General features: G+C 46.0%; 1 protein-coding gene across 1 annotated transcript; it reads left to right on the top strand.

Moving 5' to 3' along the window:
• The first annotated feature begins 31,285 nt into the window (after nt 1-31,285).
• Nucleotides 31,286-38,064, top strand: IL1B (interleukin 1 beta). Its single transcript, XM_062208743.1, has 7 exons — nt 31,286-31,367; nt 32,053-32,114; nt 32,598-32,649; nt 34,260-34,461; nt 34,977-35,138; nt 36,382-36,512; nt 37,491-38,064. Exons 2-7 carry the CDS (start codon nt 32,068-32,070, stop codon nt 37,701-37,703), a joined length of 807 nt encoding a protein of 268 aa, XP_062064727.1. The 5' UTR covers nt 31,286-31,367; nt 32,053-32,067; the 3' UTR covers nt 37,704-38,064.
• Nucleotides 38,065-60,948: the final 22,884 nt, after the last annotated feature.

Here is a 60,948-nt window from a genome sequence, read left to right on the forward strand (position 1 = left end):
TGGCTGCAACACCCAGGGCTGGCCCAAACTAAACTCAGGAGCTTCATCATTGTTACCCACAGCACATGGATGGCAAGGGCCCAAACACTTGGGCCATCTTCTGCTTTTCCCATGCCATTAGCAGGGAGCTGGACTGGCAATGGAGTAGCCCAGACATGAACCAGCACCCACATCCTATATAGAACGCTGGCATGGCATGTGGCAGCTTTACCCACTACACCACAATGCTGGCCCTACACTGTTTACATGTTACCAATTTTTTTGTTCATGTGACCTTTACATAATTAAAAGAAATAAGTACAAAATTTCCCTCTATATGGATGAATTTGTACATTTTTCATTAATGTCGTGCTAGTTTTGTTTTATTTACTTTAAAGCTGCTTTGCCTGGCTAAGTTTAGAATGCTCTGCCTTCCCTGTGAATTGAAGTTTGATTATCATGTGGTGATTCTCACAATAAAGCTTCTTAACTTACAGCCCATTCTGACTGATGCTACTGTGGTCACTCCAGAATTTTTGTTGTTGTTAGTATTTGTCTTTATCTTTCAGTAATGAATTTAGTATATTGTTGATATCTCTGAATTTGCTTCTACCTTTTTATTTCCTACTTTTATTTGTCCTGCTTTTTTCTGTCTTTATTTTCTCCTTCTAGGTATTTTTTTTTTTTGATTGATTAAAATTTTAGTTAAATGGGACCAGCACTGTGGTCACTGCCTGTGACACCAGCACACCATATGAATGTCGGGTCAAGTCCTACTGCTGCGCTTCCCATCGAGCTCCCTGGTAATGTGCCTGAGAGGGCAGCAGAAGATAGCCCAAATATTTGGGCTCTTGCCACCTACCTGGGAGACCCAGATGGAGTTCCAGGCTCCTGACTTCAACCTGACCCCACCCTGGCTGTTGCAGCCATTTGGGGAGTGACCCAGTGGATGGAAGATTGATACCTCTCTCTCTCCCCTCCCGTGCATCTCTCTGTAACCCTGCCTTTCAAATAACTAAAATAAATTTTTTTAAAAAAAGATTTGTTAAATCCCATGTTTTTCCTTTGTTTCAGAAGCTATACCTTCTATTTCCCTTATTTTTGTAGTGATCCTTAATAATTTACATTGTATAATTAACAGTCAAAAATTAACATTTTTGCTCCTCTCTGAAAGCATAGAATTCTAAAATGTTAAATTTCCAAGTAACTCCTATTTTTCATTTTTTTTAAAGATTTATTTATTTATTTGTAAGTCAGAGTTACACAGAGAGAGGAGAGGCAGAGAGAGAGAGAGAGAGAGAGGTCTTCCATCGGTGGAAGCTGCGCCAATCTGAAGCCAGGAGTCAGGGGCTTCCTCCTGGTGTCTCACACAGGTGCAGCAGCCCAAGGCCTTGGGCCATCTTCCACTGCTTTCCCAGGCCATAGCAAAGAGCTGGATGGGAAGTGGAGCATCTGGGTCTCAAACTGGCACCCATAGGGGATGCACTTCAGGCCAGGGTGTTAAACAGCTGTGCTACAGCGCTGGCCCCCTATTTTCCATATTTAGTTGTCTAGTACTTTAGCTCTGTTTCTTTAACCTCACCACATAATTACTCATAGCATCATTGTTGGTATTATTATTTACACAAATGATTGGTTTTTTTATTGATTGATTTTTTAAAAGATTTATTTATTATTTATTTGAAAGTCAGAGTTACATAGAGAGAGGAGAGGCAGAGAGAGAGAGAGAGAGAGAGAGAGAGAGGATTCTTCTGTCCCATGGTTCACTCCCCAGATGGCCACAATGGCTGGAGCTGCGCAGATCCGAAACCAGTAGCCAGGAGCCTCTTCCAGGTCTCCCACATGGGTGCAGCAGCCCAAGGACTTGGGCCATCTTCTACTGCTTTCCCAGACCATAGCAGAGAGCTGGATTGGAAGAGGAGCAGCCGGGACTAGAACTGGCGCCCACATGGGATGCCGGTGCTTTCAGGCTAAGGCGTTAATCCACTGAGCCACAACGCCAGCCCCACAAATGATGGTTTTTTAAATTCATCTATAATTTGAACAATTTCTTTGTCCACAATTTCTTTATTAATCTCATATCTTCTTCATGGGATTTTTTTTCTCTGTATCTGCTAGTGGTAAACTCAGTTTTTGTTGTATGAAAACATTTTTATACTACTTTCATTCCTTGTGTTGAGGTTGACATTTTCTGTAAGGCACAATGGGTCTCCCACCAAAGGATCCTTCATCCTTACTCTTCAAGGATGGACTGACTATCTCCATGTTTTGAAGACAGTGTTCCCTGGGTTTTAGCTTGCATTGCTGAGATGTCTGCTGCCATGACTGCCATTTCTTTCTAGGAGGTCTAATTTTTTTTCCCTCTGACTGATCTTAAGAGCTCCTTTTTTGCCCTCATTGAGTGGTTTTGCTACAATTCATTTGTGGTGTGTTTATTTACCCTCTGCGGTGTACCTTGTGCTGCCCCTATGTGTGAAGTCAGACCTTACACTGGTGCTGAAATTTTCTCAGCTATCTTTTAAAATATTGCCCTTCCATTCTCTCTATTCTCTTCTTCCAAAACTCCAGCTAGACCAACATTAATTCTCATACGCTCAATAAAGCTTAACCTCTCTCTTAAAATTCCCACCTATTTTTGCAAATTGTACTTATAAAATTCCCATTTACTTCTATCTATGCTGAATAATTTCTTCAGAACTATCTCCCAGCTCATTAACTATTTTTCCACCAAGATACATATTTCAACTATTATATATTTTACTTATAGGAGATCATTTCATTTCTTTTTCAAACCTGCCTGGTTTTACTTTTAAATTTCATCTTTCACATCTTTAAACACTTCCTACAAGGTTATATGTTGTATCAACACCTGCTTTCACTAAGTGAATGCTTATAAGAGAGGGCCTGGCACATGATAAGTGCAAGATCAATGTTTGTCACTTATGCACTCAGCCTAGCAGCTGAAGTCTGAGAAGGTCCCAACTGTGTGTGTTGCTTCTGTTGACTCTCATGCAAGTCACTCATGGTTTGCTGCTCTGTGTGTTGGTGACCTTTCATTGTGAGCTTGAACAGTGTTGATCTCTGTAATCTATGGATACATTGGGGGGGGGGGGGGTGTTTGTCATCAGAGAGGATGTACGTTTGCTCCTGTTGAGGAGCTGAGGAAGCCAACGACCAGGAATGCACTTAGATACACCGTGAAGGTCCCAGATAGAGGCAGATCTTCCATGTTCAGAAGTCACCGCCAACCTTGCCTCTGGCCCATAGTTTAAGACTCTACCAGTTGCACTGCTGATGAAAGGGTTTTTACTTGGATTGGAATCTGCCTTTGATGTGTGTACACCTGCTGCTCAACCCCCACTTTGGATTAAGCTCACTTTGTTGGGGAGGCGGAGTGGAGAGAAAGAGATTTCTTTCCTTACTGTGAGTCCAGAAATGTATTTCAAAATCTGTTTTATTTAAGATTTGTCTTAAGTCAGGAAAACCCCCACAGAGTCTACATTGAGCCACGTCACCAAAGACAGAAATTCCTATTTATTCAGTAGACAAGGGAGAAACCACTCACGAATGGGGACCAGGGAATGACAGCAACCAATCTACATTTTATAAGAAAACTGGCACAATGCATTCTTAATTTTGTTTCCCATATCTTTCTTTAAAGACTTATTTATTTGAAAGGCAGAGTGACTCAGAGTGAAGGGGAGAAAGACAGAGAGACAGAGAGAGAGAGAAAGAGAAAGAGAAAGAGAGAGAGAGAGAGAGAGAGAGAGAGAGAGATTTTCCATCCATTGATTCACTCCAAAAAGGGCCATGATGGCTGGGGCTGTGCCAGGCTGAAGCTAGGAGCCTGGAACTCCATGCAGGTTTCCCACGTGGGTAGCAGGGATCCAAGGACTTGGGCTATCTTCTGCTGCTTCGCCAGGTGCATTAACAGGGAGCTGGATCAGAAGCAGTGACTTAAGTTGCTGTACCACAACTCCAGCCTCTTTCATATTTTTTAATATTAGGAGTATGACTCATATTCCCAAGAAAGATATGTCAATGACAGTCATAACACTTCAAAAATTCATAAAAATGGAATTTAAAGATAAGCCTATTTTAGTGCAAAAAATTTGAAATTTATGCATGTGATGGGTCTTTTTAAAATTTATGAAAATGTGTTTTGTGAAAAAATGCAGGAATTTCAATTTTTTCACCCAAAATAAGCTTATTTTAATTCCATTTTCCCACAAACTTTTTAGAATGCTCTTATATATTCAGATTTTCAGGGAACATTCAGATTTTCCAAGGAAATCCAGTATTTAACCTCATAGTTCTCTCATGTGCTATGTATTTGTCAGAATTCTAACCCTGATTCAGACTTTACCAAATTACCATCACTATAACCATGACCATCTTCATAAATCTAACATAATGGCATTCTAGCCAACTGATGCTTGTGAATCTGAGTATTATTAATTACCCAAAGGGTTGGGACCCCTGACACATCAATAGAAACAAGGAACATCCGAGTAGCCAATGCTATGGCCATGCATTTGAACCAAGGCAGCTTCACCATTGGTTGACATTGAAACTTTAATGGCAAACTGGAAACTTGTGGTGCTCCCTCTAAGAATCTAATTCAAGAGTCATGCTCCAGGAGAACATCCCAAATTTTTGTTTGTTTTGGAAACTCTTTACAAAGTATAACTCCCATACATATGGACGAGAGTCCTTGAAGCTGAGTATTCAAAAACAATCAACTTAGTACTGATGCTGTCAACACATACATCAACTAACAAAGTCTGTTAGTAGGCAAGTGAAGAAAAGTGACGTGTTTTCAGACATAAATAGAAAATGTTTCAGGAAGAAAAACTGGTAACTGAGACTCCACACAATTATATTGCTTACACTTCAGATTTCCTGGTTGCATTTATGTACAGGCTTGGCTTGGCAGGCCACCCAGTGAGGGTAATGAGAGAATACCTGGGATGAGGAGGGCGGAACCCCATGAGGAAGCTGGGATGAATGACAAGACAAAGGTAGGGTCCATTTCAGAGGTAGAGCCATTCCCTCCTCATCCCCTGAATATTGACAGATAGGGTGAGGGCAGTGAGGGAATCCAGGATGGTCTGGATTGTTAACTTGAGCGATGGGTAGTCAGAGTACCATTTAGTGGGAAGTGGGAGATGGAAGGAAGGACAGGTTCGGCAGGAATATCAAGAGTTCTGATTAGGAAAGGTTAAGTTAGAGATCCTTACAGAATAGCCAGATGGCTGCATCAGGTCTGTGGTTAAAATATGAGTCTGGAGAACACCTCCTAAGCCAGGAGCTTCATCTGGGTCTCCCATGTGGGTGGCAGGGATCCAAACACTTGGACCATCTTCCACTGCTTTTCCCAAGCCATTAACAGGGAATGGAGCAACCAGGACACGAACTAGCCCCTACATGGGATGTCCATGTTGCAAGCAGCAGCTTTACCCACTACACCTCAGTGCTGGGCCCAGAACATTCATTTATTCAGCAAAAATGTCACTGGCACCTGCTATGAGTCAGGCCCCACACAGTCACCAGGTGTGGACAGAGAGATCTCATTACAAGGAGAGAAGCCAATGAACAGTTCAGGGGTCAGGCTTGGACTTTTATTACAATGTGTTTGCCTCCTGAGAACTAACTCAGGGGTCTCAGAACAACCTTAATCCCAGTGAGTGCACCTCCCAATAACCTACAGATTTCGCACTGGTCCCACCCCAACATCACCACACTAGAGACCATGCTGTCAATATATGAATCCTTGGGGACACACTCAAACCATATTCACACCACAGCAATGGGCTAGGAATCAAAGAGAAAGATAGGAAGTGGACAATGTGAGCAGTTTGGAATAACTAAGGTCTGAACAAAAGATGATATAGGAGACTGGGAAAGGAAAGTCAAAGGAAAACCAATATAGTTTTGCAGAAACTAGTGCAGAACGAGATTATAGTTCAAGAAGAAAAGGAGGGGCCAGCGCTGTGGCATAGCTGGTAAAGCTGCTGCCTGCAGTGCCAGCGTCTCATATGGGCGCCAGTTCAAACCTGGCTGCTCTACTTCCAAACACAGCTACTGCTGTGGCCTGGGAAAGCAGTAGAAGATGGCCCAAGTCCTTGGGCCCCTGCACCCACATGGGAGACCCAGAAGAAGATCCTGGCTCCTGGCTTCGGATTGGCGTAGCTCTGGCCATTGTGGCCAACTGGAAAGTGAACCAACAAATGGAAGACTTCTCTCTCTCTCTGCCTCTCCTTCTGTCTGTGTAACTCTGACTTTCAAATGAATAAACAAATCTAAAAAAAAGAATAAGAAAAGGAAAAGATCAATACTCTGAAATGCTTCCAGGAAATAAATTTTTAAAATATGGTAAGAGGAATTTGACCTAGTAAATAAGACTCCATTTGAGTCACCTACATCCCAAATCAGAGAGCCTGGGTTCAATACCCACCTCTAGGCTCCTGACTCCAGCTTCCTGCTAATGCAGATTATGAGAGGTAATAATAGTGGTTCAAGTGATTGAGTTCACAGCACTCATGTAGGAGACGTGGATTGAGTTCCCAGTTCTCAGCTTTGGCCTTGGCACAGCCCCAACTATTGCAGACATTTGAATAGTGAACCAGGGGCCAGCATTCTTGTGGTGCTTGTGATGCCAGTATCCCATATGGGCACCTACTTGAGTTCCTATGCTCTACTTCCAATCCAGCTCCCCGCTAATGCACCTGGGAAAGCAGCAGAAGATGGCCCAAGTACTTGGGCCCTTGCCCCCATGTGAGAGGCCCAAATGAAGCCCCTGGCTCCTGACTTTGATTTTGGCCAGCCCTGGCCATTGCAGCCATTTGCAGAGTGAACCAGTGGATGGAAGATCTCTTTCTCTCTGTGTGTCCCCAACTCTCTCTCTCTCTCTCTGAAACTCTGCCCTTCAAATAAATAAATAAAATCCTTATTCAAAGAAGCAGGAGAAGAGGACCAGCAGATGGGATCTGTCTCTCAAATAATCAATAAATATGATTTTTTAATAATGAGAATTAATAACAACCTTGAAAATTGAAGTCTTGAGGAACTTGTGGGAAGGAACAGAAGGGTAGGGCTGAGGAGTGAAAAAGCAAGGGAAACAAAGCAGGAGTTGAGAGGTTGGCATTGCTTTCACTACTCTGTTTTAGATAAGCAAGGCTTGAGTGAGAATACAAAGTTGAAGAAGAGACAGAGCACCAAGCAGCAAAGCTCTTGAGAGAACAGGTGTTCTGCCTCAGCCTGTTATTGTCCTTCAACTCAGTTCTGGTTCTAATCACCCAAAGGTAGTGTGATGCACACAAATTAAAGGGCCTGGTCCCCAAAAAGACTGTCCCCACTCAGATGCCAGACACACTTCAGGAGTCCCCAGAACTGCTCTTGAACTACTTTTGGACGACTGGTTGTAACTTCAAGGATCCCCACAACCACCCCAGATTCAATAATTGGTTAGAACTGTTACTGGAGGGAAGGCCCTGGAAGCCGCTGTGGGGTTCTTGTTTTCACTCAAGAAAGAATTCAGGTGTGAGACAGAGAGTGGAGTGATAAGGCTTTACTGGGGATAGGGCATCCTTCAGGATTAAAGGGACAAGAGAGAGAGCACCCAGACGCTCGGACTGGGGGAGAGTGAGGTTACGTGGTTGAGTGGAGAGAATACACCTGGGCAGGCCAGCCCGGCAGCTCAGCAGAGAGGCAGAGGGCTGAGCGCGCCTTCCGTTTGGACTCCATAGGTTGTTTTTTTTTTTTTTTTTAATTAATTTATTTATTTATTTTTTGGACAGGCAGAGTGGACAGTGAGAGAGAGAGAGACAGAGAGAAAGGTCTTCCTTTGCAGTTGGTTCACCCTCCAATGGCCGCCGCGGCTGGTGCGCTGCGGCCAGCGCACCACGCTGATCTGTCTGCAGGAGCCAGGTGCTTCTCCTGGTCTCCCATGGGGTGCAGGGCCCAAGCACTTGGGCCATCCTCCACTGCACTCCCTGGCCACAGCAGAGAGCTGGCCTGGAAGAGGGGCAACGGGGACAGAATCCGGCGCCCCGACCGGGACTAGAACCTGGTGTGCCGGTGTTGGACCTCTCAGAAGAGATGCCCACTTGCTCGAGAGGACGCCCAGAAATCCAGACTCCAAACCAGCTGATGCAAAAGCATGAGGTATTTATTGTACGTTTGCGCAAACGGGCCCCCCACCTCAGGCAGTGAGGAGAGAGCCCTGAGCGGCAGTTTTACACAGGTTATATAGGCAACGAATTAGCATATTCCTAATGCATGCATAGGATTGGTCAGTTCAGAGGGACCGTTAGCATATGGGAGAATGCTGGCGAAGAATGCTGGTGGAGAGTGCTGGTATAAAATGCAGAGGTGGCACGGGATTGGTTGGTTCGGAGGGACAATTAGCATACCGGAGAATGCTGAGGGAGAGTGCTAAGGTGTTACAGGATTGGCCGGTCGCAGTGACATCATAAGTGTGCGCCTAGAGACCCTCCGAAGGGAGGGGCAGCTCTGCTCTGGGGCGCGCCCAGAGGTTTCCTGGAGGGGAGGGGCAGTTCTGCTCTGGGCGTCTAACCTCTTAAGAAGCCCCTGATATTTGCCCAGGCCTAGTTTCTTGTCCCTCTCCCCCATAAGGGTCCTTCATTCCCTCCTTTTCTCTTTGCACAGATTTTAATCCTAAAATCTATTGGACCTCGGAGATCTTTGAAGCTTGACACTGGTACTGTTGAGTCAGCACCCGGGTTTGGAGTTAAACTTGCCAAGCTAGGCGAAAGGGTGGCTGGCAAGAGGGGTGGTCTGGGGAGAGCCTGCCTCACTGGAGGGAGGGAACTCTGTTCTTGCTGGACTGGGTTGAGTCCCACTGACTGGGGACTGGGAGCCATACACGCCCCAATAGTTAAGACTATTTTTAGGGATTTTTGTCAAATTATTCTGGTCAGGTACATCCCAGGTATCTAACCCAGTAACCAGTTGACATACGTTCGGGTATAAGGTGGGCCACCATGCCCTGGGGGTATGTAACCACTAACAGACCAGGCCACCCGTCCTGTGGGGGAAATTACTTCCCACGTTAACAATTGTGGAGCATGGGGATTGGAAAAACAATGGGGAAAGGCCAGGAACATCACAAATATTAAACAGTTTTTGAAAGTCTTAGCTTGAGCGGGTTCTGAGTGCGCTGGAGCTTCCATTTGGCTGGTCTATCCGGATCCTCGGGGCCCTGGGGGGGTGGTGCTCGCTTCACGTGTGAGGCGTGGACCCAAGCAGCGATTCCATCGACCTTGACAGCGGTGGGAGTTGTCAACAGCACAGTGAAGGGGCCTTTCCACCGGGGCTCTAGAGTCTTAGATTGGTGCCTTCGGACATACACGGCATCACCGATTTGGAAAGGATGTGGGATGGTTGTCGTCTTGGGCTGGTAGGCTGCTGCAAGAGGTTTCCAGACCTGGTTCTGGATGATCTGGAGCGCTCTCAACCGGGCCTGTAACTTAGGGGCATCGGCAACGGAGTCACTGGCAAGGTCAAGCAAGCCTGCTATTGGTGGGGGCCCTCCATAAAGGATTTCGTATGGCGTCAGCCCGCAATGAGAGGGCGTGTTTCGGACCCGGAACAACACCATAGGGAGGAGTTGGACCCAGTCTTTAACGCCAGTCTCCAACGCTAATTTGGTCAAGGCGCCAGATGTTGGGTCTTAGTCCACCCGTACAAGGATGGACTGGGTCCGAGGAAAGGTAAGTGCGCGCCGCTCGCCCGTTCCCCAGCCTCCTGGTCCCGGAGACAATCAGACGCAGCGGGGAGTCAAGTCTAGCAAGGACTCAGCCACCTTCTGCATAATAGTACCTTTTATAACACAAAACTGCAGAGTCATTGGGGCAGGGCTAAGGACCAACCAATTACTTAAAAAACACCTTGGGGGGGGGATTTTTATAGGACTAGCCCTATGTCTATACACTTGTTACTAGTTTTGTTACCTCCCTTGTTGTTGCGCAGCCAATTAGTTTTAGTGGTAAACAACTTTGGATTCCGCCCATCTTACTTCCTCTGGGCGCCATCTTACTTGGCTCCGCGTGGCTTCGTTTCGCGCAGTTCGGTCGGGGGCACCCTGGAGCAGCTGCGCATGCAGAGCCCCCGGGCCTGGCCTGGCCTGGCCTGGCCGCGCTCATGCCCCACAGATTCCCCCTTTTTGTTTTAGCACGCGGTCCCTGTCTTAGGTTGCCCCCAGCCGTCCTTGCCCTTACCCGTCATTGGTAACCCAGGCAGCTTGGCCATGAGCCCTGTCTTAGGTTGGTGCAGGACGCTGGGTGCTTTACCCGTCTTGGGGTGTCGCGTGACTTGTAATTATGGGGGCGTGGTGAGCTTTCTCCACCGCCTGTCTTAGGTTGTTCCGGTCCATCCGGAATCTTACCCGTCATTGGCAATGTGGAGAGCACCGGGGGTGCTTCCCCAGTTCAGGGGATCATAGCCCTCTGTGGCTAGCAGCCTCTGGTAATGAACCTCAACCTGTCTTACCCTAGTTGCCTCTATGCGCTGTTGTATAAACTGTATAAGCCTATTCGTTATGCATGGGCCAATAGCAAGGATTAAAAGCAGGGCAAGAAGCAGTCCAAGAAGAGAGAAGAGGTAGGGAAAGAGTCCATTAAGGCTCATCCAAAAGAGGCTTTTTTGGAGTACACACTAGATTACCTTGGAAACCAGAAATAAACACCTTGAACATAAGAGTTAGCACACAAAATCCGCACATAACTTAGAACTATTTAACAGAGCTAAAAAGAGCTTACATGACCTAACTTTAGAAATGGCAGAGTAACCCACTAAGCAGACACTGTTAAAAAGAGACACTATAGTTTTTGCAAAAGCAGATCTGTAAAAGAAACAAGTTTAAAGCATATTAAGGACATATAAAAACTTGTAAGACCACCTTAGCTGGAAAGCAAAAACACGAATACAACATAGGTCCGACATCATCTACAATATTTTAATACACTGCATAATTTAAATAGACTTAAACAGTTGTTACTTTAACAAATTTAGAGTCCCATCCTTTGAGAGTTCCAGGGATCCTACTGGAAGTCCCAAAGTTGTTAGACTCCATTTGAGAATTTAAACTGTTAGAGAGTCCAACCACTCAGCCAAAAACTAGCACGTATAACCTGAGTATTTTAATCAAAGCTGTGGGGTAGATCTGATCAGAGTTAGGTAATCACTCAAACATTAAAGACAGACAAATCCAATAAAACACAAAACCTTCAAGACATGTGCAAACTCTTAGATAAGTTAACTACAGCAGCACAGAAAAGAGCTGGTCATCAGCATAGGAGCCCATTGCTTAGGACAGGGAAACACATCTGAAACAAAGCGGCAGGGAATGAGAGACTTCCGTAGTGCTGGAGAAAAAGTCTTATTAACTGCAAATAAAGACTCATTAGGTTGGAAAGGGTTAATGGATTGAGGTTTTTGTTCTTTTAGGTAAGGCCAGTGGTAGCCAAAGGCATTTTTTTTTCTTCCCCCTCCTAGTGAGGACAGCATTGAATTGTAAATGGAGAGGAAAAAAAAGCAGTCCAAGGACTAGTCTCCCCTAGAGTATCTGGCTGTGGACTGCAAGGGTGTAACAGGCTACACTGACTGGAAGAGAGTGCAGAGAAAGGCCGTGGTCCCCCATTTACAGGGAAGACTGTGCACGTCGGGGCCTAGTAGGACTGGCTGTGAGGTTGGGTAGGCACGCTGTTTACAAGATGGCGGCGGGTGATTCAAGGGAGGGGAATAACCAAAAAGGGGTGGCCACATGGGCGGAATTGGAGGCGCAGTGCCTTAAGGCAGTGTTGGGCTTTTAGGGGTTGCTGCCACACCTGAAGGCTCCACCTTAGTTTTAACTGCCTCTGGGGATTTACGAGCCTCCCTCAGGCCAGTGCAGGCCTTCCGATGATCAGCATTCATTCCTTCCCAAACAAGCATTTTAACAAACTGATCCCAAAGGTCCCCAGCCAGCAACTTACGATGGAGACTGTGTTCGACCCTAGCTACAAAATCTGGCAATGACTTTCCTGGCTTTTGTCGCACCCCTGCGATGGGAGATTTGGTGGGCCCCTCCAAACCTATATATTGAAATACAAACTACTAAGGTAAAAGTATTAGGAGGTGAAGCCTTTCTGTATCCTGCACTACGGTGGCCAAAACTCTACTAAGCTCTTGATTACGTCTTTTATCTCTTTTGTCTTCCCTTTTTTCCTGCTCCTTGTGGATCCTTTTTGTTGTAAATCCTTTCTGCCTCCTTCATTAAATCTTGCATGGTATACCCCTGAAGCCCCTCTAGCCGCTGCAATTTATTGCGGATGTCCGGCGCTGACTGTCCTATAAAGGACATGATTACATCTCCCTGCCGGTCCTCTGCCAGGGGGTCAAACGGGGTGTACATACGGTAGGCTTCCATTAATCTTTTTAGGAAGCCTGCCGGCGTTTCCTCAGCCCCCTGCACTACTGCACGTACCTTGGCCAAATTGGTGGGGCGCTTTTCAGCCCCTCTGAGACCCGCAAGGAGAACCTGGCGGTAAAGACGAAGTCGCTCCCTACCAGCAACGGTGGTGTAGTCCCAATCAGGACGGGTTAAGGGAAACGCCTCCTCGATTTCGTTTGGCAGTAGGGTCGGTCGGCCATCTGCTCCAGGGACGTTTTTCCGTGCCTCGAGGTAGACGCGCTGCTTTTCCTCAGTGGTGAGGAGGGTCTGCAGAAGCTGCTGACAATCATCCCAGGTGGGCTAGCTGAAAGACTCGCGCCTTAATCTGTAAAATAATATCGAGGTTAAAAGTGCCGTTCCTTGGCTAGCCGACCTCGAAGGCCGGCCACTCTGAGGAACAGAATCTTGCCCATCGTTTTCTTTTAACCTCCACTGAGAGGTGGCGCGCGCGTTCTCGAACGTCCTTCCAGTGATCTAGAGCGAGACTTAAAGGGGTGGTTATTTGTTGACCCTTGCGTATAAGGATTTCAGCCCAAACAAAAAGAACAACCATTGCACAGACATATACAGTAAGCAAGACAAAACACATGGCTAGGACAAATCGAACGCTATTGCGCTATTTTTGGGAGCGGCTGCCTGACCAGCCCTCCCCGGGAAGGAGGGAGACTTAGTCTCCGACCCACCTCCAGACCACCCCGAGTGCGTCTTCCGGGGGAACAGACCGAGGGTTTCCCCTCATAACCCGGAGCGTCCTCCGGGTAACGGGCCAGGGGTTGCTGGGCACGCCTGCCTCCCCCACTGGTCCCACAGAGTCAGGTCAGATACTGGCCAGTCAGAATACTCAAGACGAAGACAACAACAGACAGAAAACACTTAATTATACCTCCAACTGGTCCGCAGAGAATGGGTCTGAGGGCGACCTCGAGCCCCACGTTGGGCGCCAAAAATGTTGGACCTCTCAGAAGAGATGCCCACTTGCTCGAGAGGACGCCCAGAAATCCAGACTCCAAACCAGCTGATGCAAAAGCATGAGGTATTTATTGTACGTTTGCGCAAACGGGCCCCCCACCTCAGGCAGTGAGGAGAGAGCCCTGAGCGGCAGTTTTACACAGGTTATATAGGCAACGAATTAGCATATTCCTAATGCATGCATAGGATTGGTCAGTTCAGAGGGACCGTTAGCATATGGGAGAATGCTGGCGAAGAATGCTGGTGGAGAGTGCTGGTATAAAATGCAGAGGTGGCACGGGATTGGTTGGTTCGGAGGGACAATTAGCATACCGGAGAATGCTGAGGGAGAGTGCTAAGGTGTTACAGGATTGGCCGGTCGCAGTGACATCATAAGTGTGCGCCTAGAGACCCTCCGAAGGGAGGGGCAGCTCTGCTCTGGGGCGCGCCCAGAGGTTTCCTGGAGGGGAGGGGCAGTTCTGCTCTGGGCGTCTAACCTCTTAAGAAGCCCCTGATATTTGCCCAGGCCTAGTTTCTTGTCCCTCTCCCCCATAAGGGTCCTTCACCGGCGCCGGCCGACTCCATAGGTTTTTAAGGGAGTCTGTTCACCAACCTCCCCATCTCCTCCAGTATAAAGGATGGGGGTTTGTTGAGCAGAGTTGGGGGTGGGGCTTCCCTTAGGGCGTGTCTGAGAAGGTTTTATTGCCCCATGTTATCAGGTAACCACTTTGGTCCTGAGGAGAGAGAATTCTCCTGGGAGCTTTCCTTGGGGGAAGGGCTGGGACCACCTGGGAGGTTATCAGGGTCTGGGCAGGACTTTGAAGTGCAAGTTGCTGGGCTGCTGGGCTTCTGGAGCTTCTGCAGTAGGTGCTGGTCTTCAGGCCTCTCTCATACACACATAGGCTCCATTTCTGACTTCCTACCTGACAGAATGACTTAGAGAACTCCAAAAAAACGCTGTACTATTACAAGTTTATTACATGGGATACAAATCAGAAGGACAAGCCAAATGACCAGAGAAAAGGAGGTCGGGTAAAGAGCACAGAGCTTCTGCACCCTCTTCTTGCAGCATCAGGATACATCAACTTCTCAGCACAATACCACATTCAGCAACCAGGGAGCTCCTCCAAGCTCCAGTGTTCAGTTTTTATTAAAGTTTCACTGTGTAGGCATGATCAACTGACCAAATCATTGATTAAATCATCAGCCATTGATCATTGGTCGTAATTAAATTACTGGCCATTACTGGCCATGTGCCTGAACTCAATCTCTAGCATCCCTCTCCTCCCTGGAAGTCTAAAGGATTAGCTGATATTAAGTGGCTTGGAGCACCAGCCCTCTAATCATGTGATTGGACTTTTGAATGATCTGTTCTGATTCTATCTAGAGGCCCTGCCACAAGTTCATTCATTAGCAGTTCAAAGACACTCCTGTCACTCAATTCCAAGGGTCTTAGAAGCTCCTTGCAAGGAACATGGGACCAAAATGAGAAATTCTTTATTATATAACAGTGGTTCAGGAGGTTGAGTTGGGTGAAGGAAAGAGCATGGGTAGAAAACATAGTCTTTACCAGCCCAGCAATAAGACAACAAATGGAGCAGACGGAAATGCATGTTGAAACTGCGGGGAGAAATTCACACGGGAGCTCCCATGATAGTGTCTATTTTCACAGCTGAGTGTGAGGAACAAAGTTGGTGGAACAAGGACACAAGCCTCAGCCCTTCTCCCTCACTGCCCACAGGAGATAAACTTTGGGATGTACTCCTTGTCCTTGAATCTCAATTGGGTCTCACACCCTATTGCCTTCATACCCCACCCTGCATTCTTTTCCAGGTTCATAAGCCCCACCCACCCACCCAGTTCCTGGAATTCCCCTCCCCCTGCTGCCCCCTACTCCCACCCCATCCCTAGCCCTCCTTAAAAAGGCCCGGCTCCTGGGAGTTGAGGCCTTCTGCCGCAGGCTCCATCTTGTACACGCAGGCAGTTGGTCACCCACCTCTGTGGATCTATTTTCTCTGAATAAATTTGGTCTGGCTGTAAATTCGTGCACTGCCCTCTCTCTATTCTATGAATCTATGCCTAACGGAAGTGAGATCAAGATTTGAAGTCAACGGTATTTGAAATTGTTGCTGTGGACAGCAGCCTAGGAAAGTTTTATAGGCCTGGTAGGCAGTGTGAGAGCCCAGTGGATGGTGCTGGCCATATACCCATAATGCCATCTATCTATGAGCCTCAGTGATTTTCTTCCAAAGCCCTACTCTTACCAGAGAATGGCAGGGTTCTTGTCTTTGCACAAGAAAGAATTCAGGCGTGAGACAGAGTAGTGGAAACTAAAAGTAGCAAAGTTTATTAGGGAAGGGACGTCCGTAAGAACGGATGGGCACCTCTCCAGACAGGGCCTGAGAGAGAGTGCCCAGTTGCTCGGACTGGGGGAGGAGCGAGGTTACATGGTTAAGTGGAGAGATTACACCTGGGCAGGCAGGCGAGAGAGGCAGAGGGCTGAGCATGAAGTCTGGTTGAGGCCGGGGGTTTTTAAGGAGATGGGTCTTTGTCTTCACACAACTCCTGAAACAAGGGACTTTATGGATGTAAATTTTAAGAAGCTCCTATCTGAGTTTTCCCCTGAAGGTATAAGACAAGAGGAAGCCTAGCTGGCATCTCCTAACCCAGGATCCGGAGCAGGGTATTTGAAATGCAGATACTGGGCTGAATCTGGAAGATTGTGGAAGATTGCCAGGCAGAAGGGGCGGGGCAGGCGGGATAACTTTGAGATGCAGCTGCTTATGCTGGACATAGATGTCTTTTTTTTAGGCCTTTGTCACACACACATAAGCTCATATCTGACTTCCTACCTAACACTACCAGCCCTGGTAGAGATGCAGAGGAACAGATTGTCTGAGGTTTTATCCGGTGAGTAATAGAATAAACGTTGGAAGGCTGCTGAGGAGATCAGAAAGAAATAGTTGAAGAAGGGGAGCATAGCAATTAAGGTGGACGAATGAGGAAGGAAAAGCAAAGTAGCAGGGAGAGAGAGAAGGTAACAATAGGTCAGAAGTGCTGATAAGGGCCAATAAAAAGGGTGAGAATGAAGGAAGAAGGCTGGTCTATGGTCATATAAAAGAATGTCTACGTGCTAGACTGCAAAAATGGGGCATTCCAAGAGGTGCCACACATGGGTGTGGTAAGAGGGAGTGCCTCCCCTCCTCAACACTTAAAATTAATTCCTTGTATTCAAGATAAGATCCCTAAAGAGTGGTAGTCATGTTGAAATAATCTGTGGATCCCTAGCAGTACCAAAAATATTATTTGAGAATGGATGATGAAGATTGTTGGAAAACTTGAGGACCCACTGGGTACTGAGCCCATTGGGGGCTTGCTATGGACAAATGCCTCACAGAATTGGTCAGACACATGGACACTGATACACCTGGAACCATGTTCCCCCCCCCCCAAGGCAGCACAAAGCCAAGCAATCACTTCATGAGCAAATGTTTCCAGGTAGTTAACACATCTTTTTTTAAAAAAAAAGGGAGCTGGGCCAGACTGAAGCCAGGTACCAGGAGCTTCAGGTTTCCCATGTGGCTGCAGGGATCCAAGCACTTGGGCCCCCCTCATCTGACTTCCCAGGCACATTAGTAGGGAGCTGGATGAACTGAATTGGAAGCGGAACAGCCAGGATTTGAACTGTTGCCCATCTCACTTCAGGCAGTGGCTCAACCTGTTACACCACAATGCCAGCCTCAGTTAATACATCTTAGTCCTGATGAACACTTTGCTCATACATAACCAGTGCTCCCTGTTGGATTATCACGAACATCGGAGACTGGGTAAGAGCAATAAATCAAAGTACTCTCATTAGGAAAGGAAGAAAGAAAGGAAAGGAGAGAGGCAAATAATATTCCCTGTATGTCAACGACAGCCCATCTCTGTTAGGTGCTTTCCCATAAATGACCTTATTTATCTTTGTAACAACTCTGAGAGTTAGGTCTTGTATACATGCTAAGCATGAAGACATTGGGTTAGTAAGTTGAGTAATTTCTGGGAACACAACTGGAGTGGCTGTGCTACAGCCACCCATCTCTTTTCTTCCCAGCTTACTTCTGGGGCACCCCTGTAATCCTTCACCCCATTTGTTTCATACATCCCACAGCAAGATGTCCTAGGAATTAGAAGAGGGCTAGTATGTCACTGTCCTCTAGGACACCTGCAGACAGGTAGACAGGGCTAGAAATACTCCCCACCAATTGCATTCAGAGCAACTCTGACTAACTGACAAGCCAGCGTGTCTCTCCTGAGGGAGACAAAGTTGAAAGGCTCTTTTATGGATATTGAGGTGTTAAGTCTATTTTATTGCTCCTAAGACTATTCTTTCTTTTTAAAAGATATTTATTTATTAATTTGTTTGTTTGAAAGGCAGACTTACAAAGAGAGGAAACAGAGATCCTTCATCTTCTGGTTCACTTCCCAAATGGCTACAACAGCTGGAGCTGGGCCACGCCAAAGCCAGGAGCCTAGAACTCCATTAGGTAGCAGCGGCACAAGAACTTGGGCCATCTTCTGCTGCTTTCCCAAGTAGATTGCTCGCTCGCTTTCTTTCTTTCTTTCTTTCTTTTTTTTTAATTTATTTTTTATTTTACTTTTTTTTTTTTTTTATTTTTGACAGGCAGAGTGGACAGTAGAGGGAGACAGAGAGAAAGGTCTTCCTTTTTGCCGTTGGTTCACCCTCCAATGGCCGCCGCGGTAGGCGCGCTGCGGCCGGCGCACCGCGCTGTTCCGATGGCAGGAGCCAGGGGCTTCTCCTGGTCTCCCATGGGGTGCAGGGCCCAAGCACTTGGGCCATCCTCCACTGCACTCCCTGGCCACAGCAGAGAGCTGGCCTGGAAGAGGGGCAACCGGGACAGGATCGGTGCCCCGACCGGGACTAGAACCCGGTGTGCCGGCGCCGCAAGGTGGAGGATTAGCCTGTTAAGCCACGGCGCCGGCTCTTTCTTTCTTTCTTTCTTAAGATTATTTCATTTATTTGAAATGAAAAGCAGAGTTACAGAGAAAGAGACAGAAAGATACAGAAAGAGAGAGATCCTCCATCTACTGATTCACTCCCCAAATGGTCGCAATGCCCAGTGCTGGGCCAGGCCAAAGCCAGGAGCCACAAGCTTCCTCTGGATCTCTCACATGAGCATAGAAGTGCAAACACTTGGGTCATCTTCTGCTGTTTTCCAGGTACATTGAAGGGAGCTGGATCAGAAGTGAAGCAGCCAGGACTCAAACCAGCACCTATATGGGATGCCAGCATTGCTGGTGGTGTCTTAATCTGCTATGCCACAACACCAGCCCCAGACTGCTCTCTTTCAGACCAAAGCATAAAAAGTAGGAGAAAATTTCCCCATCCTGTGACAAGGTGAGCCTGCCATTATTCCTGTTGTATCCTTCATATTACAGAGTAGTGTCTCCTACAAATTCAACTTTTGAGAGTAGAGAGTCAAGGAACTGTTTGGTTTCACAAAGACTGGCTACTTCTTTGGAATCCACTTGTCCAAGGATAACATTGTTAAAGAAAAATTACCCAATAATACATGTCTACCCACAATAAGAAAGACTTTATTCGGGACCATCACAATGGATACAGGGACCCTGCAATTGGATTTTGCAATGAAAGAGAACGCTTTGCCACTTTAAATATGGCACGAGGAAATGGAGATTCACAGCCAAAGAGCAGGGCGGCAGAGTCAATGGATGGGCAGTTACTGAGAGGGAACATCTGGAGCCAGGGGTTTCTTATTAGATGGATATATAATGGGACCCTTGGTGAGGACAGGCCAGGGTGACTAGACATAGGGTGGCACGTGCCCTCTCTCCACCTGAATGCCCTGTGTGGGTGGGAAGCACTGAAGTTGGGAGTTGTGCACCTGTTTTGGAGTCAGAGACCTGCCCTATAAGCTGGCACTGTCCACTGACCTTGGGAACCTAGTCAGAGAGATGAACAGGTTTTGGGTGCCTTTAAGCCCTTGTGGAGTTGCCCTCTACTGGGGAAGAACATTCTCTTCCACAGTTTAAAAAAAAGGAAGGGGCGGCAATTTAAGCAGAAACTCCCACAAGGAAGTGAGAGAAGGCAAGGAAACTCACAGTCAGCAGTCAGCTACAGCAACGCGGTCTACAAGGCAGGACCCAGGGACAAGGCACTCCCACCGAAAAGCACTGGACTAAATGACTCTAAGAAATTTATAGGGCTCATATTTGGAGGAAGACAAGGAGTGAAATTTTTTTTTTAAATTTTTATTTTTGACAGGCAGAGTGGACAGTGAGAGAGAGAGAGAGAGACAGAGAGAAAGGTCTTCCTTTGCCGTTGGTTTACCCTCCAATGGCTGCTGCGGCCGGCACACCGTGCTGATCCGATGGCAGGAGCCAGGTGCTTCTCCTGGTCTCCCATGGGGTACAGGGCCCAAGCACTTGGGCCATCATCCACTGCACTCCCTGGCCACAGCAGAGAGCTGGCCTGGAAGAGGGGTAACCGGGACAGAATCCGGCGCCCTGACCCGGACTAGAACCTGGTGTGCTGGTGCTGCTAGGCGGAGGATTAGCCTGTTGAGCCACGGTGCCGGCAGGAGTGAAATTTAAGGTAAGCGTTAGCAAGAGCCAATAGGGAGATGCCTCATTTGCCCAGATTCTACTCAACAATTTTAATCATCCATCTATTCTAGGGACACAGCAAGAATAAGCTGACAGGAGTCTGTTCTGAGAACTAGGCCATGTTTCTCCCCATCTCCTGGCCTGGCTCTGCATCCCAGTGTGTGTGGAAGAAAGAGCAGTGGCCTCTCTGGTGGTTGATAATCATAAGCATTTGCAAAAACTTCTTGAGGCTAGCTACCATGACTTATGTAGTTTTGTTCCCCTTCCCCTGTGTATGAACACACACACACAAACACCCCTCAAACTGAATGCCTTGTGTGTTGAATAAATGAATTATAGAAGTCATTCTAAAAGCTGCTTTGGGGGGCCAGCGCTGTGGCACAGCGGGTCAAAGCCCCAGACTGCAGCACCGGCATCCCATACAGGCACTGGTTCAAGTCCCGGCTGCTCCTCTTCCAGTCCAGCTCTCTGCTGTGGCCTGGGAAAGCAGTAGAAGATGGCCCAAGTCCTTGGGCCCCTGCACCCACATGAGAGACCTGGAAGAAGCTCCTGGCTTCAGATAAGTTCAGCTCTGGCAGTTGCAGTCATTTGGGGAGTGAAACAGCGAAATGGAAGACTTCTATCTCTCTCTCTGGCTCTACCTCTCTGTAACTCTTTCAAATAAATAAATCTTAAAAAAAAAAATAACAACTACTTTTGGGGCAGGTGTTTATCTCAGAAGCTAAGACCCCCATACCTACTCCATTCCCTCTTAAAATGTGTGGGTTTGAGTTTCAGCTCTACTCCTGTCTCCAACTTCCAGCCAGCGAAGACCCTGGGAGGCAAAGGCAATAGCTCACGTCATTACGTTCCTGCAATCCACGTCAAAGACCTGGACTGATTTCCTGACTCCCAGATTCCACCTGCATTTGGGGAGTGAACAACCAGATCGGAGTGCTTGCTATTTCTGTCTCTACTTCTCAAGAAAATAGTAAATAAATTGTTTTAAAAGAGCTAGTTCAAGGCAAGCCTTTGAACTCCTGGCTTTCCGGAATGCTTAGAAAATTTTTGGAAAGCCTTCAAGAAACATTTCCAAGTTGTTATAAAGGAGAAATAAAGTACCCTTCCCACAAACATACCTGTCACAGCTGTTTATGGTAAGATAGAGAACAGGGGAGCACCACCCTTTCCTGGTTAGCATGTCAGCTCCAGTCACCTCCCTGTTGCAGAGAGCTCATAAAAGGTTCAGAATTCCCAGGAAGCAGGGGCCACCACCTTGATTCAAGTTAAGGGAACAAGGTGTCTGCTGTGTGTTCCCCCCTTATCCTTCAGGGTCATAACACCCACGATTGGGCACGGAACCACTACTTCACCTGGGGGGAGGGTCTTTGGGGCCTACCTGCTGCCTCTGCAAAAACAAACTGTTTACAGAGCATCTCATTCTGAGCTGAAGACTGCGCTTCTGCTGAGTCTCTGCTTTTAAACCAAAGAGATTCTTTTCTCTTATTTTAAGATTTATTCATTTAAGGCAGAGAAACAGAGAAAGAAGGATGAGACAGAGGGAAAAACAGAGAAAGACAAAGATATCAACCATCTGCGGGTTCATTCCCCAAATGGCAGCAACAGCCACATCTAGGCCAGGCCAGAGCCAGGAACTTAGAACTCCACCTGGGTCTCCCATGTGGGTGACAGGGGCTCAAATACTTTGGCCATAACCTGCTGCTTTCCCAGGAACATTAGTAGGGAGCTGGGCTAGAAGTGGAGCAACCGGGACTTGAACATGTGCTCTCTATGGAATGTGAGCATCACAGGTGGCAGCCCAGCCTGCTGCAACACAACACCAGCTCCTGAATATATTCTTTTCTAAAGATACACTTTCCAACTGAGGAAGCAAGTTCCAGATGGAAGTCATGAGTGATGACCCCATCGCTTCCGGCTTTCATTCATTTGGTCAGCCATCAATCCTGGATCACTGTCCTGTGCCAGGATTGAGGATGCAAGAGAGAATCCAAGCCCTGGAACAGGCACATTAACCAGGAAGGGAGATAAGCAATAAAACACGACGAGGGAGGCCTGATGAAGGTGTTAGAGACTCACCCCACACAGAGTGAGGGCATTCACCACCCAAGGGGCTTGTCATGAAGGAAGCAAAGTATGAGCTGAGTCTTGAAGGCCCAGGAATTGGCTAAAGGACAAGGTCAAGCAAAAGCACAGAGACTATGCAAAATACTATATCTGTGAAACTATAAATTGTTTGAAAAGGCTGAAGCATGGCACAGGAGAGGACAGCAAGGGAGCTCATGGTGAGTCTGCTTGCCATTCTCAGTAGCTAAGACTTGTGGGTTTTAAGCAAGAGCTTGATGTCCACCAGACTTGCTTTTTGGAGAGATCTCTGTGGTTGATGTGTGGGCAAAGGACAGATGAAGTTTCCATGGCAATAAAGAGAATTACTAGGAGGATGTTTCAAATGGCCTAAGTGAAAAGAGAAGAGGACTTGAACTACTCTGTAGTAGTAGAGATGGAGAGAAGCCTCCATGCCCCAGGAATTCAGGAAGTGCTACTCAAAAAACAATCATTCAAAGAACCAATGGCAGGCAATGGATAAATGGATGGGAAATTCCTTAGGGTGGCAACAATGGGTAGAGTACTTTCTGGTTTAAGGTCTTATCCAATGAGTGAGGTAAAGCAGGAGAGTAGAGGGCTTCCACATATTACCTTAAACACTTCTATATTATTTGAACTTTGAAAATGACCTTGTATAGAAAGGGTCGTCAGAAAGTCCATGAAAAATGTGTATTATAAAAAAGTACACATAGATTTCTTTATATATACATCAAATACATTTAATTCCAACACCTAGGACTTGCTCAGAGATTCTGATTCAGCTGGTCTTGGTTGAGTTCTGGGCACTAGAATGTTTGTTTTCTTGTTTTTTTATGTTTTTTTTTTTTTTATTTAAGAGACACAGAACCAGACAGAAACAGAGGCCTCCCACCCACTGGTTGACTCCCGAAAGATTCACAATGGCCAAGGTTGAGCCAGGCCAAACTTGGGAGTCAGGAACCCATTCCAGGTGTCCCACATGGGTGCCAGGTACCCAACTATTTGAGTTATCATCTTCTGTCACCAAGGGTGTACATTATCAGGAAGCTGGAATTGGAACCAGAGCTGGAACTTCAACTCAGGCACTCTGATATGGGACACAAGTGTTCCAACTGGCATCTTAACTACTAAGCCAAATACCCATTCCCAGATTTCAAATTTCTTTGCTCCGGGGCTGGCGCTATGGCACGGGTTAATGTCCTGGCCTGAAGTGCCAGCATCCCATATGGGCACCAGTTCAAGACCTGGCTGCTCCATTTCTGTTCCAGCTCTCTGCTATGGCCTAGGAAAGCAGTAGAAGATGGCCCAAGGCCTTGGGCCCCTGTACCTGCATGGGAGACCCAGAAGAAGCTCCTGGCCATAACCTGGCTTTGGATCTGTGCAGCTCTGGCCATTGCGGCCAATTGGAGAGTGAACCATCAGATGGAAGACCCCCTCCCCCTCTCTTTCTCTCTCTCTGCCTCTCCTTTCTGTGTTACTCTGACTTTCAAATAAATAAAATCTTTAAAAATTTTTCTTTGCTCCAAAATAAACTTATCTTTTAATTCTATTTTTTCTATTAATGTCTATTTTTCTTTTAATTCTAATTTTGAAGCCCTTTAGTCTCCTTACATTAGAAAATAAAGCCTAAAAATGGTACATTTAAAATCATAACTAATTCTAACAAATAGCTTTCTGCATGTGCACCTCATCAGTTGACTTTGATAGACCCTTTCTGGAATTATCAACCCAAGCATCCCTTATGATAACCTTTTGTGGAAATGGTCTCTGTGTGATAGCCTCATAGACGCCTTGTAGGTGCTCATAGATCTTCTAACCCTCTAATGTCAGGGAGAGAAAGGAATCTCAAGTCAGAGGTTGGCAAATTCTGGAACATCTATCCAGAACATTCAGGTTTTGCTTTCTACCAAAAGTTGTAACATCTTTACAGAATCAGATGTCTTCACTCCGTATTGCTTAGCAGTCAGGGACATCAGCTACCTGGAACACAAGCCCTAGGTTTGACCAATGTACCCAACAAATCCTCAGTGGCCTTGCTGATCACTTCTCCTCCCAGAAGAGAAAATAGGTCCCAGCCAACAAAGAGGAAGTGACTGAAGATGTGAAATTAACATTGTCCCCGGAAGGAAATGTGTAAATTGCCTTTGATTATGTAATAACCAGGAAGTGAAAAGTAGACACAAACGACATTTTAGGAGAGAAGCATATTTTTGCATCAGGAAAAAAAGTATCATTCTAAGGGCAGAAATTCCAAGAACTAAAATAAAAAGGGATTTCTGATGATCATGCTGTAACAAAGTGTTAAGGGAAGACAAAAGGACACAGAAATTCTAACAGAGCTTCTAGCTGCAAGTGAGAAAGTGAACAGCATTAGGGAAGAAAGTCAGAAAAAGGAAGAGAGATGGCTAAAACTCTGCTTCAGAAAGTCCCAGTGCCAAGAGAAAGAGAAAGAAGCAAATTCACACAGCATGTCACTGCTGGGAGGGGAAAGGATTAGAAGTACAAGGGAACAGAGTTTACCCTAATCCCAACAGAGCAATGTGGAAATGCTGAGGGGCAGGGTTACTGAGATATGTGAACCTGCCCCACCAGTACAGTTTAGAATATAGCTGGATCATTGAAGAAAGTGTCTGCAGATGAGCAATGGGTGGACAGGAAGAGATATCTGTAACAATTTAAAGTGGGAAAGAAAGACCTGGTTTGGGTTCAGCTAATCCATCTTGAAGTTGCAATTCCAGTATTTACTTATGTTTGAAAGGTTGTAGATAAGTTACTTCTCCCAGCCTCAGTTTCTCCATAGGAGAAACGGGTCAATACTATCGACCTTAAAAGTTATTGTGAAGACCAAATAAGAACATGGGAGGTCCGGCACCGTGGCTCACTTGGTTAATCCTCCGCCTGCAGTGCCAGCATCCCAAATGGGTGCTGGGTTCTAGTTCCGGTTGCTCCTCTTCCAGTCCAACTCTCTGCTGTGGCCCAGGAAGCCAGTGGAGGATGGCCCAAGTGCTTGGGCCCCTGAACCTGCATGGGAGACCAGGAGGAAGCACCTGGCTCCTGGCTTCAGATCAATGTAGTTACAGCCGTAGTGGCCATTTTGGGGGTGAACCAATGGAATGAAGATCTTTCTCTCTGTCTCTCTCTCTCACTGTCTAACTCTATCTGTCAAATAAATAAAAAAGAAAAGAAAGAAACTTTCTAAAAAAAAAAAAAGAACATAAGAAAAAAGTTCCTCGCATTTAGTAGCTGCTCAATAAAAGGAAGCTTTTATTTTTAAGTATTGCTTCCTAATTTATATCCAAGGAAAATGGTATGACACAATGGTACAAGACACAGGCTTACAACCTATGAGCTGAAGGACAAACCCAGCCCAGCCATTCATTTGTATATTATCAATGACTGCTTCCCTGAAACAATGGCAGAGTTAAGTAGTTACCCCTAAAATATTTACTATATGGCCCTTTACATAAAATGTTTCCAAAACCCTGGAATAAGTGGTGTCAGAGCCTTCTACTCATGCTTCACTGTCTTATATACATTACGCATGAGAGAACAGGTATTAAGGAGGAGCCCCTTGGGGCTGGTGCTGTGGCATAGCAGGTAAGGCCACCACCTGTGACACTGGCATGCCATCAGGACACCAGATAAAACTCCTGGCTGCTCCACTTCCGATCCAGCTCCCTGCAGGTGTACCAAGGAAAATAATGAAAGATGGCCCAAGTACTTGGGCCCCTGCCCAACATTGGAGACCCAAAAGAAGCTCCTGGCTCCTGGCTTTGGACCGACCCAGCTCCAGCCACTGCAGCTATTTGGGGAATGAACCAACGGATAGAAGATCTCTGTCTCAGGGGCTGGCGCTGTGGCATAGCGGGTAAAGCTACCACCTGTAGTGCCAGCATCCCATATGGGCGCCAGCTCAAGTCCTAGCTGCTCCACTTCTGATTCAGCTCTCTGCTATAGCTTGGGAAAGCCCAAGTGCTTGGACCCCTGCACCAGCGTGGGAGACCTGGAAGAAGCTCCTGGCTCCTGGCTCCAGATCGGCACAACTCCAGCCATTGCAGCCATCTGGAGAGTGAACCAGCGGATGGAAGACCTCTCTCTACCTCTGCCTTTCTGTAACTCTGACTTTCAAGTAAATAAATAAATCTTTTTAAAAACAACAACAAAAAAGAAAATAATGTATTGAAAAGTAAAGGAAAATTAAAAAAAAAAAAAGATCTCTCCCTGCCTTTAAATTAATGAATGAATTAATTAAAATAAAAATAAATAAATCCTTTTTAAAGGATTTATTTATTAATTTGAAAGGCAGAGAGAGAGACAGAGAGAGGTCTTCCATCCACTGGTTCACTCTCCAGATGGCCACAATGGCTGGAGTTGTGCTGATCTGAAGCCAGGAGCCAGGAGCTTCTTCCAGGTCTCCCATGCTGGTGCAGGGGCCCAAGTACTTGGGCCATCTTTTACTGCTTTCCCAGGCCATAGCAGAGATCTGGATCAGAAGTAGAGCAGCTGGGATTCAAACCGGCACCCACATGGGATGCTGGCACTTGCAGGTGGCAGTTTTACCTGCTACACCACAGCACTGGCCCAATAAATAAATCTTAAAAAAAAAAAAAGAGAGAGAGAGAGAGACAATCTTGCCGTCCACCTTACCAACCAGGGGCTTTGGAGGCTGGATCCAAAGAAAGGGCAATGTTTCCCTGACCTCCCAGAGTTGGAACAACTCAGGCAGCAGGGAAAAGCCAGCACTGGAAACCAAACAATACTTCCCTAAACCTGGCTGCCTGCTCGTGTATCTAAGCCTTCCTTGTTCCAGAACAGAGAGGATAACACACCTTGGAGTTTGCCTGTCCCTTCTGTAAATACCTGGGCCAAAGAGGGGGACAAGCCTATTAGAGATGATGCTTAAGAGGAAGGGCAGAGATCTCAACACTCAAAATCATATTTCCCAACCTCACATGATCCTAGAAGCAGAAAGAAGTGTCTGCAGAAACAGATGTGGGTTCATATGTTCATAGCAGAACACCAAGAATGAATGGGACTTTTGAATATGGAGGGAACATGCATTGTTTAGTTCTATTCTTACCAAGAGGGTGAACAAGAAAGGAATGGTCCACTGCAGAGAGCAGACATCAACAAATGCATGCGGCCGGCGCCGTGGCTTAACAGGCTAATCCTCTGCCTTGCGGCGCCGGCACACCGGGTTCTAGTCCCGGTTGGGGCTCCGGATTCTGTCCCGGTTGCCCCTCTTCCAGGCCAGCTCTCTGCTGTGGCCCGGGAAGGCAGTGGAGGATGGCCCAAGTGCTTGGGCCCTGCACCCTCATGGGAGACCAGGAGAAGCACCTGGCTCCTGGCTTCGGATCAGCGAGATGCGCCGGCCGCAGCGGCCATTGGAGGGTGAACCAATGGCAAAAGGAAGACCTTTGTCTCTGTCTCTCTCACTATCCACTCTGCCTGTCCAAAAACAAACAAACAAACAAACAAAAATGCATGCACGGTAATGTAAGAACTAACTCATGGTTATTTCGCATGTCTCATTGTTTAAAATGATTGAAAACCACTGACCACTGGGATGAGGCCAATCTTGATGACAGAGGTAGGAAACCCAAGATCAGACATAAAAGGCACCAAGACAATTGCTGCTTTGAATAAATGCCAATCTCGTGGGGTAATGACCTGGTAAGATAGAGGGATCTGAGTGACTCAAATGCTGAAAAATTCCCCCAAAGCTGGAGCTCCCCATGACATTCTGGCATTGCCAACTTCCCACTTCAGCTTATTCTATTTCCTTGGTTCCACGTTGCCATCTCCATCATTGTCCCTCCTCCACTCCCTTTTCTAGTACAACTATTTCTGCTGTGAGATGTTTCCACGTATCGATGACTGGCAGGAAGTGCAGTGGTCTGAGCCATTTCCTTGAGGAGACAGGGTTTGAAGCACACATTGTGCAATATGCCTGCTTAACATGAAAGGTTTCACTTCCTATGATGGAGAGAATGGTGGCAGGCTTGGGATCCAAGCTACAAGACCAGGATGAGACACGGCAGAACCATAGAGATTGTTACGTCAAAGGGCATTGCCCCATGGTCCCAAAATTTCCCTTGAGCAGAAAGAATCAGGAGTTCATGCAGCCTGGATACTAATACCACTTCAACCACATAGTGACATTGAATGAGTCACTTCACTTCTCTTGGCCTTGGTTTTTTCACTCACTATTCACATTCAAGCATCAGTCTGTGTCATTGTTAAATTCCTACTAGATACTACCAGACAACCATTCTAGATGCTTTCAGCTGGCAGATTCTGAGGTTCTGGAATGTTACAATTAGAAAATAGTGAAGTGGAAGTGGTTCAAGGTTCCCAATCTATATTCCAAGTCCCAGAAACAGAATGGACTAATGAAGAGCTGATGCTAAGGCCCCTTCCTATTGCTAACTTTCATTCTTCTTTGCTCACCTGTAATCACGTTAGCATCTGAGGGCATCTCTATGGTCTCTGTCAGAACAGCCCGCAGAACCAACAGACCTCCAGATCCTGTGCGCCCCAGAATACAGATTCCAAGGAAAGTTACATTTCCCTCAATAAGACTTGGGGAGCCAGGGGTTAATTTGCAAAGTGAATTCTGTTGAGACAGAACACAGGAATCTATCAGGCCACCCAGACAGGACCTTTGGTGTACATGCAAGTTCAAACACCAAATTTATGAGGGCTCAGAGTTGGGAACTGATTGTTGCTTATCAAACTCACAAGAAGCTGATGCATCACCCAGGCTTTAGATATCCTGAGGAGCATATAACTTACCAAAAATGGGAATCTTGTGTCTGATTCCTAGTACCAAGGTACTAAGAGTTAAGTTAAGAATCAGAGGCTGCTTGGTAAGCAAACCCATGAAGCTCTCCTTGCCTCATGGTAGAGCCTAGTTCCTTCATGCCTCAAATACTCCACTTGTCAGTTAGGGGCTCTCTCCCTTGAACAACGCAGAGCAAGTATGGTACCTGTCACATAGTAGGCACATGCTTATTTGTATGAAAACACAGTCCAATGCCTGCCCACCCCCTAAGACAAAACTTCCAACCTGAATTTATATGCTAAGCTCTGTGCTACACTTGGCTCTGAAAGAGTTCACAGCCTCCCAGGGTGGGGTGAGGGTGGGGGGACAGAAAGGTTACTCACTGCTATAGTAAATGCTGTGGTGTAGACACGCTAAAGGGGCTGGGCAAGATATTTCTAGATCCCATGCACTATTTATAACCTGGTCGTTCATTCATCCTAACAATGGCCAATGGACAGCTGCCCTGGGGCCAGCTCTCCACTGGTCTCTGCGCTAAACAGTGGCTGAAAACTCTTAGTATGACTAAGAGACATAGTCTCAGAATGATATCCTTGGGGCCGGTGCTGTGGCATAGCAGGTAAAACTGCTGCCTGCAGTGCTGGCATCCCATATGGCCGCTGGTTCAAGTCTCGGCTGCTCTACTTCCTTTTTTTTAAGATTTATTTATTTTACTTGAAAGTCGGAGTTACACAGAGAGAGGAGAAGCAGAGAGAGACAGAGAGAGAGAGGTCTTCCATCCGCTGGTTCACTCCCCAATTGGCCACAACGGCTAGAACTGTTCCGATCCGAAGTCAGGAGCCAGGAGCTTCTTCTGGGTCTCCCACGTGGGTACAGAGGCCCGAGGACTTGGGCCATCTTCTACTGCTTTCCCAGGCCAGAGCAGAAAGCTGGACGGGAAGTGGAACAGCCAGGTGTCAAACTGGCACCCATGTGGGATTCTGGCGCTTCAGGCCAAGGCATTAATCTGCTGCACCACAGAGCCGGCCCCATCAGCTGCTCTACTTCCAATCCAGCTCTCTGCTATGGCCTGGGAAAGCAGTAGAAGATGGCTAAAGTCCTTGAGCCCCTGTACCCAGAGGAAGCTTCTGGCTGCTGGCTTCGGATTGGTGCAGATTCAGCCATTGCAGCCAATTGGAGAGTGAAACAGCAAATGGAAGACCTCTTTCTCTCTCTGCCTCTCCTTCTCTCTCTGTGTAACTTTGACTTTCAAGCAAATAAATAAATCTTTTTGGAAAAAAAAAAAGAATATTCTTTTTTAAAGATTTCTTTATTTATTTCAAAGGCAGAGAGTGAGAGAGAGAGAGATTTGCCGGTTCACTTTCCAAATGGCCACAACAGCCAGGGCTGGTCCAGGACAAAGCCAGGAACCAGAAAATTCATCTTGGTCTCCCACATAGATGACAAGGAACCCAAGCACTTGGGACATTTTCTACTGCTATCCCAGGCACATTAGCAGGGAACTGGATCAGAAGTGGAGGCAATGGAAATCAAAACTGGTACTCCGATATGGGATGTTGGTGTTCCAGGTGGCTGCTTAACCCACTGTGCCACAATGCCAGCCCCTAAATATTCTTATAGAAACAATATTCCACTTTCAGAATTCACTGAAAATTTCCTTGAGGCAGAGTATCCCCCTCTTCCTTCTAAAAAGAGATTGCAGTCATGAATGCTTCACTTACTCACCACCATTTTCAAATACGATTTGATTCACTTGTTTCACTGGTCATGCAGCATTGATATGGCTTCAATGTGAGGCTGGCCAAGCCATCAGCACCTGGCCTCACACAATCGCATGAGCTTACCTTCAGCGTCCCCCCAGCCTTCTCACTAGTGTAGGACCCTGCATGCCCTATGTACCCTACTCCATCCAGGAGGTCAAGTGTCTCCCCTACAAGGTGTCTGGAATTAATGAAAAATGCCCGAGGCAGAGAACAGCACCCTCACTGCAGACAAGGAGCACTGTTGTCATTCATTATCCCCATTTACTCACCTCCAAGTGGAAAGGTTCCTAAAGTTAAGTACAAGGAGGTAAGTGAGGCCATGTGTTTGTGTGTGTACATCTTTGTGTCCTCTGCTTTACCCCAGAGATCGCAAACTAAACCATTCTTCTCACCCAGGAAAATTCAATATTTTAATTTTGACATCATCATACAATGGTTGTCAGAAAAACGTGTATTTGCATGATGACAGACTTGCAAGTGTTATAGTTTTCTACCCCCTTGCTTTTCCAAGGACTTGAGAATTATTTCACCTTAAAAGCCCCTTCCCCCCTACCACTCCCTCCCTTGACTTGATTGTGAAATCAGCTAAAGAAAATTTTCTCAGTTTGCCACTTCTGCTTTTGAAGGCCATAAAACAGTGAGGGAGCAACTGGCAAATCACAAATCTCTTCGAGGCAAGAGGCACAACAGATCGCTTTGGGATTCTCTCCAGCCACTCTTCATTGTTCAAGTATGACTTTAACTTGTTCTTCTTTACAACTAGTTCCTAAGGGTCTCTCTCTCCCTCTCTCTCTCTCCCTCTCCCTCTCCCTCTCTCTCTCTCCCTCTCCCTCTCCCTCTCTCTCCTCCTCTGCTCCTCTCTCTCCCTCTCTCTCTCCTTCTCCCTCTCTCTCCCTCTCTGCTCCTCTCTCTCTCTCTCCCTCTCTCTCTCCTTCTCCCTCTCTCTCCCTCTCTGCTCCTCTCTCGCTCTCTCTCTCTCCCTCTCTCTCTCCTTCTCCCTCTCTCTCCCTCTCTGCTTCTCTCTCTCTCTCCCCTCCCTCCTCCTCCTCCTCCTCATTCATCCCTCCCTCTCTGCCTGAGGGCTCAGCTTTTTTGCAAAACTGTTAAGTACATTATATTTTATGATTTATGAAAGAGTCCAGGAATGAAGACTGCTACTCTAGCAGCTGACATCAGAAAGATCAAGGTCAAAATCCTCTGCTCCAGGTCTCCTAACAATACATTCCTTGCTTGGGTTTGATTTAGCAATTGCTTTCCTCTAGACTCTAAGTAATGCTCCCTCATGCACTCATTTATTCAGAGATGGCTTCTTTGCATGCCTGCTGTGTTCTAGATGTGGCAAGAAGCTCATATATAAAAATACCTTCACGGGAGCTGCACTGCAAGTGGTCACTCACTTTCTCCTCTTTACACAGATCTCTGGGACAGCCATGGCAACAGTACCTGAGCTCGCCAGTGAGATGATGGCTTACCACAGGTAAGACTGAAGCCTCAAGTGTGAATAAGGCCTCTCTTTCAAGAGCATAGTGCTGTTTGTGCTTGGAGACTAGATGTGTTCCCCAAACTGCCTCTTTCAGTGGCAAGAAGGGTTCCAAGTTAACCTGGTTTAAAGACTGATTTCTCACTAACAGTCCAATATTGGGATCCAGAGGCCATCTAGATATTATTGGTGCAGGTGACAAACTGGAGAAGATTCCAAGTTTACAGAGTTTGGCATGGATGAGAGAGAGAGCTCGGATTTCATCTGACTCTGCTGGGCTAGAATTTAGCACTCAGGATCCAGCTGGGATCTAGACTATTCGTATTCCATGCATATCACCATAGAACTGGCCAGAAGCCTTCAGGCAGTTTCAAAGGACATGTAGTTTGCAATTCAATTTACAGTGAAGACTTATATTCAGGGAAGGAAAGATAAATCTGTTTAGGAGACATAATTGAGCCATGTCTGTTTTTATTACAGTGGCAATGAGAATGACCTGTTCTTTGAGGCCGACGGTCCCAAATACACGAAGGTAAGATTGTGGGCTTAGCTCCCAATCTATGGGGTTCTAACTTGGGGAAAACTCAAAGAACTAGGTTCTGGACCACCTTGTTCCTGTGGCATTTAGTGATAGAATGACTTCCTCTCTCCCAGTGAGACAGGTACAGGCTGCACTTCATGCTCAGCTGGTCACTATGCAATTCCCAGTCCACCATAGAGGCTCATTAAGGCTTGGTTATGATGGCCATGCTGGGAGTGGGGGTAGTGGTGATCACGTTTGCTGATTCGTGCTAGGAAGACAGTCAAATCTCCAACACAAATTTGATTCTCCTGTTAGGAGATGGGTTCAGCTTATACTAATCACTTGGGCCAAAATCTGAAATTCCAGAGATGACCTTGAGAACTAACATATGTCTAACTGCTTTAGGTTAGAATAGTGTTTTGCTCACTGGGATGAAGTTTATGATAACAAGATATAGATGATGTAATAAAAAAAGGAACCAAAGATTGAGAGAAATTCTTTCACTTGCTACTTGATCTCTTTTGGACCTCATCTGAAAAATACAAGGCATGAACTAGATTGTCTCTAAGATCCTGGCAGCCTGCAATCTGCAGTTCTGAAATATTTTCACTGGTAGCTGGGTTTATGGGTGGCAAGTAGGTATTTTCAGACACACATCCCTATACAGGGCCATGCTGACCTCCAGCTGTCCTTTCTTGTCTATGTGGTGCCTGATAACTTCCCTAAGTGGTACAGACACCTGCCCAGCCAGGTCAGTTCTGCAGGCTAATTAACAGATAGCCACTTTTCTTTGACTTTTTTTTAAGTTCACGATAGCCTCCTCTAGCCTCATAATCCATTCCTCCTCAATCTTGTTAAAAGCATATTTCTTTAAAAGTTTGAGGATTGCCTCACTGGTTGATTCCACCTCTGGCCAGTGCCCCTCAGCTTCTCTGCCTGGCCCTCAGCCCCACTGTTCTGAGTGTGAACGTCTCTCATGCCCAGCTTTCCTTTTTGCTGTTAAAAAGCCCTCTTTAATTGTTTGGCAAGATTTTTTCAGTCATTATTGTGCTTCAGCGGACTTTAGTTAATCCTTTTATGGAGTTCCTCTGGGTAACAGGAAAGTAGTAACTTATCTCACAAGTTGTAATCACTCTTAGAGTGTTTGCAGAATGTCTGTGGGGCAGCCTTCTGCAACAAGAAAGATCTGTGTAAATTAGTGAGAATGTGTTGAGCGAGCATAGGTGAACAGAAAATGTTGTGATGATCATTGTCTTGGACAATTAAATGCATAGTGTCAGAACATTAGTCATAAGAAAAGACAAAGTGTAAGAAGGTATAAGGTATAGATGAGGCATGTATACAAGTAGAAATGGGATTAATTCTAAAAGAATAATAAAATAAAATAATATAATAATAATAAAATGAAAGAATCTACAGGATGTCTAAAAACCTCCATTCTGGTTTTGGGTCTGCCTCTAACCTTACTATGTGCTCTGCTGTAAATAACTTAACCTCTCTACGCATCAGAGAGACAGAGATGACCGTCAGAAACTCAGTTATCTCTGAAGTCCCTTCCATCTCTCTGCTGCTGCCTAACTACCTTCATGCACCCACTGACTGCCTCGGTTTCTCCACAGAGCTGCTTCCAGGACCTGGACCTCTGCTGTCCAGATGAGGGCATCCAGCTGCGCGTCTCCTGCCAACCCTACAACAAGAGTTTCCGGCAGGTCTTGTCAGTCATTGTGGCTCTGGAGAAGCTGAGAAAGAAAGCAGTTCCCTGCCCACAGGCCTTCCGGGATGACGGCCTGAGAACTTTCTTTTCCTTAATCTTTGAAGAAGGTACTTAATGAGAGCTGAGAGCAGAAAGTACAGCTTCACCCAGGGCCTTCTCAAAATCCATGGCTCAACAGTCACCTAAAAACCCTTCTCTCCCCTAATTTGAAACCCTGTAGAGATAGAAGGCCCCGCCCCCAATGAGAGCAAAATAAAAGACACCTAGAAACCAAATTATCATCTCTTTAGTTATGCTTCAAAGACCTTAGGTAACTGCTGGCTTTCACTTGCCTTACCACCTCTAAGTTCCATAAGCTCCCTGTTGAGCTAGTGTTAGCAGCAGCAATCTTCCACATCAGCAGCTCCGTGACTAGTCCACTGTGCATGATCTTAGCACAGAAGCTTGCACCCACACCTTATGGTGCCAGAGCCAGTGTTCTTGCTCACCCCACTCCCTACTTCCCCACAGCCAATGTTATGATGGAACTTTGACCACCAAGGAAGCAAACCCTGCTCCCCCACTTCACTAGGTTTGCTCTTCCGATTTTCTTCCTAAATAATACCTGTGCTCTCTATTTCAGAACCCATCCTCTGCAATACATGGGATGACGACAGTCTTGAGTGTGATGCAGTACGATCACTGCACTGCAGGCTCCAGGATGCACAACAGAAATCCCTGGTGTTGTCTGGCACGTATGAGCTGAAAGCTCTCCACCTCAATGCAGAGAATCTGAACCAACAAGGTAACTGGAGACATCCTGGTTTCCCTTCCTGGCCTCCTGGCAGCTTGCTGAGTCTTTATATTCTGAACAAAGTAGAATGCTAAGGCAAATTATCAGCACAAGGGAAAAGAAACATATTTGTTTAAAAAAAAAGCTTGTAAACTTTTATCTGGGTCCTAGCAGTGACATCAGTGTGATTGGCTCAGCATGTTCCTTTGTTAGCAAAAGGTGTGACTGGGAGTTAGAGAGCTCAGGTACTCCCAGGACCATTGTTCAGTAAGTCCCGTGGGGACTGTGCATTGCCAAGGCTCTGTAGTGTGGGCTCCTTTGATGGACAAGCCCTAACTGCCTGTGGGTTCCGTTTTCCTCTGTTGAGGTTGAAACTAGAAGAATGGAGAGATAATGTGTGCTTCCCCATTCCCAACTCTGCCCCCTTGCCCCCAACATTCTTCCTGCCTGTTACCACACCGTTCCTTATAGGGAAATTTCACTGACCAGCAGGAACTTGTATCTCTGTACTGTCACTGGCAAATGGTCCAAGCATGGTGAGGCCATAATCAACTGTGGGCAGCTACTTGGCATCGTGCCCCTGTGTCCTAGGCCTGTGTGCCAGATGTGAGCAAGGGAGCAGCTAGCAGCAGTGGCCCAGTCTCCTTAGGGGCAGGCTCACTCAGAGGACAGCTTCCTGCTCTCACCAGGCCAGGATAATGCCGTTTCTGTGAAGCTGAATAGTGAGAACAGTCCTGGCACCTCCAGCTGAGACTGCTGTGACTCGGGAAGATCAGCATGCATGTATGTCTCTTTTTGGAGCCACGTTCCCAGCTAAGCCTCTCCTCTTCCAATTCTGCCCACTTGCTGCCCTACATTCCTGAAACAGCTTTGTTGCCTGATGCCTTTTGGGAGCCTGATGCTACCTCCACATTGATCAAATTGTTTTGCTCACATAGATGGGCACACTGCCTGCCAGTGACACCTGGGCATTCTCCCTTCCCCGGTCATTTTAAAATTAGTTTCCCTTTCATTACTACCATAAAGAGGCACGTTCATAAAGAAATCTTCAGACTTTCTTCGGGGAAAAACTGAATCATCTGAGTGACCCTGCTGTTGTCTGTGAGAAGCCCAGAGGTTCTGTCTGTTAGGCCAAAGGACACTCAATGTGGGCTCCCACAGAGGATGTTTAGCTGCACGAGTCGTGAGTGTGGGGCCCAGCAGTCGGGACCACCTTTCACTGCTGCATCCCTGAAGACCTCTCTCCTTTCTTTAGTGGTGTTCTCCATGAGCTTTGTGCAAGGAGAAGAAAGTAACTACAAGATACCTGTGGCCTTAGGCCTCAGGGGGAAGAATCTGTACCTGTCCTGCGTGATGAAAGACGATAAACCTACCCTGCAGCTGGAGGTGAGTGGGTACCTGGACTGAAGCCCTCCCAGCCTCCTCTGGAACAGCCCAGCCATTACTCACTTCCCACACAGCCACCTGCTCTCCTGGCCCCTTTTTGCACCAAGATAAACAAATCTGTTCATTTCAGTTTTCCAGGAACCTCTGGAAAAAACCCTGTACATTGTTGAGATTGCTCTCGTTTGATGGATGGCACATTGGAGCACTAACCAATTAAAGGGATATGTCACCAATCTCCACCTGCACTTCCAAAACTGCCCTCCCCTCCACCCCCAATCACCACTACCACCACCAGGTCTCCTAGCAAAAGCTTCATTTCCAAACCGATATTATTCTATCCAAAGCCAACAGCAAAAATAGGGCAAAAGTACCTGGAAACTAGTAAAAGCTATTAAGTATGCCTAGAAACTTTGGCCTAATTTTCATCTTTTCCGTTTTAAATGTCTATTTTTTTTTCCTATATTTGAATAGCAGAGAGATTTTCCATCTGCTGGTTCATTCCCCAGTACTCACAACAACTGAGGCTGGGCCAGGCCAAAGCCAGGAACATCAAACTCAATCTAGGTCTCCCAGAGGGATGGCAGGGGCCCAAACACTTGAGCTACTACCTTCTGTCTCCCAGGATGCATAAGCAGGAAGCTAGACCAGAATCGAAGTAGCCAGGACTTGAACCAGGCACTCTCTTATAAAATGCAGGTGTCCCAAGCAGTGCTTCAATCTGCTGAACCACAACACCCACTTCTAATCTTTTATTTTTAATTTTCACCTACAAGATGCTCCCCAGCATTTGGTCCTAAGATTTTGAAAAGACAAAATATTCTTTCAGGAATCTTTGAAGGGTCCCAAAGATAACTTTGGAGTCTGTCTCCTGGTCCAGCAGCCTGCCAACCCCTTTTCTCTCTAACCAACTAGGAGAGTATCTCTACTGCATTGCCTTTGGCCCTAATCTCACTAAGCCTCATTTCTATTTTGTTGCAGAGTGTAGACCCCAACCGTTACCCAAAGAAGAAGATGGAAAAACGATTTGTCTTCAACAAGATAGAAATCAAGGACAAGCTGGAATTTGAGTCTGCCCAGTTCCCCAACTGGTACATCAGCACCTCTCAGGCAGAGTACATGCCTGTCTTCCTGGGAAACAACAGTGGCGGCCAAGACCTAATTGACTTCAGCATGGAGTTCGTGTCTTCCTAAAGCAAGCCTTACAAGGAGGGTCCGCGGTGATGAATGTATTCACCCCTGCGGCTGGCAGACGGGAAACAGATTGTGACACCCCACTGCCTTCCCTTGGGAAAATTAAGAAGAGCTCTTTCCCACCAGCTGGGAGGAGCGGCTCTCCTCCCAGGGCCACTCCTCCGAGCCTTGCACACCTCTGCCATTCACGCAAGGCCAGCCTGACAGTTCAAAGAAGCACTCTGTCCTTGGTACCCGGCTTCTATAAGCAACCACTAAATTATCTATTTATGTATTTATTGATAGGGTGGTCTATTTAATCCAAGGAGACCAGAGGCAGCAGCATCTTCAGTATTTATGGAATAAACTTAATCTGAACTGGTATGCTGTCTACATCAAGTCCTTTCACCAAGGCCAGAAGTATATACGCTTGGGCTGAGTTATTTAAATAAGAATAATTATGGTTGAAGAAGTATGATCACACTGTTTCAATGGTTCTGAAATAAACTATACTAGAAAAAATCTGTCCTGGTTGTTGGCTTTTCTTGAATATGACATGGAAAGACAAAGATAAATGGGGAGGGGGCGCCAAAAACCCTACTTCTCCTTGCTGAGTGCTGCAAGTACCAGAAAACATCCCTGGTCACAAAGCCAAGCCTCCCCTACTCACTGCCTCCATTTCTGTTTTTCAATAAAAGGGTATTTGGTGCACAAGACTCATCTGAAAAAGCAAGATCAGCTGATGCTTATAGGGAGAAAGGATTGTCAGTAACAACTGCCAGTGATTGTTCTTTTTGCTTATTCAGCCAACATCTATTAGGCAAATGCAAAGGGCTGGGAATATAGAGATAAGAAAAGTAAAGAGTTCCTGGTTAGATGAGAAAGGCAGATATGTACAACAAATAAGGTGACTTGACAAGTAGAGGTAAGATAAAATATAAAAAGGGTATCCAAGAGGAAGTGACAGAATCAGCTGGGAAGGACAGAGGGTCATGAGTATGACAAATGAGTCAAGCATGAAGAGGTGAGCAAAAGTTCCCAAGGTAGCAAAGAAAGGGCACTCCATGTAGAGCAACCAGAATGAGCTAACACATGGAGGCAGAAGAATTAATGATACAGGAGCCAGCATTGCAGTGCAACAGGTTAAGCAGCTACCTGCTACCTGTGATGCCAATTTGTGCCTTTGCTGGTCCACTTCTGACCAAGTTCCCTGCTAGTGTGCCTTGGAAAGCAGTGGATGATGGTCCAATTACTTGGGTCTGTACTACCCACGTGGGAAACCCCGATGAATTCCAGGCTCCTAACCTTGGCATGGTTCAGCCCTGACCATTGCAGCCATTTGGTGAGTGAACCAGAAGATGGAAGAGCTCGCTCACTCTCTCTCCTCTCTTCTCTCTCTCTCTCTCTCTCTGTGGTGTGTGTGTGTCTCTCTCTCTCACTCACTTTGCCTTTCAAATATATAAATAAAGTTTAAAAAATGAATTATACAGGAAGTAAACTTTTAGGACTGCACAAGTCACCAAAATCAAAGTCAAAACACAAAACAAGTTGGGAAAAAAATTTTGTAACATATCCCAAATAATGGGATAATTTGCTTACTATATAAAGAACTCACTCAAAACATTAGAAAAAAAATCTAACAACATAATAGACAAGGGGTATTTATAGGCTGTTCACAGAAAAAAACTACGATTAGTGTTTGAAAAGGGTAAAAGATGTTCAACATTACTCGTGATAAGAAAGTCAAACTAAAAGCACCATGAGGGGTGAATATTTGGCCCACCAGTTAAGATGCCCATGTCCCACACTGGAGTATCTGGGTTCAGTACCCAATTCCGGCTCCAAATTCCAGTTTGTGATCAATGCACATCCTGGGAAGCAGCAGGTGATGGCTCAAGTAGTTGAGTCTCTGCCAACTACATAGGAAACACAGATTGTATTCCCAGCTCCTGGCTCCAGCCTTGGCCTAGCCCCAGCTGGTGCAGGTATTTGGGGAGTAAACCAATGAATGGGAGCACCCTCTGTCTCTCAAATAAATATATTTTTTTAAAGATTGTATTTATTTCATTGAAAGGCAGAGTTACAGGCTGGGGAGGAAGGGGGAGAATCTTCCTTCTGTTGGTTCACTCCTCAAATGGCCTCAATAGCCAGAGCTGAGCCAAGCTAAAGCCAGAATCCAGGAGCTTCATCCAGGTCTCCCACATGGGTAGCAGAGGCCCAGGTACTTGGGCCATCTTCTGCTGCTTTCCAGGCGTATTAACAGGGAGCTGGATGGCAAGTGGAGCAGACAGGACATGAACCAGTGCCCACATGGGATGCCGGAGACACAGGGAGCAGCTTAACGTGCTAACCACAATGCTGGACCCTCAAATAAATAATTTTTAAATTAAAAAAATAAATTCTAAAAGCACCTTGATATACCAAGGTATATTCTCTACCAAACTGACAAAAATCAATCAAGTTTAACCATTTACCCTATTGGCAAAACTGTAGGGAAATCTCCACTGTTTATTTAGTATTCTACATGGAAGTGTAAACTGGTATTAATTCCTATAAAAGAAAATGTGAGGGGTCGGTGCTGTGACATAGCGGGTAAAGCTGCCACCTGCAGTGCCAGCATCCCATATGGGTGCCGGTTCATGTCCCAGTTGCTCCTCTTCCAATCCAGCTCTGTGCTATGGCCTGAGAAAGTAATAGAAGATGGCCTAAGTCCTTGGGTCCCTGGACCCACATGGGAGAACAGGAAGAAGCTCCTGTCTCCTGGCTTCAGATGGGTGCAGCTCTGGCCATTGCAGCCAACTGGGGAGTGAACCAGCAGGTGGAAGACCCCCCCATCCATCTATCTCTCTGCCTCTCCTTCTCTCTCTGTGTAACACTGATTTCAAATAAATAAATAAATCTTTAAAAAAAAGAAAATTGATAATAGCTATAAAAATCACAAATGCACTTCCTCTCTGGCCCAGAAATTTCACCTCTGGGGATTTATCCTGCAGATGGACATAACTCATGTGAAACAACATGAGATCAAAATCATCCACTGCATATCATTTGTATACTAAAATTGGAAATAACCCAAGTATCTATCCACAGGAGGTTGGCTAAGTAAATTATGGGGCAGGGAATGCTATGCAGCTATACAAAAGAGTGATAAAGCACTCTGCATCAAGATATGCTGACACCTGAAAGCTAGCAACATGCAGACGGTGTTGATGGTGTGCTGACAGTTGGATAACAAAGGGCAGAGGGAAAGGAAACAAATCCCAATGTGCTTGTATTTTATCTGAAAACTTCTGGCAGATATCAGAAATAAGTAAAGTCATTGTAGGGGAGAGAGGAATAAGATATATGGAGACAGACTGGCAGTAAGACATTTCTCCATACCCTTTTTATATAGTTGCTTTCCGAATCATATGAATATTATCATCTATTCAGAAATAAAATAACAATGATTTTCGGCTCACTAGGCTAATCCTCCGCCTTGCGGCGCCGGCACACCAGGTTCTAGTCCCGGTCGGGGCACCGATCCTGTCCCGGTTGCCCCTCTTCCAGGCCAGCTCTCTGCTGTGGCCAGGGAGTGCAGTGGAGGATGGCCCAAGTGTTTGGGCTCTGCACCCCATGGGAGACCAGGATAAGCACCTGGCTCCTGCCATCGGATCAGCGCAGTGCGCCGGCCGCAGCGCGCTACCGCGGGGCCACTGGAGAGTGAACCAACGGCAAAAAGGAAGACCTTTCTCTCTGTCTCTCTCTCACTGTCCACTCTGCCTGTCAAAAATAAAAAAATAAAAATAAAATAAAATAAAATAATAATGATTTTAAAGTGTTTACCAAAAAAAGGTGAGGGTTGGCATTTGGCATAGTGGTTGAGAAACCACTCGGGCACCAATATCTATATCAGAGTGTCTGGGTTCAAGTCCTGATTCCAGTTTCATGCTAATGCATGCCCTGAGAGGCAGCAGGTGACAGCTCAAATGGTTGGGTTCCTGCCACCCATGTGGGAAATCTGGATTCAGTTCCTAGCTCCTGGTTTCAGGCTGGCCTAGCCCTAGCCATTGTAGGCTTTTAGGGAGTAAACCAGCCTATGAGAGATCTCTGTCTCTAGCTTTCTCTCTCTCTCCCTCGCAAATGAATCAAAAAAAATTTTAAATACATGACTTATTTCAGAAAAATAACTATTGAAATATACCAGTACACAGCAGCTCATTCCCAAACCCTCCTTTCCTCCTTCTTCACAACTCCTCAAGCCAGGGAGAGGATGGTAGAGCCCTCTCTCCTAGCTACACCTGCTTTATAACGTCAGTACCAAGGACAGAATGGCTGCTAGGAGCAGGCATCAAAGTGGCACACAGTTGCAGTATGGACCAGAGCTCAAATGGCATGAAAGCAGAGGTGGTGCCATGAGCCCCAGCTGGGACACAGTCCCTCTTCCCTGTCCGGATGATGCAATTCCACCTGACCTCCTCTCAGGGCCAAAAAAGAGAGCAGGCCAAGAAGAATGACAAACTGTGAAAGCACCTCGCCTGGTGAGGAGGTCAGATTCCAAATCATCTACGTGTAAGCAAATTGGTACAGCCACTTTGCAGGGGGAAAAAAAATGGAAATGTCTAATTTTGTTTAAACAAGAATGTTCTATGATTCAGTAATTCCACTATTTGGTGTCTTCCCTAAAGGACTTAAGTTTCAAGGATGTTTACTGATTTATAAATATTTAGCAGAGTCAACTGAAAACAACCTAAAATTACATTGGTAGGCAAAAGGTCGAATAAACCATGGTAAAATTAAAAAGAAAGATGATGGTACTGATAGGGAAAGAATTCCAGGCAAAACACTGAGAGAAAAGGGGCATTTACGTAAAAGAAAAGGCAGTGCACGTCTGCAGTGGATAACCACACGCTTCTAAGGATGTGTGGCAGCACAGAGTTCTGGGAGATTATTGACCAGACTGGAAGCAGCGGTTATTTGGGGTAGACTAGGACAGGGAGGCGTGTCATCAAGAGCAATATTAACTGTATTTGTAATGTTTGAATTTTTCACAAGAAGAATATATTTATGAATTATTTATGTAATCTTTTTAATCCTCTGCATCACAAAGTTCAAAAAGCTTAGGCTTCAGTTTCTAGATCTGAACCAAAGACTGACACTGACTCTGTAAGGGGCTTTTCTGTTCCTGAATTGGAGCCTACTTCTCTCCTTGATAACAATTCTGTTTTGTTGTTCTACATGTTCTTAGCCTGAAACAGAGAAACGGTCTGCTTCTGGGTAGAAAGGATCAGATGGGGAAGCCAGATTCTTCTCTGAACTTGACCAACTGCCGAAAAAAAACAACAGAGAAAGGGCATCCTTTTTGGATGGTCTGCACTTGCAGCAGTCCCACACCAACACAGCTCCTGCCAGCTTTCAAGTAGATACCTAGAAAGTAGGAGGCAAGTGCCTGTGAACCTGACCTGATGTCTGAGTCTGTGACAGCAGTCCACAGCAGCAGGCTGTGGTTTGTCCCACAGGCTTGGGTTGGAGGCAGCCAGGGTGTGGTTGGGGAGGATAAAGGTTGCAACGGTGTGTGGGAGCACATCTGGCTTGAAAGACAGATTGGGGGCTGAGTAGCTGCTGTAACACCATAAAGTCAGGGTGCCTTCTGCACAGACCCCTGTGCTCATTTCCCAGCCCTTAGAGAAAGAAGAGGTATGAATTCCTTCATCTACCTGCTGAATGGAACCCAAGGACCAGGAGGTATGGGCCAAGGAGAGTCCCTGCCACCCCTTAAGCATCTTGATGCTGCGAATCCCCTGCAGAAACAACTGGCCAGAATGGGGCCACGTAGCTAACCTGTGAATGTTGGATTTTGAAGAGACTTTGGAGCAGATGGCTATCCAGACACAAACAGGAGCTTCTACACACACTGTGGGCTTGGAAATGAAATGTAACCAGAGCTCATGCACTACCTGCTAGAAGGAGCAGACAGGACAGTCCTCAGTAGCCTGAGAAGCTGGTGACGTTGCGTCTCAGTACCCTTCCCATCCTGGGGGTGAGAACTTGTCAGAAGAAGGCAACGTCATCCTGATGCACTGCTCACAACGGGTTAAAAGCTAACGTCTGCAACACCAGCATCCCAAATGGGTGCCAGTTCATGCCCTAGTTGCTCCACTTCCAATCCAGCGCCCTGCTAACACATCTGGAAAACAACAGAAGATGGCCCAAGTACTAGGGCCCCTGCACCCACATGGAAGACCCAGATAGGGTTCCTGACTCCTGGCTTTGGCCCTACCCAGCCCCAGCCATTGCTGCCATTTGGGGAGTGAAACTGTGGATGGAAGATTCTCTCTCTAACTCTGGCTTTCAAATAAATAAATATTTTTAAAAATAATATATAATAAATGTTTATTTTATTAGCAATATATCTTAATGAGATAGGGCTTTTAAAGGTCACCTCATATATTAAATATAATTCCTAATTAGGATGATAGCTCAAAATATTGATCTTATTTTCATTTTTTTTAACCTGTGTGCTGAGAAAACTTGTGCAGATAAATAACAAGTAGCTAGGAATGAAAGGAATGTTTTTGACAGATGTCACTCAATCCTTTGAAAGCCTTTTGAATTACTTAATAAAATTAACACAGTCACCTGTCTTCAAAAAGTATTTTTAATGATTTATTGAACAACAGCATATCCAGATTTTCTTTCAGCTGGGTTGGATGTAAAGAAATGGGAGCCGGCGTCGTGGCTCAACAGGCTAATCCTCCGCCTTGCGGCGCCGGCACAAAGGGTTCTAGTCCCAGCTGGGGCGCCGGATTCTATCCCGGTTGCCCCTCTTCCAGGCCAGCTCTCTGCTATGGCCTGGGAAGGCAGTGGAGGATGGCCCAAGTCCTTGGGCCCTGCACCCGCATGGGAGACCAGGAGAAGCACCTGGCTCCTGGCTTCGGATCAGCGTGATGTGCCTGCCGCAGCGGCCATTGGAGGGTGAACCAACGGCAAAAAGGAAGACCTTTCTCTCTGTCTCTCTCTCACTATCCACTCTGCCTGTCAAAAAAAAAAAAATGGGAACCCCCAGTACTACCAGTTTCTAGATACTCTAAACCTCTTGGTAAGAATATTTTTTTCAGAAAATAACACCAAATGAAAGCAGTTATTTGTATATCAGAATATTCTTAGCAGTGTTGCTTTGAATGCAGGAAAAGCTAAAGGAACAGGCACCAAAAAGCACCAACACTGCAGGTCAAGTGAAGATGAAACTTCTCAAGGTAAACAGACAGCCTGGACCAAAAGGAAGGGGGAAAGACAGGTCATCTGTATTTCCTTTATTTTGCCTGTCAACATCATCTCATTTCTGCTCTTAAATTTTTAAAATATCTTTACAGATTTAATTCATGTGTATTACTTGTACATTTTTGTGAGGCAATCAACAATAATTGAATATATGTATACAGCATAAGCTGATCAAGCAATTAGCATTTCAATTTCCTTATTTTTTTCTTTATTTTTGGAGTCTCATTGCCATTCCAGAATATTTATAATTTTTGAGTATTTATAATTTTAATTTGATATGCCTTTTATTAAATATAAAAGCTCTATCATACTGTCCTGGTTGCTCCTCTTCTAGTCCAGCTCTCTGCTGTGGCCCGGGAAGGCAGTGGAGGATGGCCCAAGTGCTTGCATGGGAGACCAGGTGGAAGCACCTGGCTCCTGGCTTCGGATCGGCGCAGCACGCCGGCCATAACGACCATTAGGGGGGTGAACCAACGGAAGGAAGATCTTTCTCTCTGTCTCTCTCTCTCTCACACAGTCTAACTCTGCTTGTCAAAAAATATATTTGTGTGTGTATATATATATATGTTATTCATTTATTTGAGAGGCAAGCTACAGACAGTGAGAGAGAAAGACAGAGAGAAAGGTCCTTCATCTGCTGGTTCACTCCTCAAATGGCTGTAACCACCAGGGGTGAGCCAGGCCAAAGCCAGGAGCCAGGAGCTTCTTCTGGGTCTCCCATTTGGGTGCAGGGGCCCAAGCACTTGAGCCATCTTCCACTGCTTTCCCAGAGAACTGGATCAGAAGAGGAGCAGCCAGGACTTAAACCAGCACCCATATGGGATGCCTGCACCACAAGCAGAAGCCCAGTCAGCTATGCCACAGCGCCAGCCCCTCAGTAATTTCTTAAGACTTATTTTATTTATTTGAAAGGCAAAGAGACAGAGAGGGAAGGATATATTCCATCCACTGGTTCATTCCCCAAGTGGCCACAAAGTCCAGGTGGGTGCAGGCCCAAGCCAAGAGCCAGGAACTCCATCTGGGTCTCCCACATGGGTGGCAGAGGCCCACATACTGAGAGAGCTTCTGCTGCTTTCCCAGGCGCATTAACAGGGAGGACTTGAACACGTGCTCCAATATGAGATGCCAGTGACACAGGCAGTAGCTCAGCTTGTTGTTCCACACTATAAGCCCCAAAATATCAGTAATTTCTGCTTACAAGGAAGGGAATTTAAAACTACTTAGAGGGATGGGGCCAGCGCTGTGGCTCAATTGATTAATCCTCCACCTGTGGCGCCAGCATCCCATATGGGCACCAGGTTCTAGTCCCGGTTGCTCCTCTTCCAGTCCAGCTCTCTGCTGTGGCCCAGGAAGGCAGTGGAGGATGGCCCAAGTGCTTGGGCGCCTGCACCTGCATGGGAGGCCAGGAAGAAGCACCTGGTCCTGGCTTCAGATCGGCATAGCTCCGGCTGTAGTGGCCATTTGGGGGGTGAACCAACAGAAGGAAGACCTTTCTCTCTCTCTCTCTCACACTAACTCTATCTGTCAAAATAAATAAAAATTTTTAAAAATATATACTACTTAGAGGGGCCTGTGCTGTGGTGCAATAGGTTAATCCTCCGCCTGCGCCACTGGCTCCTCTTCTGGTGCAGCTCTCTGCTAATGGCCAGGACAGCAGTGGAAGATGGCCCAAGTGCTTGGGCCCTTGCACCCGCGTGGGAAGCCCTAAGGCTCCAGGTTCCTCTTTTCGGATCAGCCCAGCTCCGGCCAGTGCAGCCATTTAGGGAGTGAACCAACAATGCATGACTCTCTCTCTCTCTGTCTCTCCCTCTCACTGTCTGTAACTCTACCTCTCAAATAAATAAATAAAATTTAAAAAAAAACTATTTACAGCCCTATCACTATTGCTACTTTTAATATCTTGGCCTGAACCTTCCTAGAAATACAAAATATGTATATACTATGGTGGATTATAACTCATACATATTTTTATGTATAGAATCATGTTTTACCTCTTTACATTGCTTCAGCATCTTTTTTATAGAAAACTTTTGTTTATTAAATAAAATTTAATTTGAAAGTACAGCTTTTGGATTATAGTGGTTCTTCCCCCCATAACCACCCTCCCACCCACAACCCATCCCATCTCCTACTCCCCCTCCCATCCCATTCTTCATTAAGATTATTTTTAATTATCTTTATATACAGAAGATCAACTCTATATTGAATAAAGATTTCAACAGTTGCATCCACACAGACACACAAAGTATAAAGTATTGTTTGAAGACTAGTTTTACTGTTAATTCGCATAGTACAACTCATTAAGGACAGAGGTCCTACATAGGGAGTAAGTACACAGTGACTCCTGCTGTTGATTTAACAATTGACACTCTTATTTATGATGTCAGTGATCACCTGAGGCTCTTGTCATGAGGTGCCAAGGCTATGGAAGCCTCTTGAGCTCACAAACTCCGACCTTATTTAGACAAGGCCATAATCAAAGTGGAAGTTCTCTCCTCCCTTCAGAGAAAGGTATCTCCTTCTTTGATGGCCCCTTCTTTCCACTAAGATCTCACTCACAGAGATCTTTCATTTAGGTCATTTTTTGCCACAGTGTCTTCGCTTTCCATGGCTGAGATACTCTCATGGGCTTTTTAGCCAGATCTGAATGCCTTAAGGGCTAATTCTGAGCCAGAGTGGCTTCAGCATCTTTATGCAATAATAAATACAAGTCTGACATGAAAAGGAAAAGAAGTTGTTAGAGTCCTTTAATGACCAAAGAATACTCGGACATTCCCTTGGCTTCCTGTCCCCCTCCAGTAGGGATGCGTGAGAAGCCTGCTGTTCTGATCCTTTGGAAACCAGGAAAAGGACAAATAGACAATAAGAAGTGAAGTTCATGCTAGCTTTCTTTCCACTATACATGTGGCTGCCTGCCCTGGGGTTAGTTCCTTGGTTTGGAGAGATGCCAAGAGTGATTACAGCGGATGTGGGAGCTGGGACTCTAGTCACGCCACCAAAGTGAGCTCTGCTGAGCCGGCTGGCTGGGCGAAGCTTAGAGCTCAAGTGGAAAGCTTAGCCCCTTTGTACTTCTGACCTCATTTCCTCCTCAGTAACGTTGCGGGAGTAGGGGGCAGGGGCCAGTCATCAGCTCCAGCACTCTGTGGTTTAATTCCTTCCCAGTGATAGGAAAATACCCAAGCAGGAGAACAGGATAGAGAATAATTGGATGAGTACCATGTTTTAGATGAGGTAGCCAGAGAGGGCCTCTCTGACAAGGTGGCTTTAACAAAGACCTGACCAGAGAGAAGGTGCCAATCACACAAAGATCTAAGGTGAAGGCATGCCAGAAAGAAGAAAGTGCAAGGGGAAAGACCCCACGGTTGGAAGTGAGCTTGGCACAAGTGAGGCCAGCAAGGTCAATGTGGCTGGAGCAGAGAGAACAAGGGGAGAAGGATTGAAAGGACAGAGAGGCAGGCAAAGGTCAGGTGCATGGAGTGGGGTTTGGAGTGTTAGTAAAGCCACCGGAGGCCCAAACACCAGGGATGATCTCACATCTGGCCTTAAAATACTACTCTTGCTCATGTGTAAAGAATGGGCCCTGGGGGCAGATGTCAAGAGCGGAAGCAGAGAGAGCAATGAGGAGGCTATGACAGTGGACCACACAGGAGGGGATGTCCTGTCGGACTAAGGTGGCAGGAGACCATATGCAGGGGAGCATATGCTGGACATAAAGGCGACAGAACTGACTGATGGAGTAACTGTAGATGAGGGAAACAGAGGCATCAAGGGGGACTCGTAGGTTTTAGGAATGACCAAGTAAATGGGGGTGTGTCACAGAAATGGAGAAGCCTGGGAAAGCCGTAGGAATTGTGAGGGCAAGGGGCAAAAGCTCTGTGTTTTGGCCAAGTAGGATTTCTGGTATCTATTAGATATGCTTGTGAAGATGCCAAATAGTCCATTGAATTTAAGACCCAAATCTCCCTGAGACTCAGATTCAGGAGTGACTGGCAGGTAGCAGGCAATGCAGTCAGCCCTCTGTATCAGTGGGTTCTTTATCCAAGGATTCAACCAGCTGAGGACTGCAGTGATGGTGGTTGCATCTGTATGAGACAGATTTTTGTTGCCTGTCATTATTCCCTAAACAACACAGTATTGCAGCTCCATGCATAGCATTTGCATTGTATTAGGTACTTTGAGTAATCTGGTCATGATTTAAGGTGTACAGGAGGACGTGTATAGGCTGTATGCAAAGACCACACCATTTTACATAAGGGACTTGAGAATCAGCAGGTTTTAGTATCCATGGGGGGTCCTGAAGCCAAATCCGTGGTCACAGGACACCATCTAATGAGAGAATGAACTAGAAAAGAGAGAATGGTGGGAAGCCAAACCCTGGCACTCCAGCATAGGAAGGTTACAAGGAAGAAAAGGAGCTCCAAAGGAGACTGAAGAAGAGTAGCCAGTGTGGTGAGAAACACACCAGGAGCAAGGAGAGAATGGATGCAGGAGCATGTCGTCCACCAGGCCCAGCGACACTGAGCGGGTGAGTAAGGGCCTGGCCATGGGATTCAATGAGAGGTTGGTGATGGTCCTAAAACAAACATGAGGAAGAGCTGGAGGACAAAAGCCTTGTTGGAATGGGTTGAGGAGAGAATGGAAGGTGAGGTCGTGGGGCCAGGGAGCATAGAAAGCCTCCTCTGAATGGTTTTGCTACAAAATAAGAGTGAGTACTGGGAGAGTTGGGGCACAGGAAACACAAGGGTAGCTGGACAGAGCTGTGGAACCAAGGGAAACCCCTTATGTTTAAGGTAAGAGTTGTGGCTCCAATCATAAAATCACAACAAAGTGGGGGAAATGTTGATAGCCAGACTCAATCAGCACATGCCATATGCATGCATTGAAATGTCTCACTGCACCCCGTAAATACGTACACTTGTTTTTAATAACAAATTTAAAGATAATTGCAAAAGACCACATATTACATGATTTCATTTGTGTGGGATGCCCAGGACAGGTAACCTTACAGAGTCAGAAATTCGATTTGAGTTTACCTAGGGAAAAGGGAGAAGTATGGGAAGTGACTGATCATGGCAATGGGGTTTCTATTGAGAGTGATTATAATATTCTAAAATTAGATCATGCTCATGGCTGCAGAATGCTGTAAATATTCTTTAAAAACTCTCACTCAACTGTACATTTTAATTAGGTGAAATTCATATGCGGATTACATGTCAATAAAGTTGCTTTTTTTTTTTTTTTTTTTGGACAGGCAGAGTTAGACAGTGAGAGAGACAGAGAGAAAGGTCTTCCTTCTGTTGGTTCACTCCCCAATGGCTGCTACGGCCAGTGCACTGCACCGATCCGAAGCCAGGAGCCAGGTGCTTCCTCCTGGTCTCCCATGCGGGTGCAGGGCCCGAGGACTTGGGCCATCCTCCACTGCAACTGGGACAGGATCCGGCGCCCCAACTGGGACTAGAACCCAGGGTACCGGCACCGCAGGTGGAGTATTAGCCTAGTGAACCGCAGCGCCAGCCAAGTTGCATTCTTTTTTTTTTTTTTTTTTTTTTTTTTGACAGGCAGAGTGGACAATGAGAGACAGAGAGAAAGGTCTTCCTTTTCCGTTGGTTCACCCCCCAATGGCCACTGTGGCCAGCGTGCTGCAGCCAGTGCACTGCAATGATCCAAAGCCAGGAGCCAGGTGCTTCTCCTGGTCTCCCATTGAGGTGCAGGGTCCAAGCACTTGGGCCGAAGCCAGGAGCCAGGTGCTTCTCCTGGTCTCCCACACAGGTGCAGGGCCCAAGCACTTGGGCCATCCTCCACTGCACTCCCGGGCCACAGCAGAGAGCTGGACTGGAAGAGGAACAACCGGGACAGAATCCAGCGCCCCAACCGGGACTAGAACCCGGTGTGCTGGCGCCGCAGGTGGAGGATTAGCCTACTGAGCCACGGCGCCAGCCTAAGTTGCATTTTTTAAAGTAAGAAAAAAGCTGGGAACTGTTGTAGCACATCAGTAGGTTCCTATGAATCATGCAACAGGAAGGAACAACCAACAATGCAGGAGAGGGAAGGAGCCAAGACCCCATGTAGCCTGTAGGGTACCTGATGGAAGGAAGCCACAAACATAAGCACAGGTACAAATGGGTTGGTAGTTCCTGAAGAAATAAGAGTAGCCCCTCAATGACTGCCTCTGTCTTCTGGGTGAGATGTCACATTGTGTGTGCCCAGAAAGATTCCTCTACAAACCAGGCTTTTGTCTCCAGCTCCCTAACCAGTGCCGTTCCTCCTGCCCAGCTCTTCTCAGACACGCTGAGCTGCCCTGGCCACTGGCATATTCTCCTGGAGTCATTTCTACCAAACTCCAAACGATGCTGTGCTTCACCTTTGCCCCCTTTAAAGTCCTATTCTCCTGGAGGAATTTGCAAAACATCTCCTGATCACTCATTATCACATGGCAACCATCAGCAGTGACCACACTCAGACTGACTGAGAAGGTGGGAGAGAGAGGCGGGGCAGAGCCATCATGGGAATAAATGCATATGAATGCTGAGATTTTAAAGCACTCGTTAATCACCAGAATGAGTATAGTATTATGGTCATCAGCAATTTTTAAAAAAAAGGCACTAAAGAAACTATTGAGGTCACTAAAGTAATGAAAGATTTAACTACAATCCAGATAGGAGGCTTAACATTTCCCCTACTAAACCAGATAGAAAACAATTAAGACAAAAATAGGATGACTATTGAAAGGTGTTCATGGGATTTAGTTATGAAAGCAACTCATAGCTAAAAAGCCTGGTCTTAGGGCCTCCCACTGACTTAAGAGCCTGACCACAATTCTAAGAACTGACTCAGAGCCAGGCATGGGCACAGTGGTTAAGATGCCATATCCCATTATCAGAGTTTCTGGGCTGGAGTTCTAGCTTTCTGGATTCCAGCTTCCTGCTAATGTGCACCCCGGGAGGCATCAGTCTCTCTCTCAGCCTCTCTCTCTGTCTCCTTCCTTCCTTCCCTCCCTCACAAATAAGTTCAATTAATAAATAGATAAGAATTGACTCAGTGATGGGGCCAGCATTGTGTCATAGCAGGTAAAGCCAAGGCCTGCAATGCCAGCATTCCATTTTGAATTCCGATTTGAATCCCAGCTGTTCAATTTCCATCCAGCTCCCTGCTAATGGCCTGGGAAAAGCAGCAGAAGATGGCCCAAGTATTTGAGACCCTGCCACTCATGTGGGAGACCCAGATGAAGTTCCTGGCTCTTGGCATCAGCCTTGCCCAGCCCTGTCTGTTGTGGCCATTTGGAGAGTGAACCAGCAGGTGGAAAATCTCTCCGCCCACCTCCCCATAACTCTTTCAAATATATAAATCTTTATTTTAAAAAAAAAAGGACTCAGTGTCAACAGATGGATACTACCCTGTGGCTTGTGTAGGTAAATGATCCTGTCTCTAATCCATTGTCAAATACCCAAGTCAACTTCCTAAATCTTTAGCCCAGGAATCTCAGGGTCAGAATCTGACTTAGAAATCAACTGCAGTGATGGCTCTGCAAACTGTACCCCATAGTTAAGTGGTTATATAGCCCCCAGGGAAGTATTTTTAAAAGCATAGAGCTAATTATATAAATAAATCTCACAACAGTAATAGTCTTTTTTTATGTAGTCTTGTTTTTCAACTTTTTAATAAATACAAATTTCCAAAGTACAACTTTTGGATTATAGTGGCTTTTCCTCCCATAACCTCCCTCCCACCCGCAACCATCCCATCTCCCACTCCCTCTCCCATCCCATTCTTCATCAAGATTCATTTTCAATTATCTTTATATACAGAAGATCAACTTAGTATATACTAAGTAAAGATTTCAACGGTTTGCACCCACACAGATACACAAAGTATAAAGTACTGTTTGAGCAGTAGACAGAAATAGTCCTTGTTAAGTTTAAAAATAAGTTTTGAAGAAATAAGAGTAGCTTGTATTGTGAAGCAGCCAATTAAGCCACTGCCTGCAATGCCAGCATCCCAAATGAGCACTGGCTTGAGTCCTGGCTGCTCCATTTCTAATCCAGCTCTCTGTTAATGCACCTGGAAAAGCAATGGAAGATGGCCCAAGTGCGTGGGCCTCTGCTACCCACATGGGAGACCCAGATGAAGCTCCTGTCTTTGCCCTAGTCAAGCTCTGGCTTATGCAGGCATTCAGGGAGTAAACCAACCAATGGGAGCCCTTTCTCTGTCTTTCTGTCTCTCTGTGTCCCTCTCTGCCTCTCAAATAAAAAAAAAAAAAAAAGAATGTTTTAACCACATAAAAAAGCAATTTGAAAATAATTCAATTTTGTCGCTTGTTTCCATGAATGTCATAAAAAGTGTGCACAACCCAAGCAACATTTCTTACCTCACCTTACATCTCTCCACCCTTTTTCTTCTAAACTCTGTACAATCCCTACCACATGTCCTAGATCCCTTGTTCTTTTACAGATCTGGCATCATGAAAGTCCAAACAACTGGAACTGGCTCAGGCAGAACTGCCCTTCTGAGAGCAGAAGTAGGAAGGAAAAGCTAAAACACTGTGTTAAGAAAAGTCACCTAAAACGTGCAGGGACACAAAGAACATGGGTGCTTTTGCAGCCTCTAAGCGTCTGCCAAGGGGGTATCTGATGCTCCTGGGTAGGGATCTGCAGTTTTTTGTCTAAAATGGGCCTGAGGACATCAGGACTCCACCACAACTGCTCAGTGCTGTTCCTGCATGAAAGCAGCCTCAGACTACATGTGACTCTTTGCTATTGATGAAGGCCCAGACTTGGTAGAGTCCAATGGTAATGTGCAGGAGACTGGTGAGAGGTGAGTAAGTTTTGTCCTGCAGAAGAGCAAATTTTTTCTGTCCAGTAGGAAAGAGCAAGTCATCTTTCATATTATCACCCTCCCTTTTTTTAACCTAACTTTGTATTCTCATTCCAGAATGTTTGACTCCACTGATAGTATGTGTATAGTATTTGTATCCATCTATCTATGGAAATAAATATATCTCAGTCTCGGTGTTCTCCTTCAATCAGCTTTGCCATACTGTTGAGTTCCCCAGTAAAGAGTTAAACAAATGTTTGACCCAAGTCTACAATGTGTTTGTTAACCTCTAGAACATTATATACACTTTGACAACTTCTATGTCAATTACAACTTTTCCTGTCCCTTTGGAACCAAATTACTTAGATTTTTTTTTTCCTGTCCTTTTTTTTTTTTTTTTCTTTCTTGACAGTCAGAGTGGATAGTGAGAGAGAGAGAGACAGAGAGAAAGGTCTTCCTTTTTGCCGCTGGTTCACCCTCCAATGGCCGCTGCGGCCAGCGCACTGCAGCCAGCGCACCACACTGATCCGAAGGCAGGAGACAGGTGTTTCTCCTGGTCTCCCATGTGGGTGCAGGGCCCAAGGCCATCCTCCTCTGCACTCCTGGGCCATAGCAGAGAGCTGACCTGGAAGAGGGGCAACCAGGACAGAATCCGGTGCCCCGACCGGGACTAGAATCCAGTGTGCCGGCGCCGCAAGGCGGAGGATTAGCCTATTGAGCCGCGGCGCCGGCCTTCCCTGTCCTTTTGGAATCAATCACTTAAGCTAACCTGGACCAGACTTGCCCATTCCCCAAGCCTTACAGGCTCTGTGATCATTCCTCCAGCACTGACTTCTCTGGATGTCAGGGCTCCTAGAGTTAAAAATAAATGTGGGCAATGAGGTTGTGTTGGACGGATTAAAAGGAAGTGCCAGAAGCAAGACCTGCCAGGGCAGTGCCAATTTCCACCTGTCCCAACTCTCTGACATCACCCAGGAGATCTGTGGAGACAGGGAGGGAACCACTGCTCCTCCACCCCTGCTCTGCTCCCTAACCCTGTCATGCTGAGTGGAAAGGCTTCATGTGGTAACATACCTGAAGTACTCAAAGTGCTCCTCCATTGGCCCAAAATTCTACTTTAATAATCAAAGATACACAACATATTTGATGGAAGTTTACTAGAGCAATATTCAAAATAGTGAGGAAGAAAATCTTTGAAAATATACTGGGGACTGGATAACTAATAAATTTTGATATAACTACCTGATGGAACAGTATGCAACCATTAAAAATCACATTGCAGTAGAATATCTTATGGCATGGACAAATATTCATTTCACACTGTCAGATGAAGATAAAAACAAATTATAAAATATATAATTTTATTTCAATTTTGTTGAATATATATTAATTATATATTTAATTGTATCTGTTACATATTCTTATATGTTATATATGTGTTGTATAAAAATATAACATATGTACTTACATATTAAACATGTATATAATGCATATATAACTATATATATACATATATTTTCTCAAGAGAGAGAAAAGGAGGTTTTACAAACATGATGGTGAAAACAGAGTCCACCTATATGCCTGCTCAGCCTGGGGGACTGGTTTTGAGCCCTCAGGAGTGGGAAGTTAGGATCAGAAAGCAAAGCAGCTGTTTGTGAGAGTCTTCATACTCCATGGGGTTTGTGGAAGGAAAAAACACAGCACAACTGTTGATGGCTCCTCCACACTCATTCACAGAGCCTCAAGAGAGCCATGTGCAAAGAAGAGGAAGAAAACACATGTATCAACTTGACCTTGTGCTCCTTGGTTGCAACACAACGTGGGAAATTCCTGAATCAGTAGATGAGATCCTAGAGGAAGCAAGAGGCTCTGCATTAGCAGGTCTGGGCAAGAACCCACATACCACAGATGTTCACCTCTAGTGGGTGAGGTATGAGGACATTTGGTCCCAATATTAAGTATCAGGAGAGATCATTAGTGAAATAAACTCCAATGGAGCTAAAGGAAGGGCAGGGGAAGGTTCAAGAGAGTTTTTACAGAAGAGGTGGAAATTAAACTAGATTCAGAAGAATGAGAAGAACTTCCACCAAAAGACATCCCATAGATCAGAGGGCAAAAGATACAGGGGGAAAGGGGGGACAGGAACTGTGGCATAGTAGGCTGAGCCTCTGCCTTCAGCACCAGCATCTCATATGGGTACTGGTTTGTGTCCCAGCTACTCTTCTTCCCATCCAGCTCTCTGCTTATGGCCTAGGAAAGCAGCAGAGGATGGTCCCTGACATGGGAGACTGGGAGGAAGCTCCTAGCTCCTGGCTTTGGATCGGCCCAGCTCCAGCCATTGCAGCCTTTTGGGGAGTGAACCAGTGGATGGAAGACCTTTCTCTCTGTCTCTCCTTCTCTGTATGTAGCTCTGCTTTTCAAAATAAATGAATAAAAACTTAATTTAAAAAAAAATAGATAAAGAGGGAATAAGGGCAGGGGAGGTAGCCAGAAGTGACCAGAAGTGGGTGGGGCACAGCTAGTATAGAATGCCATAGCATGGAAGTTGGGTTGAAGCCTGAGGGCGACAAAGCCGACTGGTTAACCCCCAACCCTCTTGTGACATGGTTCAAAATCAGTACGCATCTGTTGACTGTTTACTTTCACTCCATCATTCTCTCCCTCTTAGGAAAAAAAAAAAAAGAAAGAAAGAAAGAGGAGGCCCAGAGGATTGTCCCAATCACACAGTGAGTTGGCCATAAAACAAGAACAAAACCTATCACCCCAAAAATGCTGAGTTTACCTTCCTTCCTTGCTAATCTGGACCAATGTAGATCTCTAGAGTGTGATGCACACTAATGTCAGCTTTTCCCCAAAAAAATATCAAATATTAATCATTCAACAAAATAGTAAAAGCATTGATAGGGGAATCCCAGCATTTACTCAAACTTGCTGGTTGACTCTGTGACCATTTGCTTAACTCCTCCAATATATTTCTCCCACTTGTAAAATACGTGGTACCTGAGGTCCTTTCCAGTTATAAAAACCTAGGTTACCAGTGGCCTCTTCTTGTTCCTAACTTTGTTATTTTATTAAAAAAAACAGGCTTCTCACTAGGCTAATCCTCCGCCTGCGGCGCCAGTACTCCAGGTTCTAGTCCCGGTTGGGGCACCGGTCCTGTCCCGGCTGCTCCTCTTCCAGTCCAGCTCTCTGCTGTGGCCCGGGAGTGCAGTGGAGGATGGCCCAAGTGCTTGGGCCCTGCGCCCGCATGGGAGACCAGGAGGAGGCACCTGGCTCCTGGCTTTGGATCGGCACAGCGCGCCAGCCATGGCAGCCATTTGGGGGGTGAACCAACGGAGGGAAGACCTTTCTCTCTCTCTCTCTCTCTCACTGTCTAACTCTGCCTGTCACACACACACACACACACACATGTGGCTTTGTACATTTTATCTTTGCCTGTTCCTTTCTCATCTCTACTTCCTCCAGTCCCTTTCCCTAATGGAAATCAGTAATGATCTTCTTCAGTCCTCTCTTTAGATAGTGCTTCAGGGGCAATGGTTTGGTGCAGTGGTTAAGTTGCCACTTGGGAGGCCCATGTCCCATATCAGAGTGCCTGGGCTCTAGTTCTACCTCCTGTGCTTCTGATTCAGCTTCCTGCTAATACACACTCTAAAAGGTATCACATGATGGCCCCTGTTCTAGGGTGCTTGCCACTTACATGGAATGCCCTAATGGAGTTTTGGGCTCCTAACTTCAGCTTGACCCATCCCTGGCTGTTGCACGAATTTGGGGAGAGAAGCAGCAGATAAATCTCTCTCTCTCTCTCTCTCTCTCTCTCTCTTTTTCTCTCTCTCTCTCTCTGTCTCCTTCTCCTCCTCATCCTCCTTCTCCCCCTCTCTTTTCTCCTCTCTCCCCTTCTCTTTCTCTATTTTTTCTTTTCAAATAAAATTAAAATAAACAATAACTTTTTTTAAAAAAGAAAGCACTTTATCTCCTTGGTTATTTACACAACAAGAAGAGTTCCAGACAACAGACCCAGAATGGCTTGGAGGCCACAGAAGAGCTACTAAAGCAGACAGGGTAATAATAACAACCAGCACTGCATCCTTTTACAGCGTGAGAAGAGTAGTCCCCCTAAATAGAAAGACACTAAACTAGCCTATAATATCCACAGAGTCATTGAATCAGTGCATTTGTATAGCACTTTACTGGGCTTCTACAGGCCGCACACTTCAGCCTTCAGAACAATTCATGGGGGCAGGTTTCATTTTCATTCCAGAGCCTGGAGCATTGCCAAGGATGGGAGCTTAATGCATGTTCAACGAGTAAATGATCCCATTTTTTAGATGAGGAAATTGAGACTGAGAGAGAAATAACAACGTAACTCTCTCTGTTCTCCATCTGTTTCCTTCTTACACACTCCCCACCCCCAGTAAAACCCTCCTCTATGCCTAAACTTTTCCCTCCTCTGCTTTTTGACTGCTTCTTCTGATTCCACCCTATCTCACTAAGTTCTCTCTCCGGGAGAAGATGTCTATGTGTTAAAACAAAGCATGCAAGGATGGGTGTTTGCCTAGTAGTTAAGACACTTGTTTTGACATCCACATCCCATATTACAGTTCCTGGGTTTGAGTTCCAACTCCCAATTCCAGCTTCCTGCTAATGTGAGTTTCAGAGACAGCAGGTATTGGCTCAGGTGACTGAGTCTTGGCCTCATATGTGGGAGACCTGGCTAAAGTTCTCAGCTTCCAACAGATGAACCAGCAGACAGGACCCCTCTCTCTCTCTCTCTCTCTCTCTCTCTCTCTCATTCTCTCTCCTCCCTTCTTCCCACCCTTCCTCCCTCCCTCTCATATAAACAAAAGCTAAAGCAAAGCATTTAGAAATAACACATTGGCTTATCTAAAAAAATTCCTCTTTATCACAGAAACAGCTCAGGCTGGTACAGGAATTCTGTGCCTCTCCTCCCCCACGGATGACAGGAAGGCCCTAACCTTGGCCCTCACCCACAGCTTTTCAAATGGGTAAATGATGAGTGGTATAAGGAACTCCGGCACATAACTCCGCTGGGCTCCAGAACCGAGGTTTTATTCAGAAGCTGCCTTTTGACCATTGGCCCTCTCCATCAGCAGAAAGTGAGGCACCCCCCAAAGTGGGGCACCCACTCCCTGGAAGTGGAAGGTGGGGATTAGAACACAGTCTGTAGATGCTTATACACTTGACAGTCTTCTCTGATTACCTTGAAAAATGCTGGAGCTCAAGCATAGGGTACACCCACTCATTCCCCTTTCCCAAGAACAACAACAAGAACATTTGCATTTGCCATCTCAGAAAGGTTAAGAGAGATGCCTCTATACACGCTATGGGTGGGGATTCTCATCTGAAAAACGAATTATTTCACCCACAGCTATTTTTCCTTCCTGTTAATAGAATACCTAGAGACTGAGTTGGCAGATGAGAGCCCGGGACACGTGCAGGGAAATTCTGGCCTGTGCTGCCTCTGCTACTGCTGCTGAGTAATCGCTCTGAATTCACTTTGTCTCCACCAGCTCTCTTCCTCCACTTCCTTGGGAATTCCCCAGCACAGGGAGTTTACAATATCTTAATGTGATCTGCTTCTGGGATTAGAAATGGGATATTTGTGAGATTTCCTTTGCAAGGGGAAACTTGCATTGAGAGAGAAGGAAATAGATGATATAATGAGATTCCCTCTGACAGTATCACCCAAAGGCCAAGAATCTCTCATAGTTGGTGTGACATCAGCAGAGTCCCTGAGAGACAGCTGGGCAGTGGCTCTATGGATGCCCTAGCCCTAAGCTCCATCCACCACTCCTCCCTCCTTCCAGCACCCTCTGGTCTCAGGAGGCCTTGGATCCCATTTTCGAAGATCAGGAATAAAGATTCATCAACAAGAACTTTGTAGTGTCAACCCAAGCCCATTTCCCAAGCCTGTCCCAGAGATGTCTCTCCATACCCCAGTTCATCAGCCTTGTGGCCTCCCTGAGCGTGAAAAGAACGTCTTACTCAGCCACCAAAAAAGCCCGCCCTACACTTCAGGCTGCTCCTCATCAGCTGAGACCCTGCAGTCTCAGGGCACCCACAGTTTTGGTTTGTTTTTGTTTTTGTTTTTGTTTTGTGACACCAGGCCCCATAGCCTCTACACTACATGGTTCATCTGTGACTCCCTCCTTTCCTCCTACTCTCACTTTCCTGCCAAAAACACAAAAAACAAGACTTCATCCTCTGAGACACCAGAGAGATCTCCATGGGCCTCACCTGACCCTGAATTGAGCTGCAATAAGTCTTTTATCCTTGCAAGATGGTCTGGCACAGTCTCCTATGTGGGAGTTTCCCAAAGCAACTTCTGCAGAAAAAGAAAGGAGGAAAAGAGGGAGGAGGGGGAATCTACTTTTTATTGAATACCAAATATAACCATTTGAGAGCATGAAGAAATGTAATTAAAAGGTTATTTTAGCATAAAGTTTTTTTTTAATCCATGCATAGTTTTTTTCACAACATATTTTCCATGACTTTTGTGAGGACCCCTCATGTATTCCGATTAAAAAAAAAAAAAAAAAAAAAAAAAAAACCTTTGTGCCAAAAACAAACATTTTAATTCCATTTGTCCAGGAATTGTCTTTGCACTTTTTACGATGGTTTAACAAAAGATAAACACCGAGCAGCTCTTTCTACAGAAAAAGAATGAGATAACAGCCGCACCTGTGGGAGGACAGCATCCACTGCCGTGTTCTGGTGGCAGCTACTCTCTTCTTTAATCGTTAACATATTCTACAACAAGGAACATGATGCTGTGCACTTTATAGTCTTTAAGTCAGACATTCTGGGGACCTTAAAAAGCTCCTTCTGCAGTAACCATCAATATGAATCTCAAAGAGATGTTTTCTTCCTCAAGGAACCATGTCCTTCACTATGGACGGCTCCACAGGAATCCTTTCTATTCTCTTGTGTTGAATGGAGACAAGCAACATAAGCTACATAAAATGAAAGGGCTACCCAGTCCAAAGCCATCACGGGTGTGTTAGGTTAGTGACAGGCTCTGGATCCACCGTTCAACATAAAGTGGTGTGCACATCCCTCTGAGCCCTGGGTTGCAGAAGTCTTCCTCCCTGGGCAGTTCCTCTTGAAACATGAGAGGCTCAGGCACTGAAGACATCTTGACTAATGATGACTTACTGCCCTCTGTGGTTCCCTTCTT

The sequence above is a fragment of the Lepus europaeus genome, chromosome 13, assembly GCF_033115175.1.
Source record: "Lepus europaeus isolate LE1 chromosome 13, mLepTim1.pri, whole genome shotgun sequence".
Classification (NCBI taxonomy): Eukaryota; Metazoa; Chordata; class Mammalia; order Lagomorpha; family Leporidae; genus Lepus; species Lepus europaeus.

Coding starts and splice junctions, on each gene's coding strand:
- IL1B (XM_062208743.1), top strand. CDS start 32,068: ATGGCAACAGTACCTGAGCTCGCCAGTGAGATGATGGCTTACCACAG. Junction 32,115..32,597: donor GAGATGATGGCTTACCACAG/GTAAGACTGAAG, acceptor TTTTTATTACAG/TGGCAATGAGAATGACCTGT. Junction 36,513..37,490: donor AACCTACCCTGCAGCTGGAG/GTGAGTGGGTAC, acceptor ATTTTGTTGCAG/AGTGTAGACCCCAACCGTTA.